At 44.4% G+C, this 71,172-nt stretch overlaps 2 protein-coding genes across 3 annotated transcripts; one reads left to right on the top strand and one right to left on the bottom strand.

Annotated features, from left to right (window-relative positions):
* Positions 1 to 22,548: 22,548 nt before the first annotated feature.
* On the top strand, positions 22,549 to 42,725 carry APBB1 (amyloid beta precursor protein binding family B member 1). Of its 2 annotated transcripts, XM_036747144.1 has the most exons (15): positions 22,570 to 22,753; positions 28,026 to 28,776; positions 33,474 to 33,649; positions 34,115 to 34,171; positions 34,292 to 34,377; positions 34,589 to 34,649; positions 34,891 to 35,040; positions 35,337 to 35,464; positions 35,595 to 35,600; positions 35,876 to 35,990; positions 36,168 to 36,252; positions 36,705 to 36,788; positions 39,913 to 40,028; positions 41,708 to 41,884; positions 42,030 to 42,725. In XM_036747144.1, the coding sequence occupies exons 2-15, from the start codon at positions 28,044 to 28,046 to the stop codon at positions 42,195 to 42,197; spliced, it is 2,142 nt and encodes a 713-aa protein (XP_036603039.1). In that variant the 5' UTR covers positions 22,570 to 22,753; positions 28,026 to 28,043; the 3' UTR covers positions 42,198 to 42,725. The 2 variants fall into 2 exon arrangements, with proteins under 2 accessions (XP_036603040.1, XP_036603039.1); XM_036747145.1 differs by lacking the exon at positions 35,595 to 35,600 and having other exon boundaries at positions 22,549 to 22,753.
* A 394-nt stretch (positions 42,726 to 43,119) lies between these two features.
* Positions 43,120 to 49,347, bottom strand: SMPD1 (sphingomyelin phosphodiesterase 1). The gene is made up of 6 exons (XM_036747093.1): positions 48,707 to 49,347; positions 46,937 to 47,709; positions 45,765 to 45,936; positions 45,320 to 45,396; positions 44,195 to 44,340; positions 43,120 to 44,037 (listed from the first exon to the last, which is right to left on the bottom strand). The coding sequence occupies exons 1-6, from the start codon at positions 49,004 to 49,006 to the stop codon at positions 43,628 to 43,630; spliced, it is 1,878 nt and encodes a 625-aa protein (XP_036602988.1). The 5' UTR covers positions 49,007 to 49,347; the 3' UTR covers positions 43,120 to 43,627.
* Positions 49,348 to 71,172: the final 21,825 nt, after the last annotated feature.

Here is a 71,172-nt window from a genome sequence, read left to right on the forward strand (position 1 = left end):
TCCTTCCGAGTTGTCTTGGATTGTGTGTTGTATGCTGGGAATAGCTGTCATTCATAGCTGATCATCTTACAATATTGCCATTACTTTGTACACAATATGTTTCATCTTCATCAGCCCATGCAAGTCTTTCCAGGTTGTTCTGAGAGCAGCCTGTTCATCATTTCTTACAGTACAATAGTATTCCATCATAATTACATACCACTTGGTCAGCCATTCCCCAATTGATGGGCTTCCCCTCAATTTTTAATTCTTTGCCCCCAGAAATGAGCTGCTATAAATATTTTTGTACATATAACTCATTTTTCTTTCTGTTTTCTATCTCTTTTGGGATACAGACCTAGTAGTGGTATTGCTAGATCAAAGGGTATGCATAGTTTTATACCCTTTGGGCATAGTTCCAGATTGCTCTACAGAATGGTTGAATCAGTTTACAATTCCACCAACAGTACATTAATGTCTCATTTTTCCCAGATTCCCTCCAATATTTGTCATTTACCTTTTCTGTCCTATTAGCGACTCTAATAAGTATGAGGTAGTACCTCAGAATTGTTTTAATTTGCTTATCTCTGATCAATAGTGAGTTAGAGTATTTTTTTATATGCCTATAGATAGCCTTGATTACTTCATCTGAAAACTGATCATATCTTTTGATCATTTGTTAATTGAGGAATGGCTCTTATTTTAATAAATTTGACTCAGTTCTCTATATGTTTGAGAAATGAGGCCTTGATCAGAGAAACTTGCCTTAAAATTTTTTTTCACAGTTTCTGCTAATTGTATTTCCCTCCATCTTATCCCTCCTCCCTCATTTATTCTATTCTCTCTCTCCTTTCACCCTGTCCCTCCTCAAAAGAGTTTTGTTTCTGACTCCCAATCTGCCCTCCCTTCTATCACACCCCGCCCTCCTTCTCTTATCCCTTTCCCCTCCTACTTTCCTGTCTGGTAAGATAGATTTCTATACCCAATTGAGCAAGTATGTTATCCCTTCTTTGAGTCATTTCCAATGAGAGTAAGGTTTACTCACTCCCCCTCATCTCCCCTCTCTTCCCCTCCACTGTAAAAGCTTTTTCTTGACTCTTTTATGTGAGATAATTTACTCTTTTCCCTTTCTCTTTCTTCCAATACATTCCTCTCTCACCCCTTAATTTTATTTTTTTAGATAGCATCCCCTCATATTCAACTCACACCTGTACCATCTGTCTATATATACTCTTTCTAACTATCTTAATAATGAGAAATGTCTTATGAATTACAAATAATATCTTCGCTTAAAGGAATGTAAACAGCTTAAGCTTATTAAGTCCTTTATGATTTCCCTTTCCTGCTTACCTTTCTTATGCTTCTCTCGAGTTTTGTATTTGAAAGGCAAATTTTCTGTTCAGCTCTGGTCTTTTCATCGAGAATACTTGAAAGTTCTCAATCTCATTGAATATCCATTTTGTCCCCTAGTATATTATACTCAGTTTTGCTGGCTAAGTGATTCTTGGTTGTAATACTAGCTCCTTTGCCTTCCAGATATTTCAAGCCCTCTGATCTTTTAATGTAGAAGTTGCTAAATCTTGTGTTATCCTGACTGTGGTTCCACCATACTTGATTTGTTTCTTTCTGGCTGCTTGCAATATTTTCCCCCTGACCTGGGAACTCTGGAATTTGGCTATAGTATTCCTGGGAGTTTTCATTTGGGGATCTCTTACAGGAGTTATCAGTGGATTTTTAAAATTTCTATTTTACCCTCTGGTTCCAGAATATAAGGACAGTTTTCCTTGATAATTTCTTGAAAGATGATATCTAGGCTCTTTTTTTGATCATGGCTTTCAGGTAGTCCAATAATTTTTAGATTATATGTCTTGGATCTATTTTCCAGGTCAGCTGTTTTTCCAATGAGATATTTCCCATTGTTTTCTATTTTTCATTCTTTTGGTTATGTTGTACTATTTCTTGATTTCTCATAAAGTTATTAGCTTCCTTTTTCTCTATTCTAATTTTTAAGGAATTATTTTCTTCAGTGGTCTTTTGGACCTCCTTTTCCATTTGGCCAATTCTGCTTTTTAAGGCATTCTTCATCTCATGGGATTTTTGGAGTTCTTTTACCATTTGGCCTAGTCTGTTTTTTAAGGTGTTATTTTCTTAAGTATCTTTTTGTGTCTCCTTTACTAAGCTGTTGATGTGTTTTTCATTGTTTTCTTGCATCACTCTCATTTGTCTTCCCAATTTTTCCTCTACCTCTCTTACTTGATTTTCCAAATCTTTTTTGAGCTCTTCCATGCTCTGAGACCAATATTTTTCTTGAAGGCTTTGGGTGTAGGAGCTTTGACTTTGTTGACTTCTTTTGAGTGTGTGTTTTGATCTTCCTTGTCACCAAAGTAAGATTCTATAGTCTGATTTTTTTTCTGCTGTTTGGTCATTTTCCCAGCTAATTACTTGACTTTTTAGCTCTCTGTTAAGGTAAGACTTTGCTTCCAGTGTGGAGGGTGTACTGTCCCATGTTTCATGGGTTTTGTGCAGCTCTTTTCAGAGATACTTCTAGGGACCTGTAAATTTTCAGTTCTTCTAAGCAGGTATGATCTAAGGAGAGGTATTTACTACTCTCCTGGCCTGTGCTCTGGTCCGTCAGTGACCACAAGCACTCTTTTCTGCCCTGCAACCATGAGGAGGGTCTCCCCTCCACTGTGGCCCTAAGCTCTGCTATGGTAGTGCTCCTTCTCTCCCTGGGACTGCCACCCAGGACTGGGACCTGGATCAGAGTATGGGAAAAGCAACAGAATCTTGCTTGAATGAAAGCAAAAAGACCCTTGTGATCTCCTTCTGACCAGCTGTTTGACTCTGTTACTGTCTGTGGGCTGAGAGTGCCAGAAGTAGCTGCTGCTGCCACTGCTACTGCTGCTGATTCAGTCACTCCTGAGGCCTACTCCTGGTTTGCTGGTGCCCTGTGCTGGACTGTGCTTTTCTCTTCAACTGGTGAAACGGACCTTTCCTGCAGAGCTTCCAAGTTGTCTTGGCCTGGAAATTTGTTTCACTCCCATCTTTTTGTGAGTTCTGCTGCTCTAGAATTTGTTTAGATGCATTTTTTAAAAAGTATTTGAAGGGGTTTGGGGGAGAGCTGCCTTTACTCTGCCATCTTGGCTCTGCCTCTCACACTATAATTCTTTCTCTTGATTTGTTACAATTCAGGTATTCCTTAAAAGATGGAGTCACCAAAAAACACATTAAGTGGTTCCTAGCAGTTATAAAAACTTTAACAGCTTACAGAAACTTGATCTATTCAAATAATAATTAGGTTCTAGTATATTATTCATAGAAGTAACACAAAGCATTTCAAGTTGCTTTCTTAAACAGGCTTCTCTTGTATTGATAAGAAGCAAGACAATTCTTAAGATTCAAATATGTAATCTATTATAAAAATGGGTAGCAGTCATATAATTTACAGCAAAATTTCTAAGTTCAAAACACACACCAATTCAAGTTATAACTAAATTGAGTCTTCCTTCACTTTAATTTGTAAAACTCCTAAGTATACAATTAGATTTTCTAAAACTTCTTACAAGCTTGCTTGTCTCTTAATAAGATTAAGACAAATTCTAAAGAATGTTAATCTAACCCTTACATCCCAACCTGGCCACAATCCAGGAAAATAAAGGGAAAGAAAGGATGTTTTTGAGAATTTAGCAAGCTTTCTAGTGGTTAACAAGACACAGAGAAATAGATTTGCCAGCAAAGTTTTTCCTTCTAAGCTTTGTGCACACAGTTGCATTAACATAGACTCTGAAAGACATGCAAACACAGGCACAGAAAAAACACACAAACATACCGGCAGCTGTGAGACAGTGGAGAAACAGGAAACATTCAAAGGTGTGTGGTATTGGCTTCAGAAAAAAGCTAGTTTGACTTTAAACATAAATAATATGACCAAAAAGACGCAGAAATGCTTACTGGCAAAGTTGCCCTCCTTACCCCTCCCTACAGGGTTAAGTCCCTCATGACTGGTCAACTAGGTTTTTAACTTCCACCCTGCCAGCTCTCTGCTTAAGCGTATATTTGAAATCATATTGAAGCACATAACAAAAACATAGGGTTGGAAAAAGGCTGCAGATTTAAATATAATATATTATACAAATATACAATATATAATTAAATATATAATTATATAAATAATATAAATTCAGATTCTCCCTTGCATTTCTTGACACCAAAAAAGCGTTTCATTAGGGGTTTTTGATGGGGGACCTCACCATGTCTAGACATGATCTCAAATGCAATATTTTGTTATTCTGTGCCATTCCAACTGCAACCAAGTAACCAATGGTATCATATGATGACTAGTCACCAAAGACCCTCGAATAAATCATCAAAGCACTCAACCAAGCCCCAAAGATTTTTTTCCCTGTAAGTAATAATTTCTCTTTTGGAAGCAGCTAGATGGTACGTTGGATAGAATGCTGGACCTGGAGTCAGGAAGACCCGAGTTAAAATTCAGTTAAAATTACATACTTACTAGCTGTGAGACCCTGGGCAAATCACTTAACCTCTGTCTGCCTCAGTTTCCTCAATGCAAAATGGGAATCAGAATAGCACCTTCCTCCAAAGGTTGATATGAGGATCAAATGAGATATGTGTACAGCATAGTGCCTGGCACTTAGTAGATGCTTGATAAATGTTTATTCCCTTCCCTCGTTCTCTTCACCCCTTTTAATCTTAGCTTTATTGGATTTGTGTAAAGACTTTAATTTTATTATCAAATAGGGACTTCTTATCCCAGTAGGGAGGGTCTTTGTATATGTCAAACACTAGACTACCAGGCTTATTTTGCATTTGCGTATGGTGTCCCTAACCTGTTTCACTCACAGATATTTCTATTTTTTAACCAGAACCAAATTGTTTTTACTAATTGCTGTGTTGTAGTAATGACGTGCACTACAATTTGAGGTCTGGAACTGTTAGATCCCCTTCCTTCTCACTTTTTTTTTCATCATTTCCCTTAAGATTCTTGGCCCTTTTTGGTCTCCATATGGATTTCATTATTTTTTTTTCTAGTTCTGCTAAGTAGTAGCAACTTACTCATGGCCAGATCACTAGTCAACATCAGAGGTGAGATTTAAACTCAGGTCCATTATGTCCCCAGTGATATAACTCATAAATGACAACAACAGTATCTAAGTCTATGGCTTTAGATTCTAATCAAAAATTCTAAGTTGAGGCTAATAGGTGCATTCCTGATCATCCCCAGACAGGTCTGGGAAAACATAAATCCTCCCTTTTGTCAGACAGGCGATACGGAAATTGATAAATTTCTTTGACCAAGATTTGGGTGATCTACATCACTTACCCCAAGACCCTCATTGTATTATAGCCCAGCCTCTCATTGTAATATTCATTTTCTCATTAATTGTTAACCAATCATAGTCGATTGTCACCCTCAGGAACACTTGCTCTTCCAAGAGCATATAAACTGTAAGCCCACTACCATGAGGGGTCTTTGGTCTAAGAGAGATAACCGAATGACCATCCTGTTAATAAACATACTGGCATGATTGATAAAATGATTAAATTACCCAGAAATTATGTCTCTCGAACCTTTTAAAATGTCGCAGTATCATGAGATCATCCCTGCTTTGTTTCAATCATTTCCCACAAGGCTGAACTCTACATCGTATCCTCAGGCACCTCTTCATCCTAGAAAATCATTTCAGTCCTGGAACTCATACTTTGGAAGTGCCCCCTGCCCCTGGGGTGCCTCTCTCTGATTGGAGGGTGGAGGACTCCTCCCAGAACCTCCACTTGAGGAGGATGGCCAGGACAGCCATCTCTTCATTTCCCACCATGCCCCTTTGCTGGGTCCTTTCTTTCCCCACTCCCTTTTCAGCTTCTCTTTAGATGCTGTCTTCCCTGTAGGATGTAAACTCTTTGAGGTCGGGGACTGCTTTTGTTTGTGTGTATGTTTGTATTCTAGCTTCTTAGCACAGTGCCTGGAACATAGTAAGAGGTTAATAAATACTTGTTGACTTGACTTGTCAACCAACCAACCAACCAGCATTTATTAGGCATCTACTATGTGCCAAGTAAATATTGGGGGTTGGGGACAAAAAGAAAAAATGAAATAAAGAGCTCATATTCTATTGGGTAGGGGTGGGGGGAAGGGAGAGACATGAACCCACACAAGTATAAATAAAATATATACAAAATTAATTAAAGGTTTATTTTGGGAGGGAGTTTGGGGGAGGCTCCAGTAGCTAGGAGAAACAGGAAAAGCCAAATGTAGAAGTTGGTATTTGAGCAGAAATTTGAAGTAAAATTAAAATTCTAAAAAGTGAAGGTGAGGTGGGAATAGGCCAATCTACAAAAAGGCGAGGAAATGGGAGATAAAATGTAGTGTGTGAAGAACAGCAAAAAGGCTGGTTTGGCTGGATCATTGATTGCATGGAGGGAAGTAATATGCGATAAAACTTGAAAGATAAGTTGGATCCAGGTTATGAAAGGCTTTAAATGACAAAAGAGTTTTTATTTTATCCTAAGGGCAATAAGGGAAGAGAGGGGAAGGAATATAGAGAGATAAATAGATATAGACATATTTATAAATTACCTACAATGTGCCAGGCACTATGCTATGCACACCAGAACTTACTGAGTAGTATAGTAACTTACTGAGTAGTATAGTGACTTTCTCAGTCTTGTGACTTAGAAAAATTACTTTGGCAGCTGTATGGAGGATGGCCTGGAGGGGGAGAGACTTCTATCAGGAAGACCATTATTGTAATAGTCTAGATGAGAGGTGATGAGGGCCTGAGCTGGAGTGGTGACTGTGTGAACAGAGAAAGTGGGTGGATACAAATACTGATGTGTCCATAGAAGCCGCAGAGTTTGGGAACTCATCGGAAAAGTGTGGAGAAGACTGGGGAGTTTAGGATGACTCTAAGATTGTGAACCTGGATAACTGGGAGAATGATGGTGCCCTTAACAGAAACAGGAAGGTTCAGATGAGATGCAGCTTTCCAAAATCTTTGACAGCACCACACAGAACCATAAAACATTAGCTCTGGCAAGGACTTCAGAGAGCAGTCAAGCCAACATTTTACAAATAGTGAAACTGAGGCCTAAAGAGTGGAAAAGATTCCTCCAAAGCTGCACTGCTATATGAGGCCCTTATATCTAATGGCCAGTACTCTTTTAACTTCAGTCACCCTCAAACTTGCCTTTGAGAGAGATTTTTCCCTCAAAAAAATCATCCCTAGAAGACACTTTCTTGGGCTCTCCTTCCCATACCTGAACATAGGCTTGTTCTCTCTCTAGACTCCATAGTAACAGTCATATTGGTGCCCTTCCTTCCTAGTAAGCTAGTAAGGATACAGGACAGTGGAAGGAGGACCAGATACAAGTCTCATCCCCTTTCCCAACCTGCTCAGCTCTGGCTAGAGAACCAGGAATGAAACAGCCTTACTGTCCATTTCAATTGGTTTTAAAAAAAAAATCTTCTCATCTCAATGGGAAAGGAACTATTTGGACAAAAATATTTATGGCAGCTCTTTTTCGTGGTGACAAAGAATTGGAAATTGAAGGGATGCCCATCAATTGGGAAATGGCTGAACAAATGGTGGTTATATGATTGTGATGGAATTACTATTGTGCTATAAGAAATACCCAAGGGAATGGTTTCAGAAAAACCTGGGAAGATTTATATGAACTGAAGCAGAGTGAAGTGAGCAGAATCAGAACATTGTACACAGTAATAGCAACAGTGTAATGATGATCAACTGTCAAAGACTTAGCCACTCTGATCAAGACAATGATCCAAGACAATCCAAAGGATCCATGATGAAAAATGCTATCCACCTCCAGAAGGAGAATTAAGGAACTCGTGCAGGTTCAAACATTCTTTTTTCACATTATTCTTGTGTGTGTGTGTGTGTGTGTGTGTGTGTGTGTGTGTGTGTGTAGAGTATTTTCTTTTGCAACATGGCTAATGTAGAAATATGTTTTGCATTACTTCATATAAAAATTTCTTCTTGCTTGGCACACTTAAGTGGCATCCATATAATTTGCTGTGCACTCCTTCCTCCAGACCATTAAAAAATTCACCAATCCTTGGGGAGTCTGGCTTCTTGGCACTCTGTCATTTATTTAAGTGCCAGCTTAACCCTAGTTCTCTCTATTTCATTCCATTCAATTTAACAAACATTGTTTTAAGCACCTACTATATGTTTAATGCTGGGGACACAAAGATAGCCATGGCAAAGACCCTTTCAATGATGGCATCTGAACAGTGCTTAGCACATTGCCTGGCACATAGGAGGCAATTAATAAATGTTTATTCTCCTCCTCTTTCTTTACCCTTTCCCTCTTTCATAGGATCATAGATTAAGAACTGGAAAAGACTTCAGAGGCATCATGTCCAACCCCTTCATTTTATAGGGTTGAGGCACAGAGAACTTAAGTCGTTTATCCTAAGTCACACAGATAGCAGTAGAGACAGGATTTGAACTCAGGTCCTCTGTCTCCAGAGCCAGGGCTCTTTCCATTCTACAGGCCCTACTCTGAAGGAAATTACAGATGTAGTGGGGCAAAGGACAAGTGTACAAATAACTTTGTGATAATAGGGATAAAGTGATATGTGTAGAAAAGCTATCCAGACAAAGTATTATGAGAAACCTAAGGAGGGAGAGGTTATTGTCTCTTCTGGAGTGAGAGTGAGGATCAAGGAATGCTTCATGGAGGAGGTCGCTTGAATTGAGGCTCAAAGAAAGGTGGAAGTGGGGAAGCTGTCCCTTATAGACAAAAACACTGAGATGAGAGAGAGGAGGGGGTGAGAGAGAGAGAGAGAGAGAGAGAGAGAGAGAGAGAGAGAGAGAGAAATACTCCAGTTGGTCTGTACCACAGGCTATGTGAATTGGAGTAGTATGAGATAATACCTGGAGAACCAGGTTGGAGCTACATTGCAGAGAAGCTTGAACATCAGGTTGAGGTGTTTGTACTATATAGCATAGGCTGTAGGGGCGGAAAGCTTTTGAGTAAAGGAATGACATCAGACCTCTCCATTAGGAAGATTATTTCAGCAATTTTGTGGAGGGTCTGTTAGAGGGAAGAATGAGTGGGAAACCAGTTAGGAAAGTATCACAATAGACCAGTCTAGAGATAATGAGGGCCTAAACCACTGTGGCAGCCAGTCGCAGAATTTGAAAGGTAATCTAGTCTAATCCACATACAAAAGGAATACCTCATTATAACATACTCAATACGTTGTCATCCAATCTCTGTATAAAGACCTCTAAGGAATGGAAACCCACTACCTCTCCAGGCAGCCCATTCTACTTTGGGGCAGCTCTAATTGGTAGGAAGTTTTTCTTGACATCAGACTTAAATTGGCTTCTTTTCAACTTTAACCCATTGCTTCTGGTTCTAACCTCTGGGGCCAAACAGCAAGTTCGATCTCTCCTCCATGTGAATATTGGAAGAGAGCCATCATATCCCATCTGAGGCCTCTATTCTCTAGGCTGAACACACCCAGTTTCTTCAACCAATCCTCATATGTCATTCTGGTTGTCCTGTTCTGGACATTCTCCAGATAATCAATATTGTTTTTAACCCATGGCACCCAGAACTGAATACAAACGAAGTCTGATGAAGGCAGAGTACAGTGGGACCATCACCTCCCTGTTCCTCTCTTAATGGGACACAAGATCACATTAGATTTTTTTGTCTGCCACATCACACTGCTAACTCATGCTGAACTTGTGGTCCACTAAGACCCCCAGATCCTTTTCAGAAGTGCATTCTAACCCTGCCTTCCCCAGCTTGTACTCATGAAGTAGATTTTTTGGTAGCCATATGTGACACTCTACATCTTTGCCTGGTTGAAATTGACTGCCTTAAATGACAGGATGAATCAGACATCTGCACGCAGACAATTGACTAGAGAATTAATTAGAGAAAAAGTAAAAATCAACTTCGAATTAGAAGAAAAGTTCACAGAATCAGAGAATTTGAGATTTGGAAGAAATCTTAATAGATATCTATTTTGACATGCAAATAAAAGGAGTCACCATCATAACATACTCAACAAGTGGTAAAATAAAGACTTAAAGAAAGCATTATATGGCTAAGAGGTAGCTCGACAGCATAACTAAATAGAGTCCTGGACTGGGAGTCAGTAAGACCTGAATTCAAATTTATCTTCAGCTACTTATTAGCTATGTGACCTTGCGCAAGTAATTACTTAAACCTCTGTTAACCTCAGTCTTCTCATCTGTGAAATAGGGACAACATTAGCACTTCTCAGAGTTTTTATGAGGATAAAATGAAATAATATTTGTAAAGTACTTTTCAAACCTTAAAGTGCTATATACATTTTAGCTTTTATTATTATTAATTACAACAGTACAAATAATTAATTACAACAGTTCCTATTCAAACAAGCTATTGACAATGAAAAATAAGAAATGGATAAAAATAAGTATTGATTATAATGCTGCAAAGGGGTGGGCCCAGGAGATAGAAATCATATCTTGATTTGGGGAATTATATTCCCTGAAAACCTGTGTGCTAGCTAAGCAGCTCTATTAGGCCTGGTTTTAAAAAGTTAATAGAAATCTTGCTGTGAAGAGTGAGATATGGATAAAGCAGTTGGAAACCAAGACGAGAATGACCAACCAGAAATGTGGATCAGTGAGACAGGCTGACACAGTGGCAAGAATGCGAGTCACTAAAGGACTAAGAGACAGTCAAATACCTAATGGGAAGTGAGCATGTGGGGCGACCTGACTGTACTCGTCAATACTGACTTTCGGGCAGTATCTCCTTCCAATTGTGCTGAGGAGACCGGAGGGCTAATTGTGAGTATGATTATTAATCCCTTAAGAGATACTTATGAAGAATGGACCACAGCCATTCGGAAATGACTGCTGAGGAGTTTAATATCTAATTTAATTCCATGTTATTGCTATTTCATTATATGCCTTTACTTTGACTTTGCAGTCATAAGATTTGGTTTAGTTAAAAAAAAAAAACCTCATCAGTGGGGCCTTTTTTTAGCTTTAGGTTTAAATAGACTATAACCTTAACAAGGCTTGTTATGATTACAGAAAGTATAACATAGGTCTGGGGAGTGGGTGGAAGGAAGTGGAGAAGGGGCCACACTAAAAAAAAGATCCCAGGGATTTACATTTATGGGAGGTGATCTCATATGGGTTTGGGATGCTGTAACATTGTAAGGATAAACTAAAGATTTTTCTTTTTGTAATTTCCTTCTTCCTTCCTCTCCGTGCTGTGAACAGGCAGCAGTGTTTTTCTGATGTGACTTTTCTAAGCTAAACCATTGATTTAAAATAATATTATATTGCTATAACTGAAATTGTGATTTGCTGGAAGGATATTATTGTTGGAAGAAATTAGGTTTAGACCAAAGTATTACACCATATACTATACTGTAATAATATAATATAATAAGCTCAAAATGGATATGTGACCTGAATATTAAAGGCTGCAACACAAAAAAAAAATTAGAAGAGAATGAGATCAAACACCTATTATAGCTATGACTAGGGAAGAGCTCTTAACTAAACAAAAAGATAAAATAGATAATTTTGATTACATGAAGTTGAAAAATTTTTTATGAGCAAAATCAATACAACTAGGATAAAGATGGAGACTGTCAGCTGAGGAAAAGTCTTGGCATCAAATATCTGATGAAGGCCTGACATATACATGTATACATATATATTTACATATATGTACATATACACATATATATACATATACATATCTATCTCCAAAATATGCAGAACTAATGTATAAGGCCAAGAGTCATTTCTCAATGAATATGTAGTCAAAGGATTTGAACAAACAATTCTCAGTAGAATTGCAAAACATTAACAACCATATGAAAGATTGCTCTGAATCACCAGTTGGAATTGAAATGCAAATTAAAAGAGAGGCTTTACCCAGAGTTGCTGGATTTACACTGAACAAATTGGCCAATATGACCAAAAAATATATGACTATCCAATGTTAGAAGGACTATGGAAAGACAAGCACACCGATGTACTGTTGGAGCTGTGAATTGGTTCAACCACCTGGAAAGCAGTTGGGGATTATAATAATCAAAATAATGATGATGATGATGATGATGATGATAAATAGCTAACATTTCTATAGCACTTACTATGTGCCAGGTACTATGCTAAGTGCTTTACAATTTTTATCTCATTTGAACTTCGCAACAACCCTGGGAGGTATGTGCTATTATTATCCTCATTTTACAAATGAGGAAACTAAGTCAGAGGTTAAGTGACCGCACAGTTAGTTAAGTGTCTGAGACTTCCTGAATGGGGCTTCCTGACTCCAGGTCTAGTACTCTATCCACTGCACCATCTAGCTGCCCCAACTAGCGGCAATAATGCAAAGGAAAAAAAGAGACTAGAATGTCCTTTGACCCCGAGATCCTCTGCCAAACATATACCCCAAGGAGGTCAAGTATAGAAAGAAAGGTACCACATACACCAAAATATTTAGGGAAGCATTTTTTTTTTTTGGTGATAGGAAAGGACTAGAATAAAGTGGATGGCCATCAATTAAGGAATGGCTAAACATATTATGGTACATAAATGTCATGGGCTAATACTATACTAAAAGAAATAATAATATGAAGAATTCAGAAAAGCATGGAAAACTATCAATTGATGTGGAGTGAAATAAGCTGATCTAGGAAGACATTATGCCAATTAATATAAACATGGAAATGGAAATAATTGTTATATGGTGCCTTGCATATCAGGTTATTGGACTAAGTAGGCGTCATGGCTAATTGGTTTATTGGAAAATTGATGTATGATAGCAGCTCTGGACATTGAATGGAGACTGTTGATTAGAGGAAGCACTTCTTAACTGTGATGATAATGCAAATGATATGACTTCACACATGCTGTGGGCACTTGGGAGGAATCTCAGGGAAAACCTAATATGTGACAAAGGAACTGTAGCAGCATCATACAAACTGCTTGATACTGTCAATCATCTTAGTATCCCAAAAGACATAATTGTGAGGGAGCTCTTCAGAAACCACTACTAAATTTATTTACTGCTGTCCGGGAGATAATTATTATTGAAAGCTTTCCTGGTGAGAGACCAAGAAAGACTATGAGTGGATATGAGAGGATGACTGGCAGAAGCAACACCATCCTCAGCAGTTCATGATTCCCCAACAGTCAGTCAACTAGCATTTCTTAAATATCTCTTGTGTGCCAGGCATTGTGCTGCCCACACTTTTACCAGGAATTTCCATCTTTGGTTTAATGTATTCAGAAGATGCCTGATGATGAAGTGTATGTCATAAGCAATTTGTATATAGCCTTAATATTTGATACTACATGCCACATGTGATGCTATATGTTATGCTTCTGCACATAAATTATATGTCTAGACCACTCTATGCAATTCCAAAATGGACGTTTCATACCATGTACCCACATATGTCCTGCATATTTGGGATGTGTTAATGCTTATGCTATATGTACAGATGTATCCATGTATCCAGTATGATTTTTTTGAAGGGGGGCTGGGAAAAGAATGTAGAGGTTTGAGCCCATGGGATAGATGCCTTGCTTTACTTTTGGGAACAACATCTCCCAGAAGTCTGTGTGCTAGGCGAGCAACTTTCAGCAAGCCCTGTTTTTAATAGAAGATGTAAAAGTTTGGGTAGAGAAAGATACAGTGAATTGACTTTGAGACCAGGCCAAGACTCAGTTAGTGACTGAAAACCAGGAACAGAGCCACCAGAGGCTTGGCTAGGAATGAGTGACTAGCATCCAAGGAAGGTATGACTTGAGAGTTGGCCAGGAATAGCAAAACTAATAACGCAGAGCAATGTGACTGGAAACCAGGAAGGCCAGAGACAGATAATTTGAGGAGGAATATTTAAATTTGGGGGCATGGTGGTGGTCAAAGGAAGGCTTCTTAGAGGAGGTGGCACCTGAGAATGGCCTAATAATCTACATAGACAAAATGAAAACCGAATAAATGAATGAATGAACCAATCAACCAACAAATGTTTAAATACATACACACACACATACACACACAGAAGAGTTAAATACATGGCATGTTGGGAGAAAGGACACTAGGAGTTGGGGGGATCAGGAAAGATTTCATTTAGAAGACAGTGCCTGACGTGCATCTTAAAGGGGAAAAAAACTCTGTGAGACAGAGATAAAGGGAAATTGAAGAATGCATGTTCTCCAGATTATGATACGTAATCGAATGACAAGTCCATTGAATTAGTCCATAAGTGCCTATATCTTTTACAGACATTGTAGATGAATGAATAGGAGGAAGAGAGTGGGCTGGATTATATTTGGGAAATCGAATAGTATGTTCAGTGATCTCAGGCTGATCCTTGACACAACAGAAAAGACACTCTGTAGTCAGAGCTTCTTAATGCTTACTACCTGTGTGACCTTCAGTGAATTCCTTAACAGTTCTAGGTCTCAATTTTCCCATTTAGAAAATGATAGGGTTGAACTAGATGACCTCTTGAGATCCCTTTCAGTTCTAGTTTAATGATCCTGTGACACCTTCCTTTATTTTTTTAGCACTAATATTCTCTAGGCAGAGGAAATGTGGTAAGTGGATAGAGAGATCTGGGGTTCAGTCCTACTTCTGACACATGCAGGCTATGTGACTAATCACTTAGCTTCTCAGTGTCCCTAGGTAACACTCGAAGACTAAAAGTTGCAGAGAAAGTGCTGATCACATTGTATAGGAAGGTTCTCATGGAGAGTTCCATATAACAGTATAGTTATAGTCCCATTAAAAAAAATTCCATAGTTAATGCTAAATGGCTTTGAAGTTTAGAATTCCACAGTCTCTGATGAATCTAAATTATGGGTGATCTAACTGACAATGGAGAGATATGATAGATTAATATGTATGGTATATTGCTATTGATGACGTATGTGTAGGAAGTGGCATACAGGAAAGGATAGGCATAGGGACTGATTTCTTTGGCATAGGAAACTTCCAGATAAGGAAAATGCCCCTCCCAGTTTAGGTTGGCATTTTCTCTTGAAAGTCTTAGAGACCTGCCCATAGTATTGAAAAGATTAATGGCTTGCCTGAGGGTAAAAACTAGTAATTGTCAGAGGAGGGTTTAAATCCCAGTCCTCAAGGCTCCAAATTATATTATACTATGTATAGGATATCATTTGGGAAATGTATGATTTAAAAGGAGGTGGGCTATTTATAGAGGCAGCTTAGTATAGTGGAAAGCACCCTGCGTTTGGTGCTTCAGAAGACCCAAATTCAAATGATACCTCTCTCAAATGGTATCTCATGGGAGTAAGTACTCTCTGTAAGTCACTTGACTTCTGTGGACTTCAGTTTCCTTTACTGGAAAATGAACAGGTTAGATTAAATGGTCTCTTAAGTCCATTCTAGAGTCCTTAACCTGAGTTCCAGACTGTTCAGTTAGTTAACTAAGCACCCAAGAAATGTTAAAACACCAAGAGGTAGGCCCTGCACAGATTGAGTCCTCAATGGAAGATCTGTGGGAGGGTATAATCAGGATGAGAAGGCCAACATGGATTACTAGCTTTACTGCTGGAGAGAATACCCACATGGATCCACTGAAGACATTTGAAAAGAAAGATTGATGGAGGACATATTCACCTCGAATTCAAAACATTATAAAGCAGTCCTCATCAAAACTATCTTGTACTGGAAATGATGGGGTACAGGATCTGGGAGCCGCTTGATTTCTTGAAGCCTTTCATTATGGCTAGGCCCAAATCTCTAGGTTACTCTTAACCTAGACCAGTCTTTCATTGTCTGGCTAGTTTCCACACCTAGGTTCTATCAAAATGTCTGTGCCCAAATCTGTTACCCTTAAACTAGCCTAGTCCTACGTTGTCTGTTATCTCCAGGTTGCCTTCAGCTACTTCCCACCCTTAATCTTATTCTCTTGGTTCCTGGAGTCTAACTTCATCCCAGTCCCATCAAGCTACTCCTTAGACTCAAGACCCTCCCTAAACCCCTCCTCCCATCACCCCAGGACCACCCCAAATCCCTCCCACAATCTTTCTGTATATAAGTTTCATCTTGCCTCCATGAAGGTGCTCAGATTCAATGTATCTCAGATTTAACCTGGCCAGCTTGTGAAAATGAGTGTCACAAATGGTGAGATTTCTTAAGACTATCCCTTATAGTGAATCTGTAATAAACTTTTTCTCTTTGACTGAGAAGGCTTGAGTCAAATTCATTCGAGCAGGATCCAGCATGTTGGTATTTTAGGGTCTTGAGCACTTCTAAAAACATATGGTTCTCTGACCTCATCAGAAACATAGATCCCAGATCAGACAGCACATGCAACTTAATATCAACCCAGCAGTATTCCCCACCCTCTTCCTTTGCCCCAGTCTGAGGATAAAGTAGTGCTTTTCCTTGCCAGTTCCAACCCCTTCATTTATGTCTTTGATCCATTCTCTAACCCCTCCTCAAGGAGCTTACCCCTTCAATCATCCCCTCTCTGTCCTTAACTTTTAACCTCTCCTTTTCCAATGGCTTCTTCCCTGTTTTCTTCAAACATTCCCAGAATTCTCCTTTTCTTAGGGAAAAAACCAAACAACTTCTACTTGACCCTATCATCCTGTCAAGTTATCTTTCTATATGTTTCCTTCCTCTTATATCCAACTAGAAAAGGCTTTCTTTACTCATTCTTCATATTTCTTCATACATTTCTTCATTCCCACCTACTTCTCAACTTCTTACAGCCTGACTACCTATCATCCTTACCATTTGTCTGACAGTCTTTCTATAAGGTCCCCAATGGTCTTTTTATTGCTCAACTCATGGGTCTTCTGTTAGTTGTAATTCTTCTAGACTTCTCTGCAGTGCTTGACACAGTTGTTCACTTCCTCTTTCTCCTCTCTTATTGGGTTTTCGTGTCACCTTTTTCTCTGGTTATCTTCCTACCTGGTGGACCAAACCTTATAACTCACCTTTGTGGGATATGGAAGCATATTAAAAGCCTCCTGTTTAGTAAAACTAAAAATATTAAGAAATATTTTCCCCTAAAGTCCTTTCCAAATCCCTGGGAAAAACCCCTTGGAAAGGTGGATGACAAGTCAGGGATAAGGCAAATGTAATTCATTGTACTTAAATCTTGTATGGTTTTAGTTGTTGCCACCCTGCCCATCTGAAGTGATTGGCTCTGGACTTGCCTTTCTCCACTTCAAAAGGATGAAGATATCCTGGAAGAGAAAAAAAATCCTTTTATTTAAGTCAGAGAGAAGGGAGTGGTCTGGGAGGGAATGGAATGTCAACTTGGTTACTTTACAATTCTTGAATATTAGACTAAACTATATTTTTACATGTATCTTTTTCTTGCTCAAGATTTTTTATGTGATCTTGGGGCATGTTGGAGGGTGTGAGGAGATGCCAGTTTGGACATCTCTTTCCAAGTTAGAAATGCTTGAATATTATTAGATTAGTGCTAAATTAAATAAAACTATTTCTGGAAGGCTTGAGCCTAAATTTTCTTTCACAAGAATCATCATGTCCCATTGATCTATACACCAGTGTATCACAAATCTGTGTCCTGAGGCCCCCATCTCTCTCTCTCTCTCTCTCTCTCTCTCTCTCTCTCTCAATCTCTCTCTCTCTCTCTCTCTCTCTCTCTCTCTCTCTCTCTCTCTCTCTTTCTCTCTCTCAACAGCAGCTCCCTTGGATTCAACTTTCATTTTGATGCAGGTGTCTCTAAAAATATGTGCTGTGCTTACTTCTCTCCTGGGTTCCAGTACTGTAACTGCAGCTTCCTACTGGACATCTTCCCCTGGATGATTCATAGGCATCTCAAACTCATCATGTCCAAAATGGAACTATCTTTCCCCTAGAGTCCTTATCTCTCCCTTCCCTTCTTCCTCCTCCCCCTCTTTCCCTTTCCTATTTTGGTTCGGGGCACCGCCATTCTTCAATTCATCCAAGTTTAGAACTTGGGAGTCATCCCTAATTTTTTTATTTTTACTTACATTTCCTAACCCAGGGGTGGAGAACTTGTGGCCTCAAGGCCTCGAGACCACCCCTGCCCTAACCTGTCAGCTGCCAAGTCTTCCCACTTCAACATTTATCTTATAACAACTCTACTGGCGAAATTGTTTAACACTATGACACAAATGGATGTAGATCAAATCTCACACCATCTATCTCAGTGGCTTCAACTGAATAGTAGAGTTGAACATTTTTAAAAAGAATTATAATTAAGATGTAAAAATGGAATGATATCTTTATCTCTGGAGGGCAGATTACTTTTATTTTCTGAAACAAATAGAAGCAATGATTGAGAACAAGATAGATGTCCTTATTACGTTGAAATAAAAATTATGTGTAATGAAAACTATGATCAAAAGAAAAAGAAAAATATCAGGGTAGGAACAATGTTTATGGAAAACATGACAAGTTAAAATTTTGACATCTAAAATATATGAGGAAATGTTAAAAATTCGCAAAGGTAACTCCCAGTCTACAATGGATTAATGGCCAAAGGAAATGAACAGTTTTCAAAAGAAGAAGCACAAAGTGTAAATAACCACTTGGAAATGCTGAATCTAACAATCAAAGAGATGAAAATTAAAACAACTTTGGGGTGCCACCTCACACCCACTAAGTTGGCAAAAAAATAATTAAAAGCAACAAAATAATGTTGGTGAGGTTGTTGGAAAGCAGGTACCCTCATTGATTGTGCAAATGAAAATTTGTAAAATTTCTTTTCTTGGGGGGAGGGAGAAATTTAATAAAATCCAGCAAAAGTTACAAACATAGTCAGATCCTTTGATGCAATAATTTTATCAGTGGGAATATGATCTGAGTGTTATCAAAAACAAACAAAAATGGTTATAACAGCATTATTTGCCATCGTGAAAGCCTAGAAGCAACCTAAAGATCGAATAACAAGAGGCAAAAGTTTAAGTAAAATTTTGCGTGTATTAGAATGCTAAAATGCAATCATCTGTAAGAAGTATGGAAGGACACTTATGAAACAATGGAAAGCAAGGCAGTAGGGGGTAGAGTGGAGGGAGGTGGAGGAGACCATGAAGTAAAGAGTACACACTAAACATGCCCACATTAAAGGAAAAGTAAATGGACAGATAAAGAAAATTGATGGAAACTTACAGGGACTTTACTGAAAAGGTAAGACACTACATATTCAGATTCCTTTGTTTAAATATAATGCAAAGAAGTACAATTGATTGTATTGATACAAATGTTCTGTTTGGCATTCGAAGTCCTTCATAACCTAGCCCCCTCCTACCTTTCCAATCTTTTCACACCTTACTTCCTGAAACCTTACTTCCAGACACCTTACACCTCTTTGGTCCAGTGATACTGATCTCCTGGCTGTTTCACAAACAAGCCACTCCATCTCTAGGCTCCTGGCATTTTCTCTGGCTGTCCTACATGCTCTCTCTCCTCAATTCCACATTCTGACTTCCTTTCCTTATTAAATCCCAACTAAAATCCCATCTTTTACAGGAAGCTTTCCCAACCCAACTTAATTCTAGTGCCTTTCCTCGGTTTTATTTATCTTGTACATAACCTCAGTCCCAAAGACCACTGTTATGGTATGAATGCCCTACCCTGAGTGAGGGGTGGCATGGAGTTGACAAGAGTGGGAGAGAGGAGAATTTCTCCGGGCTTTTTGAGTTCTCTTCAAGCTTTGAGTCTCTTCAGGCACTTCTGGCTTCTAGCTACCAGAAGTAAGATGGATGAGACCAAGCTCTCTTCAGGTTCTTGAAGGAAAAGACACTAGGAAGACATGAAAGGAGCATGAAGTCTCCACTAAGTCCCTATCCCTAACTTGCTACATTAGATTCTAAAGAACTTCCCTTTTAAGTGAGATCTGGGACTCTGTCTCTTGGTTGAGTCGAGTTACGTTGCACCCAATGGGAGAGATCATTCAGTATTGTCTGTTATATATTCTCTTGTATATACCTTTTCTGATTCCTATTTTGCTGTGATTGGGATAGATGGGTTTCTTTACCATTTGCTATGTTTCTTCATTGTGGAACTGATATTTGGGGGAGAAGGGAGTCAAGCCTTGGATATAAAGCTTGAGGTCCCACTTCCGCCCACTAATGAAAACATCATTTGGAAGTTAGATTGAACCGAAAAATCACATCCCCTAGACTTATAATATTTAAGGGAATGAATAGATGTAATTCTTGTCTGGTGTCCCCTCTCTCTGAGGAGAGCAGAGTGACCAACCTTTTGTTCCCAACTTCCTGCTTCCTTGATAGAAACTAGTCTCCCTTAGTGAAGAGAAGGGGTGAGAAGAGGCTAGAGAAGCTACTCTGCCTCCCTTCGAGCCACTCCTCCCGCCATGTTACACATGGGGCCTCTCCACACATATATACTAAAAAATATAAAGAAGTTCTCCCCAAGCTCTACAACATTCTAATCTTTGTAGAGTTGCCTAGAGCAGAGAGATTCACCTAGTCACATAGTCAGCATTATGTCAGAGGTAGACTCCAACACTGGCTTTCCTGACTCTGTTGCTGACTTTGTATCTACTATACCATATATACCACCCCTGCTCTCTCAAGTTAAGTTAAATCATTTTAAAATGAAATAACAACAATAAAAAACAATCATATCTTAAAACAACAAAAGCATACTTGTATTCCTTTTTTTGGAGAAGGAAATGGGAAACCACTCCACTCTCTTTGCCAAGAAAACCCTAAATGGGGTCATGAAGAGTTGGACACAACTGAACAGCCACATACTCGCACATCATGAGAGACTTTACAAAATTCAATGCCAAGATACGTGTGCGCGTGCGTGCGTGCCATGTCTATGACATGGTCTTAGCAGTCCTATCAGAACTGGCAATCAAGTGGGTCTGGTATAACTCTTTCTTGATGACTATATTGCATGTTATTGCCATCCGTGAGCCCTTCCTTTCATATGTTCAAATTTTATCAGGAGGCTTCAGGTTTGCTTGGAAAGGAGAGAATGAATGTAAAAATGGGAGAGTTAGCTTGATCCATTGTAGAGTATCAAAAAAAAGGTTTGGGTATGTTTTGGGGCAAGGAAAACCTAGGGTTTGGTGTAAGAGCTCAGGCAGTTTAGGACCTAGTCTACGACTGGGAAGATTTCTTTGTTAAAGAATAGTAATTACCTTTACCATGCAGGATTCTTTTTAATTTTTTTTTCCCACGAAGGTAGATTTTTTCTAAAGTACTTTTGTGGTCTTGGTCATGGAGACTGGAAGAAAAAGGAAAAAAGAGTAGTCACTGATCAAATTGGTCATTGGGAGATGGTGATGGTGGCCAAGAAAGGCGATATTTATTAGAGAATTTAATGCTTCCAGTCTATGAGCCCAGAAAGACAGCCCAGAGACCAGGGAGATCCACAATTCCTGCGGATTGCATTTAGATAACTATTTAGATGTCAGGGCGATTTAGCAGCCAGTGAAAAGTGAGAGGCCTGTAGTGAAAAATGGAATCTTCCAACAAGAGTTTCTGAAGTGGTTCAGCAAGAACTAAGATGTTTCACTATGGATAGGTATAGGTGAGGTCTTGGGTGTGGGGCACTGAGTTCAAAGGTGTCAGGATCTCAGAGCTTGGGTATTGGAGGGGTGATTCTGATGCTGGGGTTTTATAGGGTGTGGAAGAATATGGTGCTGAAAGATGGGGGCTTGGGGGCCCCAGAAGGAGGCCTCAGATAGTAAGCACTGTGGATTCCAGGGTAATAGGAGGTAAGGAATGTGGAGAGAGTTGAAAGAAGGGCTTAGTGGTTGGGATAAAAAGAGTGATTAGTCACTAGAGTGTGTGTGTGTGTGTGTGTGTGTGTGTATGGGGGGGAAGGGGCGAGGTCCTTGGTCATAGGGTTACAGAATGTAGAGTAAGGGGGGCGTGTGTGTATGTGTGTGTGTGTGTGTGTGTGTGTGTGTGTGTGTGTGTGTGTGTGGTGGGAGAAGGGGTGAGGTCTTTGGTCATAGGGTTACAGAATGTAGAGTAATGGGAGCACACAGCTAGCGATGTTGGGATGTGTGAGTAGAAAGAGTCCTGTGTGAGAGAATGGAGGAGGGTCGTGGTGCTGGGGATGAAAATCCTGGCCAGAAGGCCTATGGGGAGATTGGAATTCAGATGTGGGGGGTCTAGAATCCCAACTACTGGGACGTGGAGAACTGGATGTTGGGGGTAGGGTGTCCGATTGTGGGGAGCATAGGCTCGCAGTTGTTGGGGTGTGGGGGAATAGTGCACAGGTGTTGGTTTATGGAGGTCTGCATATTGGGGGTATAGATTGTCTAGGCCTGGGGGGGACAGGAATTCAGGTGTAAGGAACTGGAACCCAAATGTTCTCGGACAGGGGTCTGGGGGTGGGGGAACGTAAGATCCAAGGAATCCAGGAGCTGGGACCCCTGGCGGGTTTCACGTTTCCTGCCCCACCCCTACAGCCCAAGCCCCTGCAGGGGACAATTCACAGGCTCGCGCACGGCCCAAAATGGCGCCGCGGAATCCTCCCCTCCCCCCTCCAGGCGCGCCCCCGCGGGTCTAGGCGCGGTCCCGCTTCGGGCACGCGCGCTCCTGCGCTGGGGGATGTTGTGATGGAGAAGCGGCCGCTGAGCCCGACCCAGAGTCCGATCTCCAGCCCCGCCGCCGCCGCCGCCGCCGCCGCCTCCTCCGCCTCCTCCGCCTAGAACCGGTCCTCAGCCCGAGCCCGAACCTGAGCCCGAGCTTTCTGAGCGCCCGCAGCCCCGGGGCCCCTCGCGCTGCAGGTACCGGGCTGGGGGCGCTGCCCTCCCCTCCCCTCCTCTCCCCCTCCCCCTCCATCGCCCTCCCCATCCCCCGCTTCTGCACCGCCCTCCCCTGCCCTCACCCCATCATACGTCCCTCCCCATTCCTGCGCCCCTTTAAACCCGCTGTGTACTGCAACCCCCCCCCCCCCCAATCACAGTGACCAGATACCTCCAAGGTTGCTTCCAGCTGAAAGTGTTATCATTGCCCTCCATCTCGTCCCTGACTGATACCCGCCCCTTCTCCTTCTCTCTTGTCTTCCCTGGTCCACTCTACCCCACCCACAGCCTTCCCCATCCATCCACCTTGGCCTGCCCTGCTGGATGCACAGCCCCCCGCTTTCCAGTCTCGTTTCTGCTCGCCTTCCCTTCCCCCTCTCCCTCCTTGGGGATCTGCCCTTCCTACGGGGCTCCAACCAGCTCTCGTCCTCTGCCTCCCTTTTTGTCTCTTTCGTCCGCTGCCTCCCCAGGCCCCGCTGCTCCGCACTCCACCCCCACCCCCCTTTTCCTGAATCTTAGCTCGAGGGTGGTGAAAGAAGAGGAAGGTGATGGGAGAGGGAGGCTTGGGAAGGGAGAGAGGACGGCTGGTAAGGGGAGGGGGGAGTAGATAAGAGGGAAGGTGGGAAGGAGGGGACCTCAGGAGTGCAGGCAGGGAAGAAAAGTCAGGGAAGAAAGGATGGGGATCGAGGACAGTTCAGAAGGAGACACTGAACACAGGCTAAGGGACATAAGGGGAGAGGATACAGGATGAGGTGAGGGAGGAGGAGGTCAGAGACAAGTGGTTCTGATAAGGAGAGGTCAGGGGGAAAAGGGGTGTGTGTGTGTGTGTGTGTGTACACACGTGAGATTTGCTATCCTGGGTCAGACCTATGAACATATTGTCTACATTTTGTTGACCTTTTGGGGGTATAGCAGGACATTGGGCCTGCATCCCCAGGGATCCATCTTGGGTTGTGACTGATAGATCTGAGGCCTTCCGATAATATACATACTTTGAATAGAGTGTATTTAACCCTAAATATGTTTCCCATTTTAAAACTTAGCTGCCACCCTTTTGCCCTCTTGTTGAGACCTGTAAGACTTATGGATACAGTCTGTCTATGCATCCCTGACTTTCCAATAATCAGGAGAGTTTGATGTCATCAGAAAACTTGGAGTTTCACGGTGCCCTTCTTCATGATGCTAAGAATGGGATATAGTCTCATTTCAGTCGTAGAAGAAATTTTTAAACAGCCCTTCTCTTTGTACTCCATAGTACCTTGCACATAAAAGGCATTTAATAAATGGAATGAATGAATGAATGATGAAGAGTTAATTCAGATACACCTGCTTATCCCTATCTTGACCCTACCTTGTTCCTTGTCTCTAAACTAGTTCTCTAACCTTAATTAATCTAGTCTTTTAGCTTTCTTACCTTTTTTTTTTTAATAGAACCTTGTTAAAGTTTAGGAAATGGTTGATTTAGCCTTTTCATTTCTGGAATCAGTGACCCCTCTTCCCCCTCATTCCTTTCCCAGGGGCCATTTTGTTAATTCCCTTCCTCCCTCCCCTTTGTTTATCTGCCTTTGGGGGTGGTGGTGGGGTGGGCAGGGAGGATAAATTTCCTCGTATCTAGATATCTTCATAATTCTTTCAAGTCCAGGTAACCCAAGTCACTTACTCCTGCTCCTTCTGAATCCATCTCTGTGTCTTATCATTTCTGTACCCCATCACTGACTTCTCAGAAGGGACAGAAATAAACACAGATATGTTCAACCAATATTGGGCGTTCCTAAATTATTAGTACAGTGTCAAGCTTTAATAGTTGTTAATTAATCGCTGGATTTAGCAAACTCTTACAAAGTGCTAAGCTTTGTACAGGAGTAGAAAGAAGACTGGAGGCTGTAAGTGCCATGATAACAGGGATGCTAGTAATGAAATGTCTTTAAGTTATTATTGAAATTGGAAATCAAGGGGGAAAAAGTCATCTTATCTGATATCTCTATCTCCTCAGGCCCTAGATCAGTGCTCTGGATTTGGAAAATTGAATTAAGTTGAGATACGTTCCTGTCCCCAAGGTACCTATACTTTTGTTGGAGAAACTACATAAGAGAGAGTAGGCAATGGATTTGGACTTGGGAATCCTGCTTTCAGATCCTGACTCTGACACTTCCTTGACCCTAAACAAACTGCTTATCTCTCTAGGCCTCACTTTTCTCATAGGTAAAATGGAGTAGTTGAACTACATGGTCTCCAAGATCCCTTCCATCACTACCCTGGATCCTTGATCTTCTGATGCCAAGTGTCAAATGAATAGAATAAACAATATTTAGACAAGGGAGAGATTTTTCGGGTAGATTGGGGTTAGATGGAGATGGCTTCATGGGCTGGGTCTTGAAGGTTAAAAAGGATTTAGTTAGTAGAAAAGAAGGATGTAGGAATGGCATTCTAGGCTAGGGAGAAATTAGCCAAAGGTAGAGAAGTGCCTAGGGGAGTGAAGAGACTCTCTTAATTGGAGCAGGATGGGGTGGGAAGGTGTTGTCTTAGTAAATGTCAGGACTAAAAGCAAACAACAGAAGGGTAGGCTAGAGGCAGGTGATGGAAGGGCCTTGAATGCTAGGTTAAGGAATTTGGACTTTATCTTGTCTATGGTAGTTACCAAAAGTTCTTGAACCAAAGTGTAACATGATGAAAGTAGGTACCCACTTTAGGAAAATCAAAATGTCAGCCCTTCTGACATTGCAAGAGGTGCTTGCAAAATGATGTATGAGGTAAGAGTTGGTGAGGACTTGGACTAGGCTGGTGATAGTTGGGATGGAGAAGAGGGGGCAGAGATGTTATGATCATGGAATTTAAGATGTTAAGGGGCATTAGTAATCTTCTAACTGGACCCCCTCATTTTACAGTGAGAAAAATGAGACCCAGAGAGATTAAGTAATTTCTCCAAGGTCACATAGGTGAAAAGGGGCAGAGTTAGGATTCAGACCTATGTCCTCTGACTCCAAACCCAGAACTCTTCCCATCACCACATGATAGCCCTCATTGGAAAGAAGCATTCAGACGATTTTGCCCCCACACGTGCCCATATCCAGTCCCGCCTCTTTCTGTGAAAGCTGCCCTGACTTCCCCCCTTCACACTGATTTCTCCTCTGAGTTCCTATAGCACATCTTCTCTTCAAGGGATGGCTCAGGTGACTTCTAAAGGTTTTTCCCAACCCTCTTAAGTCATTTGACTCCTAACACATAGTGCCCTATATTGCTATTTCTCATTTCATGTGTACGTCAGAAGATATAAATCTCTACTTTCTTGCTCCTTGAAATAAGAAACCCAGTATAATCCCCTTGTACATCCCCAGCCCTAGGTTCAGGGCTCTGCACACGTTAAGTGATTGGTAGGTATCTGATGTTGGTGCTAGGGAGACAGACACATATAGACTAATAGGCAAAAGCTAAGAATGGATGGGGGGAGAAACTCTTAGGTCCACGAGGAGAAGAGGAAGAGGCTGGAGGAGAGGAAATGTTTAGTATAGAGTACGAGGAGGAGGGGAAGGTCAAAGGAAGTGGAGAGCTGGGAATTGAGGGGAAGGCTGGGGGGCTAAGAGAAGCTTGGTGGCTCAGTAGATAGGGCCTGGTGTCAAGAAGACTCATCTTCCTGAGTTAAAATGTGGCCTCAGACACTTAGTAGCTGTGTGACCTTGGGCAAATCACTTAATCCTGTTTACCTCAGTTTCCTCATCTGTAAAATGAGCTGCAGAAGGAAATGCTAAAATACTCCAGTATCTTTGCAAAGAAAACCCCAAGGGATCGTGAAGAGTTGAACGTGACTGAAACTGAACAACAACTACTAGGGGGCTAAGAGATGATATTGGGCCCCACAGTCAGAAGGGATTAGGTGTGGAAATGATCAGGGTTTTGCCCATGCTAGGCAGGGTAGTGTGGGGCCATATTACCTACCTACCACATTCCCTAAAATGTAATCAAGGCTTTCATGCCTCTTCGCCTCTGCTCCACCCCTAGCACCGTCCCTTGTACATTGAGTTCATGCTGGACAAGGGCTGAGGGCTAATTGTGAAGGTTTTGTTAGAGTAACCCAGGCTGTGACAGAGAGGTCATTGTGTGGGTGCTCAGCTGCCTGAAACTGTGGGTAGGGGATGGGGGGGAGGCGCTTCTCCAGAGAAGTCTCTGTGTCTTAAGAAGGAAATGACTGTGCTGGTCTCTGAGCCTAGGCCTTCCAGAGGGAGCAGCAGCAGTTGTAGGGGTTGGGGACCCAACTCAGGGTGGGTTGATCCAGTGAGTCTGTGCCAAGGGGGGTGATGGAGGTGAAGGCTCCTGGAAGGAGGAGACTAGACCTTCAAGGAGATTAAGGGAGGGGGATGAAGACTATTATAATCTTCCCCTCAACCCTCAGAGGTACCCTCTTTCTTTTTGTACTCAGTGGGCTCCTATAGGCAAGTCACCACCCTTAGTCTACTGTAGCACTCTGGTGAGGCCCAGAGAAACCCAGTGTCCTATCTAGAAGGGTGGGGGAAGAACTTCACCTTCATCGTTCTCATCATCATCATATCCATTTCTAGAATGCTTTAAGGTTTACAATGTTTTCCTCATAGAAACCCATAAAGTGGGCACTTCAAATATTGTGCTCATTTAATAGAAAAAAATGGAAGCTCAAAGAGAGAAACTGAGTTTCTCTCACAGTCACTCAGCTAGTTAATGAGAGGCAAAATGGTGTAACTGAGAGCAGGCTGGACCCGAGTGTTAGGAAAGAAGAAGCATGGTGTGTTGGAAGGAGGGCTGAGTTTGGAATTATAGGACCTGGATTCGCATCCACATTCTGGGCCTACTTCCTTTGTGACCCTCATCTGTAAAATAAGGAGGAGGGTTGGACTTAGTGATCTCTGAGGTCCTTTCCAGCTCTTCTTCTATGTTCTATGATCAAGATTGGGTCCAAAACTGGCTCTTTGATACTGAGGAAGTTTTTAACCTCTCGGAGCTTCAATTTTCTCCTCTAATTTTATAGAGGCATTTTAGGGCATACTATTGCAATTTTATAGGCCCATTTTAGGGTAGAATACTTGTACCACTTACCTCATAGGTTTATGGTTAGGAAAGTGTTATGTAAAGAAATATTAAAGTGAAGCCTCAGTTATTATTATTAATGAAGTTACCAGAGCCAGGATTCAGTCTCTGGTGTCTCCTGACTTCAAGTCCATGTTATTTCCACTCTACTCCACTGTCCCTCAGCTAATGATGGTCTCCCTCCCCATCTTCTTGCCAGGAGGACCTACCGTGGGCCATGTCTGCATCGTTGAGCCCGCAGCCTGATGTGGTTAATGACAACAACCGTGTGGGCCCAGTGCTGAGCCTGGCGCTGCCCCTGCAGGCTGCCCACAACCAGCTCTTGAACGCCAAGTTACAAAGTGTGGCAGCGGCACCCAAGGGCCTCCGCAGCACCATGGGAGAGGGTGGTGGGGCTGAATCAGGCCCAGCCAATGCCAAGTGGGTGAAGGAGGGTCAGAACCAGCTACGACGGGCAGCCACGGCCCACCAAGACCAGAACCGGAACATGACCCTAGGTGGAGAACCAGCACCTACTGTGGCCTCCAGCACCAAAGGCTTGCTGCATCTCTACTCAGAATTAGAGATCTCTGCCCGAAATGCTGCCAACTGTGGGCACTTAGGTTCTGGCCTCCTTATTGACCTTGGCCCGCCTGAGCCCCAGGCCCTGCCCTGTAGCCAAGAGGAAGAAGAAGGAGAAGAGAAGGCAGCTGGGGAAGAGGAGGAGGAAGAAGAAGAAGAGGAAGAGGAGGAAGAAGAAGAGGACTTGTCCTCCCCGCCTGGGCCTTGTGAGCCTCTGGAGTGCAGTGAGGGTAACCCTGCTCAGCGGACCCAACCAGATGGTCCTCGGGATCACAGCAAGAGTGCTAGTCTCCTGTTTGGCATGAGGAACAGTGCGGCCAGTGATGAAGATTCAAGCTGGGCCACTCTATCACAGGGCAGCCCCTCTTATGGCTCCCCAGAGGAAACAGGTACTTCCTTGGCATGGGGAGGAGCAGGGCAATAAGGATGGTGGCAGGAGAGGTAGTCAGATACAAGTACTACCTCTTTTGGCCTCATCCAGGCTACCCCTTGGGCTGGATTCATTCATTATCCAAGGTGCCCAAAACTAAAATGGATTCATGGAGGAAAAGACAGTAAGGAAAGCTTGGGATGGAGGGGACATATCCCTAATCTTTTGAGGTCAGTATCAGGAAGAGTTATAGTTCAGAGTGGCTTAGAGACAGGAATCAAAGGTAGTGACAAATGGGTACTTCTTTGAATAGAGAATTATAAGCATCGACATCCCCAGGAATCATCTTTTAATATTCTTATAACTATTCAGAAGGCATGCCCACTGACATCTTCTCCAGAGTTGCAGAACACACTGACCTCTCGAGGTTGATGAGATGCCAAACCAGTGGGGATACCTAGAAGCAGATCTGCCAAGACTCTGGAAATAGTGAGAAAAATGGCAGCTAAGTTTGAATGTTGGGAGAGTACGAGGAAATGTATTTCTGTACTTCTGAAACATGCAGACCACCAGTTAGCTAGCCAGTTAACAAGCTTATGAGCCAGGCACAGTGCTAAGTTCTGGGGATATAAGGAAAGGTCAAAGTAACCCCTGCCCTCCAGGAGCTTATATTTTAGTGAGAGGGCCAGTCGATCATCACAAACTACTTAGAAGCCCACTGTGTGCTAACACAGTGGGGGATATGAGAAAAGAAAACCATAAGCTACCCTCAGATACCTGGGGGTCACCTGTGGCCTAGTTTTATACAACAAGGTGCTAAATTGAATAGCTGTGGCCATAAATGTTCAGAAGTCCAGAGATGGCAGAGCTCATTGTGGCCCATGTTGGTCAACAAAGGCCTCTTGAGTAAAGTGGCTCGTGAGCTGGACCCCAGAAGACAGCAGATAAAATCTGGTTAATAATAGTAACGATAGCTGACATTTATATAGCCCTTACTATGTGCCAGGCACTGTGCTAAGTACTTGCAATTATTATCTCAATCCTCACAGCCACCCATTTTACAGATGAGAAAACTGAGGCAGACAGAGGTTAAGTGACTTGCCTAGGGTCATACAGCTATGAAGTGTCTGAGCCTGGATTTGAACTCAGAGCTTACCGACTCTAGGCCCAATGCTCTATCCACTGATCCACTGTGTCACCTAGTTGCTTTATACAAGGAAAAATGGAAGAAAAAGAATCCATACAGGGGGACTAGGATGGTTAATGGTGCAGAGATAGAAGATGGGCATCATCTATTGGTGCGTTATTGAGAAAGACAATGAGAAGACGTCCCTTACTGTAGGGTCTTGGTTGGGGAGTTTTGTGAAGTAAAGCTAAAGAGATACGGAAAAAACCCGAGGGACATGGCTGGCCATGTTCCCCAAAGACATGGGCCCAGTGTCTTGCTTCAGACAAAACAAAGCAAAACAAAGCACAGCCCGGCAGGTCAGACATTGTCAGGGAGGAAATCTGAAACACAACAGAAAAGATTTTCTTATTTTTTCGTACAAATGCTCCTCTTGCCTCTGCCAAAAGTGTGCCAGACTGGGGACGTAGTTCAAGAGGGAGGAAATTGGATTGAAGATGGTAGAGCTGGGCAGCTCCAAAGATGGAGATGGTTAAGGACACTCAGCTGAAGCCTAGAAATTAAAAAGTCAAAGGAAAGGTGGGACGATACGGATGTGACCCCAAATCCCAGAGATTGTAGACCTGCTGCTCTCCTCTCAAGTGTGTGTGTGTGTGTGTGTGTGTGTGTGTGTGTGTGTGTGTGTGTGTGTGGTGTGTGTGTGCGCGGGGGGTGGGGGGGGGGGGACAGCTTCCTTCATATTGCTAGGACTCATCTTCCTGAAAAAGGGCACTGGCCACTGGTAATAGGGGTTCCAGAAAAGGGTGGGATGGTAGATTCCTTTCGGGGTCTATCAGTAAACATTGGAAATAACTGGGAGGGTGAGTCTGACCAATGATCCTTCCTTGCTACTTAAGACTGGGTGGGAGAAGGCTTCTTGAGCAGCCTTCAGGCTTCATGCTTTTCCTTAGGGATAGTAGAGAGTTGTCCCTTCCCTAGCAACGTGACCCAAACTCAGGGTCTTGGTTTTCCCCTTCCTCCCTGCCCCTAAGCCATCTCCATCCTGGACCTGTATGCCCATTGGACAGGTATATCCCTCTCCTCCCCAGGCAGAAGTCTGTTCCCGGAGATAGTGAAGAGCACAGAGAAGTCTGTGGAGGGCTGAGTACCCACCCTAAGGTGATAGCCTGACAGTAAAGGAGCCCTAGTTCCCTATCCTTAAGCCCTAGATTCCATGTCTCCATCCTTGGTATTATAGGGGAGAACAAGGTTTGGTGAGTCTCCAAGTCTTGTTCACCTCCTTCCCTCCTTGGGCACACAACACTGTGTGGTTGCCTAGGAGCTCTGGCTCAGCTCTGGGACCATGTTTGCCCCTCAGCAGTGACTCTCTTGCCTCAGTACCTGCCAGGATTCCCGGTTTCCCTAGCAACCAGAGCTTACGTCACTGGTCTGGGTGTGCCCAGTTGGTCCTAGGGCTCCTGTTGCTGGGGAAACGCAGCAGCTCATCTGGGCTCTGGCAGGTGAGTGTGAGAGATGGGTGCCTTTGGGGCAGCCCAGCCAGATGAAGGATGGATGACACCCCTTTTCTCTTGGGTTGAACCTTCATGACAGGCAGTGCTCATATGCTAACCCCCTCCTTTCCCCACTTCCAACCCCAAGGGTAAGCTATGAAGTATTGGGATGGGGAGGGTGTCTCTTCACCCATATGTGAAGGAGGGGCCCTGAAATCCCCATGGTTAATGGGAGCCATGGGGTCCCCTGAGACCTCTAAGGCAATATCCCATTGCATGCTGGGAGCCGTAGTTTCTGCAGGACTCCTCAATGAGGAGGGGGGAGGTGGTTTAGGGTATCCTGTCTCCTTGGCTGGGCTTTGGGTGTGTGTGGGGAGCTGTGAATGCTTGACGCAGGGAAATGATGGAAATAGCTCAGGCTAGGGATGGGGAGGGGGGATTCTGGGTGGAGGTGTGAGCCGTGAAGGGCTGGAACTGCATTGTAGTGAAGGCAGGGTCCCCATTGCTGCCAGCTAGGCTGCCCCTCCAGCACTGAATGTTAACCTCTGCCATAGCAGCCTCCAGACTCTAGAGGTGAGTGGGGGTGGGGTGGGGGTGGGATGGGGGAGGTGTGCTGGGTTCCTCCTCCTCTTGGCTTAGAGGGGAGGAAGAAGCCTGGCAGATGGCTCTGCCCTGGTGGGGAGAGGAAAAGGGAGCTGGAGTGGGAGAGGAAGGGGGAGGGGGAGGGGAGCAGCTGTTCTCCGGAGCCCAGTACCAGCACGTAGCACTGTGCTGAAGCCCAGCGGGGCAAGGGAGGAGGACAGTGGGGGCCCCCAGGCTGGAGCCAGGGCCTGAGGGTGGGAGGGGCCCCAGCCAAGCAGCATGTTCTCTCAAGACTTCTTCCTGGCCATCATCCTACAGGACAGCAGCCCAGGTGAGGGCAAGGATTGAGCCGGGGAGAGCTCCTAGGCAGGCTGCTTAGGATGGGAGCAGTAGGAGGGGAGCTAGGGGTGGGAGAGGTGGAGTAGGTAGGAGCTGAGAGTATCACTTACCTCATGATATCTGGGTCAGAGGGAATAAAAGGCCAAAAGATATTGTGTGCATTTGCAGTATGTGTACATTCATGTGTGTGGTAGGTGCTAGTGAGCAGTGCACATGCATGGCAAATGTGTGCACTGATGGCCGTTGTGGGGGGATTACTTGGTGTGTGGTGGATTTAGCATATGTGTATGGTGTGTGCACAGTGTGGATGAGGTGTGTCTGTACAGGACACGTACATCGTATGAGGTTTTTTGGGGTGTGTGTGTATGGGTGGTATTTGCACGATGCACACTGACATGAGTGTGTACACAGTATGTGTGATGTCTTGGAACATGTTATGGGATATGTGATAGATGCACAAATGGATATTTGTGTACATATGTGGAGCACGTGCATGCATATATGTATGTATAAGGAGATCCAAGCTAGTCATTCCTGAGTTCTCTGTGGTGCTTGGCTTCCTGTCTACATCATGCCCTGTACCTGGGGCCATTCTTTTTTTTTAACATAATTCATTATTAATATGTAGCATGTGTATCCATGCGTGTGTGTGTTTGGTTTAAGCACAAATGATGGTATGACTGTGCCTGTTTCGTAGCGTGGTGTGTGCATGTTGTCATTGTTGGAACACTGGTGCACATGCTTAAATATACGCACAAGTATGTATATTCACATGCTCACAGAAGAGCCCCAGTGCTGGGAATATGACCTGGGCTCTGTGGAGAGTGAGCAGTACAGTCCTAGACACTTCAGGTACTGCTGCCTAATGCTCTTGGGAAGCCTGCTCTCTTCAGTATCCCTGGATCCCTGTCTCCTAATGAGAGGTCAGGCTAGGCTGCCTAGCCTGGCTCCACCTCCTAGCCCATCACCTGTAACCATGGGTGCAGACCTTAAGCCCTAATAGCCCAGATGGGTGCTTCCCCCCCCCCCCCCCCCCCCCCCCCCCCCCGCCCTGACAGGGAGATCAGCTGTGAGGTCTAGGATGGGAATTAATGGGACCACCCTGGCAAGAGTTGGGGAGGCTGGCAGTTTATCTTGACTGTGGAAGGGTAACCTCTTAATCAGCCCGTCTCATGGCAGACTCCTTCTGGAACCGGAATTCATTGGAGACGGATTCAGACCTGCCTTCCGGATGGATGAGGGTCCAGGACACCTCAGGAACCTATTATTGGCACATCCCAACTGGAACCACCCAGTGGGAGCCCCCTGGCCGGGCCCCGCCGTCACAAGGGAGCAGCCCCACTGAAGAGCCTCAGGTGAAGCATATCTACTCACCTAGAGCCTTCTACCAGTTTCTTACAGCCCCTACACCTGCTCTCCCATCCCTACTTCTCCACAATAACTGGCATTTATATACACTGCTTAAGGTTTGCAGGGTTCTGTCCACACGTTACTTCATTTGAACCTCCCAAACCCATAAGATAGGTATAGTAGTTATTATCCCCATTTTACAGGTGAAGAACTAGCAAGGTTAAGTGACTTGTCCATGGTCACCTGTCAGTAAGTGTCAGACAGGATTTGAATCCAGGTCTTCCTAACTCTAGATCTAGCACTGTCTACTCCCTCTATCCCTGCTCTAGAGCAGTCCTTAACTTGAACAGCTTTTGTAACCCGATTGGGTAGGTGGCTAGGGGCTGGGCCCTCAAATGTATGTTTTAGGAGTGGGCTATCAGGTTAGTGGCATTCACTATACCCCAGCTCTCCATGCCTCCTTCCCTCAGCTCACCTGGACTGGTTTTGGCCATGGGGAGACCTTTGAGGATGGCGAGTTCTGGAAGGTAGGTGAGAAGATTCCTGCTTGTGGAGAGAGCAAGAGCCCCTTGGATGATGGGTGGGGAGTCCTGGGAATAAGGAGGAGTAAGGTTGGCTCCTTTCCTATCACTGCCATTTCTTCTTAGGATGTGGCCAGTGAAGAGCCCCCCATGGAGCCAGAAAGGAAGGACTCTGAAGATGGGGCTCTGCCCTTCCAAGCTCTGAACATTGGGTGAGGGGAGGAAAGGAGAAAGGGTCAGGGACTTGGGAGAGTGGAGGATAAGTCACTGAAGATGAAGTGTGGGGTTGGGGCCCTTTGGTGCTGGTGGGGTGAAGCCCTGGGCCCAGCAGAGTTCTAACTGGGCCTAGGACAGTGGGTTTGTCTGGGGGGGAGGGGTGTCTTCTCTGTCACAAATGATTGATTCTTTGCTCTCCTCCCCTAGCACTGGCTTGCCCCAAGAGCAGGAGAAGTCATCTCTTCTGAACACCAATCTGGGGGCCAAGGTTTGTTGGCTGAGTTGACTGGGGATGATCCTGTGACCAGAGAGAATAGGGAGAAGTCCTTGGGTAGGGGGGTGACTGGAGACTGGGACCCTACACTGGACCCAGCCAGGGTCCTCTTGGTCCTCCACATACTCTGTGGCAGTCCAGGAGTGCTCCCTACTCTGCCCCACCCTCTGCTGCCCAGGGCTCCCACATACATGTACCTTCTCTGTGTTCCTTCCCTCCCCTCCCCCAATGGTAGTGCTTTGCCGTTCGCTCTCTGGGCTGGGTGGAGATGACAGAAGAGGAGCTGGCCCCTGGACGCAGCAGTGTAGCTGTGAACAACTGCATCCGCCAGCTCTCCTACCACAAACACAACCTGCATGACCCAGTCCAGGGAGGCTGGGGAGAGGTGAGCAGGGGGAGATGTCTGCTCCTGAACCCACTTGTGGGGGAAGCTTGGAGTGAGTGAGCCTGCCCACAGGGCTTGGGCCTGCAGGGTGGGGACCGATCAAGATTGTGCCAGAGCCAGAGGAGAACCAGAAATCTGCAGTAAGCCTTCCCCAGCTGCTGCTGCCCCTCCACCAGGCCTGCTGTGACAGTTGTCTTGTGTGCCCCTCCCCGTCCAAGGCAACTGTGCCAGGTGTTGTCTCCACCTCCCCCCAGGCCAGCTCTGACAGGTGCTCTGTGCTTCTCCCCATCCCCCAGGGAAAGGACATGCTGCTGCAGCTGGAGGATGAAACACTGAAGCTGGTGGAGCCCCATGGACAGACAGTGTTGCATTCACAGCCCATCATCAGCATCCGTGTGTGGGGCGTCGGGCGGGACAGTGGAAGGTGTGGGCTCCGGGGCTCCTAGTGGGGGGTGGGATGGGCTCTGCCTGGGGCGAGGGGCTCACCCAGCTACCAGGGTAGGGCCACTCTTCCCTAATCGTACTCTTTGCCTCACTTCTGCTGCCGGACCCAGAGAGAGGTATTGTGCCCCTCCAAGCCCTATGCCCTAGCCTGCTTCTAGGCCCCAGCAGTGCCCACTAAGCTCCTAGCATTTTCTCCTGTCCCCCATCCTGCCTGCTGTTCCTATCCTTCTATCCCTCATCTGCAGCATGCCCATTACCCATAAGCTAGGGGTTAGTGCCCACAGCCCCCAAGACGCTAGGTTTGGATAATCCCGCTCCACCAGCTCTTGCCCCACTGGAGACTTGAATCTGGCAGAGCAGGGAGACACTGAGTGATCCATCTTCCCCACAGGGACTTTGCCTACGTGGCCCGGGACAAGCTGACCCAGATGCTCAAGTGCCACGTGTTTCGCTGTGAAGCGCCTGCCAAGAACATAGCCACCAGTCTGCATGAGATCTGCTCTAAGGCATGCCCCCTGCCCTGGTCCCTGCTCCCAGTGGGGGTGTGGGGGACCTGCATGGGATATGGGTTATTTGCTGAACTTGACTTCTGCCAGGGTAATCACTGGGAAGTGACCTGTGGGATGAGGGATCATGGGCATTGGGGGATAAGAAGACCAGGTAATAAGGTTTCACTCCCACAGATCATGGCTGAACGACGAAGTGCCCGCTGCTTAGTGAACGGCCTGTCCTTGGATCACTCCAAAATGGTGGATGTTCCCTTTCAAGGTCAGGGCTTCCTCCAGACCCCATGCTCATCCAAACAGGCAGATGGCCCCTTGTACTGGGCCTCTTGGTGTGCAGAGGCCTTGTTGGGTCAAGTGAGAGACCCTGAGGAAGGAGGAGCCATAGCTCCCACCCCTGGGTGCTCCAGTTGTGATGGGTCAGATAGGGTATCCATGTATTTTCTGTAGAAAACATAAGTCAGAAACATAGTACACACAGCTAGTTCCAGCTGCGCACAAACCACTCGGGAAGATTGAGAATCAAAACCGTATCATTGCAGGGATTTGGATTTGGAGGGAGTGAAGCTGGAGGATGATCTGGGGAAAGCAGAGGATGGGAAGCTCTAGGCCCTGGGATTGTCACTGGGCTGGAAGCTATTTACTGTCTGGGGGAGTGGGTTAGGGGCCAAAATTAACATGTCAGACCCATGCTTCCCTTCCCTTCCCCTCCCCCAGTGGAGTTCCCGGCCCCGAAGAATGAGCTGGTACAGAAGTTCCAAGTCTATTACCTAGGGAATGTTCCCGTTGCTAAGCCAGTGGGTATGTATGTTGTTGTCTGCCCCTACCCCAGGTGTCCCTTCTTTCCTTACAGAGAGGCCCTTGCTGTCCCCCACCCCCATCCACTGACCTCAGTTCAGCAAACTTTCACCCCTTCCTTAATCTGGGGGTGACATTTTTAAGGCCCCCTTGTCTTCCTGGCTGCCATTCTCTGGGCACACAGAATGCAGCCCGCCACTAGGACCTTCCACCACCCACATTCAGCCACTGGAAGGTTGCCCTGGCATGATCTCTACAATTCTCTACAATTCTACATTATTCCCTCTCTCTGTCCTCCTCACTTGTGGGGGGGGGGGGAGGAGGAGCAGAGATCAAGTCAGTAAGCTTTCTTTGAATGTCTCCAGCCTGAATCTTGACATTATGACAGACAATGCCTATTTAAAGAAATTGGGAAAATTTGGTCTGAGGAAGAGACTTAGAAGTCAGACTGGCTGTCATCCTGTGTGTTCAGGGCCGTTCCATGTAGCTGTATCCCCAGAGTCCCAGAGGGCAGGACTAGAAGCAAAGGGGGGCTGAATTAATCTCAGAGACAGGAATGAGCATAGAGACAAGAACACTAGCCTGACCCCTCCATCTGTGTGGATTTTCCACTAATACCTGCTCAGGGTCTCACTCACTATTAGCCCTCCCCACCCCCATGCCTTCTCTGCTGGCTCCGCTGCCCTCAAACACACAGATTTCACCATCTTTCAGTTTTACTGCCACCTTACAGCCCCCACAACCTGCCATTGTGTTCCCCTCCTCCCTTTGACAGCCAGCGTCAGCTTGTCTTTGAGGTCACAGCTGAACGAATCAGTTCCTCCTTTTATTAGAACTTCTTACTTGCACAATTCCCAGACCTCTGTCTCCAGCACTCCGTGTCTCCTGCACCTTCACCCGCCTCATGGAGAACACTTTCTTACTGCCTGTGGAGTAAAGTCTAGCTAGTCCCTCTGCCCTGCTTGCCGAGTACCCCCATAAACTGGTCCCCTCTGTCTTGTCACCTGTGGCCCTTTTGCTCCCCAACACGTAGGACTCCCTCCAGTCAGGCGTATTGACTTGGTTAAGTTTGCAAACATACCTTACCAATTCCCTCTTCTGCTCTCCCTCCCCCATACCACCCAACACCGCCCCCCCCAACCCCCCGCAATCCTCGCCATCTTGCAAGGCCTCGATCCAATCCCACTTCCCCCATTTCCCAACTGTACTGTTAAGAACAGGACTCTTCACTCCCTTGACTTCCTCTCTGCAGCACTCCTGGTCGATACTGCTTCTTAATGTAGACATGAGGAGGAGGGTTTAGATGAGGGTGGCGGCAGCGGGAGATGATAAGGCTACAGACATGACACGACCCAACGGGATTTGGTGACTGAGCCCGTCTTCTTCCCTCCTCTTTAACTGAAGGGGATCTAAAAGTCTGGAACCCGGGAGAGTGGGGAGGTCATAGACTTGGAACCAGAGGAGACCTTGGATACTGTTTTGTCAAAACTCCTCCTCTTATGGATGAGGAAATGGAGCAGAGAGGTTAAGTGACTTGCCTAGGGTCACACAGCTAGCAAACTGGTTTGAGTCAGGATTTGAACTCAGGTTTTCCTGATCACAAGTCTAGAATCTACACCTTGCACCAAATAGTGGTGGGGAGGGAAAAGCATTTATGTAGCGCCAGCTGTGCGCCAGGCCCTGTTCCGAGTGCTTTACCAATATCATCTCAGTCGATCCTCATGACAACCTGGGGGGTAGGTGCTATTATTATCCTCATTTTATAGTTGAGGAAACTGAGGCAGATCACACTTAAGTGACTTGCCAAGGGTTGTACATCTAGAAAGTTTCTGAGGCTAAATTTGAACCCGGCTCTTCTTGAATCCAAGCCCAGCACTCTATATCCATTGTACCACCTCGCTCTTAGATTCCTTGTCCAGTATACCCTCACTTTACAAAAAACGACACAGACCCAGAGAGCTTGAGTACAAGATGGTGAGTGTAGCAGGAACTACTCTGACATGACTGGGGTCTACTGATTCCTGCTGGGTTTCTTCCTGTGAATAAGAATGCATATAAATTGATACTTGTGAGTTCCCTTCCAGCCCCAAGTTTCTGTGGTTCTGCATGCCTTCTCTCAGATCACAGAGCAAGGCCCCAGTAGAGCTAGAGCTAGAACCGGGCCTTGTGTTCTTATCTGACAGACAACTAGATATAGATTTGTGAGTCATCTGCTGGGAGATGAGAAAGGAAGCCAGGACAGGCAGTGAATGAGCGCTCTAAAGGGAGAGAATTCTGAACAAGGAGCAGACTTTCAGACTCAAGGGGCAGTCACAGTGAGGGGACGGGGGAGAGGAGGAGCCTGGGAAGGAGACAGAAGAGGTCAGAGACAAAAGATGAGGGTGAGGATCTTGGAAGCCAAGGAAGGACAGCTTCAAGGTGATAGAGCCGTGCCACATGTCGCAGAGAAGGGGAGAGGTGGCAATGAGGCCCAGTGGTCTGGTAAGGGGTGTCTTGAGAAGGCAAGTTCTATGTGTCTGTCCCTGCGATAGTGTGTATGTATTGAGGCAGCGTAATGTGGAAGTTAATTAAGAATGCTGGATTTGGAATCAAGTAGACCTGGGTTCAGATCTTGCTTCCGACACTTATGGGCAGTGACCAGCGAATGACCCTGGGCAAAGTTCTTCACTTCTTGGATTCGGTGTCTTCATACATAAAACCTGTAGTACCTACCTATCTCTTAGAACTTAGCTGTGAAGATAATGTACATAAAGTGCTTGGCAAAATTAAAAGCGCTATATAAATTGGGATAGAAACTGGGCCTTTTGTTGTTATAGGGAACTCCCTCTACCCAAGAAGATCGGTCCCTTCTCAGCAACTTAATCTTTTCCTAGAGCATTGAGAGGACAAGTAATTTATCCAGGGTCCCATAGACAGGATGTATCAGAAGCAGGATCTGAATCCAGAGCTTCCTGGCTCTGAGACCAGCCCACCCCACTGCCTCTCACTACATAGGATGTAACTGACGTATATGACACAAATGTCAGTTATTATTGATAATGGTGGATACTGTCCTGGTGGTATGACTTCTCACAGTGTGTCGGGGTGTGTGTGCGCACACATGTGCACTGTCTCTTTGGGTCTTCAGGTGTGGATGTGATTAATGGCGCCTTGGAATCAGTTCTGGCCACCAGCAGCAGGGAGCAGTGGACCCCTAGTCACGTCAGCGTGGCTCCTGCTACACTCACCATCTTGCACCAGCAGGTGAGGCCATGGGTGGGAGGGAAGGAGGAAGATGGCTGATGATGCCAAACTCCGGTCTCATCTGCTGTAGGCTGATTGCCATGGGGGGAAGGGAAGGGTGACCCACTGGGTGACAACTACGGGTGAGTTAGTAAAACTTCAAAAATAGATGCTCCTAGCACCTCTCCGTATGAAGAACATGCTGCACGCAGTAGGCACTTAGTGAATGTAGCTCAGTAATGGCCTCCTGCCATTTCTCTTTAAAATACAGTGCTAGATCACTGTAGGTATGTAATGGGGCTGCCTCACTCTCCGCAAATTTGAATCACAGAATGTCAGCTCTACCAAAGGGAACTCAAAGACCTGTTATAGTTCAATCCCTGTCAGCACAATGAATCCCTTTATACCATCCTTAACAAGTGCTTATCTAGTCTCTGCTTAAGGATCTGTGAAGGTGGGGGTGGGGAGGGAAACAAATATTTATTGAGCACCTGCTATGTGTTAGACACTGTGCCAAGTAAAAAATTTTAAAAAATTATCTAACTTGATTTTCACAACCATCTGTGTTTTCTAAGATGGGTGATATTATTATCATCCCCATTTTAGTTGAGGAAACTGAGGTAAATGGATCAAGTGACTTGCCAAGGGCCACACATCTAAGAAGTGTTTGAAGTTGGACTTGAACTCGAATCTTCCTGACTCCAGACCCAGTGCTCTTCCTAACATATCCCCTGGCTGCCTCCCTGATACATCCAATGCAGCCCCTTCTCCTCTTGGACAGCTTTATTGTTAGAAACTTTTTTCTTGTATTGAGCTGAAATCCTCCCTTTGCTTAGTTTTCCTGTCTGGGGCCAAGAAGAGCCAAGTCCTTTTTCTTCTTCTGCATGACAACCCTTCAGGTCTTGAAAGATCAGTATCACAAGGCAGTGTGGTATAGTGGAAGGAGCCCTGGCTTTGGAGTCAGAAGACCTGAGTTCAAATCCTAGCTCTGCCACATACCCTGTGTCATCTTGGCATGTTATTTAAGTCATGTGGGCCTTAGATTCCTCATCTGTAAAATGAGAGGACTAGACAAATGATGTCCTAAGTCTATGAGCTGTTTACCTTCCCCTACCCCCCTCAGCCTTCTTCAGATTAAATATCCTCAGTTCCATCCCTTGAGCCTAATGACGAGATGTTTGAGTCCTCTCACTATCCTGGTCATCTTCCTAGGACATCCTTGGTCAGGGTCCATTCTAAAATGTAGTGCCCAGAATGGGACATTGTTTCAGTGGTAGACTGACTAGGGCAGGGAGTAGTGAGACTGTCTCCTCCCTTACTTGGAACATTCTGCTTCTATTACGTCAACTCGTGTGTTTCCTTGTTGAGTCTGTCATCCACTAAAACCTCTATGATTTTTTTTGTGCTAAAAGTACGGTGGGGGCCTCTCAATCCTTTTTAGGAGTTCTTCACTCTTTTTGTGTCATGGCCTTCTCAGAATATTTTTAAATGAATAAAATACATAGAATTACCAAGGAAAGCAATTACATTGAAGTACAACTATCGAAATAATTTTAAAACAACGTTTGCAGATCCCAGATTAAGAACCTGTGCTTCAGAGAGAAGCAGTGACAGGCCATTGAGATCTGTGTAGGAGCCTCCTGTCCCCTCCAGAGGTGGTACATATCTGTAATAATTGCTCTTCCTAATTATCCGCCCAGACGGAGGCAGTTCTGGGAGAATGCAGGGTACGGTTCCTGTCTTTCCTGGCGGTGGGCAGAGATGTCCACACTTTCGCCTTCATCATGGCTGCTGGTCCTTCCACTTTCTGCTGCCACATGTTCTGGTGTGAGCCCAATGCAGCCAGCCTCTCTGAGGCTGTACAGGCTGCCTGCATGGTAAGTTGGGAAAAAGGAAGGGACTGCCTGCTGGGATAGGGAGGGAGGGAAGATAGGACTTTACAGGGAGCAAGGGTAGGGAGTGGAGATCCCTGGACTGAATAGGCAGACTAGAGCTGAAGACTGCTATCTCTTTTCCTCCCAGCTTCGGTACCAGAAGTGCCTGGATGCCCGTCCCCAGGCCTCCAGCTCCTGTCTCCCGGCACCCCCTGCGGATTCGGTTGCTCGTCGCGTGGGTTGTACTGTCCGAAAGGGGGTCCAGTCTCTTCTGGGCACACTCAAACCTAAAAGGCTAGGAACCCATACACCCTGAACAGCCACACAGGGTCTGGATTGGGTCCAGACCATCCCCTAACCTGCCCTGGGGCCCTGGGGAACTCTAAGATATGGGGTGGGGAGGGGCCCAGGGCAGCCTGTCAGGCCCTTCCTGATGCTGCTCTGGGCCAGGGCCATCTGGCACTGCTTCCCCCACCAGTGGCAGTGGCTCCCTGCCTGGGGGATGGGGAGGAAGGTGGGACTGCAGGCCCACAGGGAAGGAGGAGACTGAAGCATGAAGGTAGAACAAATGGGCCTCATGGCCAGACTCCACAACTGGGCCCCTGTCCTGGGATGCTGATGCTATCCCAGCCCAAGGGTTCCTGTGTCTCTTTGCCACGTGTATCAGTCAGTCTGGGTAGAAAAGATAGGCCTTTGGCCTGGTTTGCCCTTTGCTGGCTGGGCCTGTAGCCCAGGGGCAGTGAGGGTGGGAGTAGGGGAACACCCCTCCTCCTGTTCTGTGGGCACTGGCTATTTGTGTTCACTAATAAAGCCTGTCTGTGCGCCCATCCTGATGCCTGCCTAATTGTGGGTTCTGTTGCCTCTCTACCCCAGAGCCACCCCCTCAGGAGGGGAAAAGTTGGACACCTTGTAATACAGCCATGAAGTTGTTCCCCTAGGTTGGATGCTACTCCTGGCCACACACTACTTCCTCCCATCTTCCCTTTGCCTTCAGCTGTTGAAGTAATCCTAGTCTGGCAATGACTTCATCCCAGAATTCCTGTGAGGAAGATCTAAACTTCCCTTGTCTTTTGAGTAAAAACTGTCACAGTCACTCATTTGGTGCCCCATCGTGATCCCTGATCTAAAGACCTTGGCACAAGTCCGCTTGCAGTAGAGGGTACGGAGCCGTTAATTGGAAACAATGATGAAGGGTTTGCCGGGTCTGTTTTGTGACAGGAAGGACAGTACAATGAGGAAAGGAGGCCACTGAGTCATATACATTTATTGTAACAGTCTCTGGGCATTGGGCAACTTTGGACAGGGATCTCCTGCCCAGCAGGCAGAGGAAAGTACTGTGCCCATTCAGTTCTGACTTCTCTGAGGTGACTAGAACCAGCCTGTGGGCAAGGGAAGGGGCTGCTGCTAAGGTCCAGGTCCTGTTTTCCTACCTATGGTCCTGAGGGAAGTAGGAGCAATATAGTCTTGGTGGGTGTTGCTTACATAGAAGCTTTAATTTCAGGCCCTTAACTGTGTCCTAAGAGCTAGTTGCCTCCTCCTTCCTGTCCAGCCAGACAGGTCTCTCAGGTGCTGAGATACCTCCAGGGAAATAGAAATCAACCATCCTTGCTCACCTGATTCTAAGGCACGTCCAGATATGTAATCCTCTTCCTCCAGTATGGAGATAAAGATCAGGCATTCCTCCCCTCAGCAATGCTGTGGGCCCCCTCCTGCCTGATCCCTCTGGCCTTTCTGAGCTTTCCTTTGCTAACAAAATGCAAACCTCTGCCAAAGACTTCCAGTGTGGGGTAAGGGCAGATCTGGCACCAGGTGGCGGCAGAGAGCAGGGCTGTCTGAGCGGGCAGAGAGTAAGGCACAGAGGATAGCAAGGCGGCAGGCACCCTCACAGGGTTCTACGGGAGGGTGACCCTTGTGGTACAGGTACCAGAAGGTCTGAAAAAGCCCTTCATTTCCCCGCATGCGGTACACTAGGTCGTGCCAGGCAGCTGGTAGGGCATTAGGAAGCCCATAGGTTTCTCGGGCCTGATACAGGAGCTCCCAGCTGGGGGTGGCTCCAGGAGCATTGGCCAATGTCAAGTTCAAAATGTAGGTTTCATGGTCCAGGACCACATGGGAACTCTCTGAGTAGTTGCCATCAATTAAGTAGACCCGATAACCTACAAGAGAGGACAGGAAAGGCACTGATCAAGGGTCAAAGGTACAATCCAGAGAGAGGCACGGCCCATGAGGGTGGAGGCAGGTACAAATGGCTATATAGCCCACCACCCACCCCTTACCCAGTTAACTAAGCAGGCTTCTTTCTGTCCCACTCACCAGGGTTAAGGTTCACAAAGGTGGTGGCACTTGGGGCCAAGAAGGCCACAGCCAAGGGCCGGCTCAGGGTCTCTTCATCGTAGAAAATCTCAAATTCATCCACATGGGTGTGACCAAAGAACTGAGCGGCTATGGTGTTTTCATACCTAGTAAGGGGAAAGACATCCACTGATTCATTCTAAGGAGCAGAGAGGACAGAGCACCCTGGTAATTCTGGGGATTGTTGCTTTACAGCTAGAAGACATCTTAGGGATCAAAGCCCAGCTTGTATATTTTTACAGAAGAGCAAGCTAATTCAAAGCAGGGTGAATCAACCTGCCATGGGTTATGCAGAGCCACACTTCAAACAGAACCACGTCCCCAATTCAGTGCTCTTAAATCACAGCTCTCATCTATATTATCATAATAACTCATTTCTGTAGGTCTTCAGGTGGATGGGGGCGGGGGGGTGGGCAGAGTCACTTGGCTTCTCAGATTGTCAATTTCTTCATCTATGAAGTGAAGAGAAGAGGTATTCTCGTTACGTACCTATTATACCTAACAGGGTTGTTGGTGGAGTAAATGGGAAAAGTTACGGGAAAAGCTTTGTAAGCTTTGTTGTCGTTCTTCACTTGTTTCAGTCCTGTCCAACTCGCCATGACCCCATTTGGGGTTTTCTTGGCAGAGATACTGGAGTGGTTTCCCATTTCCTTCTCCAGGTCATTTTATAGATGAGGAACTGAGGCAAACAGGGTGAAGTGACTTGCCCAGAGTCACACAGCTAATAAGTGTCTGAGGCCACATTTGAACTCGGGGAGATGGATCTTCCCGACTCATTCCAGCATTCTAGCCACTGTGCTGTAAATTAGCCATTACAGTTTCGTATCCCAAAACATGCTCTGATTCTCTCCTTAGATCCCACCTCCCCCATATTCTTGTAATTGTACAGGTCTGCAGAACTCCCTTTGTGAAAAGTAGATCAGCAGTTCATCTGTAATTTACAGTCTTGGAGAGTGGTGTGGGTACACTGAGAGGTTTAGTGATTTGCTCTTGGTCAGAGACAGGATTTGAATGCAGGTCTTCTTGAACTGGACCAAGCCGACCAGTCCTTTACCTACTACCCCATAATGCCTCCTCTCCTCTTACCTGCCCACAATTCGGTAGTAATTCCAGCTCCAGCTCTTCAGACAGTGCCCGGGGGGAATGTGACCAATAATATGTACCTGAGGGGATAGGAGTGGCATCACATTGGCTGCAGGGAATTGGGGCTACCTGGCCCTCCAAAAGCAGAAAGCACCCTCTGACTTGGGCTGGTGTGACATGTTGGGTATGGAGCTCTTTCTGTATTCAGAGACCGTGAACTTTGGGACAGAAGTGGGATGACGTGATATATTCCCAATAGTTGACTAGTGACAGGCCAGAAGCCTTGAAAATACAGCATTTCCCTCAAGTATAACAAGAGTGATGAAACAAGTCTGCATCTTAATGCCGGGGAAGGTGGCCTGCCTTCTGTCCCTACCTGTGCTCACCTTTGCTATCCCTGCTCCCAGAAGACCTCCCCTGCTCTCTTCTCCCAGCCCCAGCTCCTCACCTTCTCTCCTCGGTCCTCAGCAGCTTGCAGTTCTCCCACCAGCCACTGCAGCTGCCCTGCAGGGTCTGTGGAATTGATCAGCAGCCAGAAGTTTTCCCGTGAACAAAAGTTCATGTTGAGAGAGATTAGGCGGAGGCCTGGCCTTGGCGAGAGGGCATAGAATCCGGCAGTCCTGAAACATTGGGGGAAGGGCTGGGTCAGTTCAATGCAAACACCATCGTGACCAGCAGTAGGCCTGCCAGTGGGGAATACTAAAGCAGTACAAAGATAGGGTAGGCCCTGCCCTTCCTGGGTTTACTGTAGAGAAAACTCACTCAGTTGGGACAATCAGATAATGAGATTATCATTATCTAATAAGATTATCATCAATCAAACAGACCAACAAAACACCTCCTAAGGCCAAAAGGTGCTAATGCCATAGGAGCCCAGAGAAGGTTGGAGTGCCTAAGAAAGGCTTGAGGTAGGCCTTGAAGGATGGGCAAGATTTGAATTGCTGCAGAGAACAAGGGCATTATAGGCAGGGGACCCGGGTGAGTCAAGGTGAGGTGCCTGAAATCAGACAATCTGTTTAGGGTAGGAGTGGGAGACAAGGAACGTAAACACAAACTGCAATTAGATTGGGAGGGCGATGAAAGGCAGACTGAGCAGTTTAGACTTTATGCTACAGTAGGTTATGTGGAATATTTATGAGCAGGGGAGTAACAATCTGAAAGTGGTATTTTTGGTCAGCATTTATGAACTATGTGGAGAGGGACTGAACAGAAGAAGGAAGGTCAAAGAAGTGATGGAGGCCTGACTTAAGATGAGGCGCAACCAAGCAACATTTTTTAAAGTGCCTACTATGTGTCAACCACTGAGCTAGGTGCTGGGGATGGAAATGAAACAATTCAAAGGAAGAAAGGTTCAGCCTAGATGGCTAGAGAGCAAAGTGGCTAGAGGCAGCCCCCCCACTCCCAGTCATATACACCAGCAGTTCTCAAACTTGGAGGTCTCAGGTCATCTTTAAAAATTATTGAGCTTTTTGTTAGTGTGGATCATACCTATCAATATAGACTGCTTGCTGTCCACAATGATGCCAGGAGTTTTCCCAAACTACCATTTCTCATCATCCCTTTTCACTCAGTTCTCTCCCTGACTCCACCTCCTGCCCACCTTTGCATATCTCTAGTTACCTGAGGGTGTGGAGGGCATTTCGAGGGAGCCAAGATTCCCAGGCTGTGGCCATAGCTTCATAAAGCCAGCTGGATGAGTGGTTCCCATGCACATAGGGGGGAGGGAAGCTGTTGACTGGGGCACTCTCATGATTGCCCACAGCTGGATAGACAGGCACAGTTCCCAGGTACTTCTTCACAAGGGTAGTGATGGTAGTCAGTGCTCGTAGTTGGTCACGGCGAGTCTGACTCCAGATATCATGGGCAGGGATGTCTCCTGTCCAGTAGACCATGTCAAAGGGGCCGGCAGGGCCTATCCCTGCTAGCAGGCTCTCTAAGGTCCTCAGAGGCAGGTCACACTTGCTGTATTCACCCCAGTAGCCAGCACCAGGTCGGGAGGAAGGTGGCAATCCTGAGCCTTTTCGGCAACACAGGGGGTCGGGACAGGCAGGATCTGTACCCTCCATGTAGTCATGATCCCAGTGTAGGTCTGTGAGAAAGAGCACACGGCTGACAGGGGCACCAGCTGCTGGGGGAGCAGGAGGATGGTATGGGGGTTTGGGCACAGCAGGCAAGGAGATATTCCAGGCTGAGAAGATATCCCAATGTCCGCAGGAAGAACCTAGAAGCAGCCCACAGGCTTCAGATGGACTCAGCACTGAATGTGTCCATATATCCACAACATCATTCTCGTAAAGCTTGATAAGAGACTGGCACACATTAGGTGGTGCCAAGTTCAGCTGTTTACACACAGCTGTGGCCACCAATCCCACTCGGGCCACATTGGGTTCCATCTGCAATGAGACAGATACAGGTCAGTGATAGACTGGAGAGACAAGGTAGCTATCCTCAGATTTACTGATGATACCCACTCAGGCATAGGTACCTGGCCTCATCTCACCCTAGGACCAGGAGACTACTACACATGCTAATTCTACCTTTACCCTGACTATAAAGATTTCCAGGACTCCATCCCAACTGAAGCCCATTTTATGCTTCAACCCTGGCAGGCATCCTGTGGAAAATGCCCTCACTTTCTTAGTCTGCCTGTCATGGTCAGAAGTCATACTCAGGCTGGTTCCTTGGCTTAGGGCCACTCAGGCTTAATGGTGTGGGATGGAAACAACACCCTCATTCAAGGCTACTAATTAAACAACCTTCACCCCATCCCAATGGCCAATAGAAGCTTTGTTTAATATCTGCCAGTGAGTGAGGGGATACAGGGATTAAGATCTGAATGTGTACCCACACACAAGGGCAGAGTCCAGATAGCTACTTCACTATGGAGGATTCTCCCTATCAGCACTGCTTCCCAAATTTTTCTCATTTGGGATTTCCCATCCTAAAAGATGCCTTTCACTGAAGTATTTTGTGTGTGCTTGCCTTGTCTCATTGAGGTCTCGGAGTCAGGAAGACCAGAGTTCAAAGCTCACCTCAAACACCTACTAGTTGTGACTCTGGGCAAGTCACTTAACCTCTGCCTCAGTTTCCTCATCTGTAAAATGGAGGTAATAATAGCACCTACCTGCCAAGATGGTTATGAAGATCAAATGAGAAGATATTTGTAAAACACTTAGCACAGTGCCTAACACATAGTGAGTAAGTAATTAATGCCTGTCCCCTTCTCCCCTCCTTCCCTTCTTTCTGTGCCGCTATACCACAGACCCTCACTGTACAGTTTCTACTTCAGTTCTTCAGGGAACCCTCTTGCGGCCTCTTAAGTCTTCCTGAATCCTTGTGCTTTTCCCTGCTACCATGGAGGTCCCTTGAAGGACCCTTCTTGGAGCTCACCTTCAGCCCAATGTCGATGGCAGTGAACAGGGCCTTGCAGACAGAGCAGCTGATGTTCTGCAACCCAAATTCAACGCCAAGCCCAGGGAGGATTTGCTGTAGCCATTGGGGGTCCCCTCTGCCAGGCTCTGGTCTGGACTCAGTCAACAAGCAGAGAGCCAGGAAGCTACCCAGGGCCAAGCCAATCCAAATGCTCCCAGGAGGTCTGGCTTTTCTTCTTGTGGGAGATCTCCGACCCTGGGCCTGCCCCCCCGGGGGAGACCACAAGGTCCAGCCACAAAAGCCCCGGTGTGGCTGCATTTCTTTATGTCCTAGGCAGGGTGGTGGCCAAGTTCCTGGCCCAGTTGGGCTATCTGTGGCCCAGGTCCCTCCAGTTCAGCGGGCTGGCTTGCTTCTCTTCTTTCCTGAGTCTAGGTCCCTCAGATTCCCAGGGCTCTGCCCCGGGTTTAAGTGTCCTCTTCTTGCCCTGTCTGCAGCCTCCTGGGCTTCTCAGCTGACAAGCCGGCCAGGCAGCTCCACCCCTTCCTCCTCTTCCCCCAAAGTCAGCTGACTGGGCTGGGCTAGCTCTGCGGGATCGGGTGGAGTCCCTGGGGAAGGAAGGAGGATCTAAATCTTCTTTTCACCTACCGCCACCTCACCATCAGCCTCCTTCCCCTTTCTTAGGACACGAGCAAGAAGGGGGAACTAAGATGGGGAATGACCTAAAGTATAAGGCAGTGGCACTGTTTAGTTGAGGGTGGCATTGCAGAGGATTGTGGGAGTTGTAGTTCAGTAGCAACCTAAATTCTCATGATTCTGAATTGGGTATAAGCCCTTGCATTCTAATTAGTTTGCACTGCTTTCACTTCCTGGCTGCTTTGAGAATTCAGTTCTGCTAACCTGTTTTGTACGAGAAGGGAAAGTGTATGATGGAAGAATTCGGCAGCTGCTCCTGCCAATGCAGTTAGAAAATGAACCCATTTCCAAAGCCCTCCTCTCTCCCACCCCCTCAGTGAACTTGAACCAAGCTCTAGAAGGAGGTGCTGCCAGTAGACATAGTACTAAGATCTATGAGGCTGGAAGGGAGATATTATCATCCTCCTCCCTGATCGTCAGGGGCGAGAGTCTCTGATCTTGTGTCTCTGAGCAAGAATGTTAAGGTCATTTTTGACTCAGAATGTCAAGAACTGAAATGGATCTCTTGTTGTTCAGTTGTTTCTAACTCTTCATGACACCATTTGGGTTTTCTTTGCAAAAATACTGGAGAGGTTTGCCATTTCCTTCTCTAGGTCATTTTACAGATGAGGAAACTGAGTCAAACGAGTAATTTGCCCAGGGTCACACTGCTATTAAGTGTCTGAAGTCAGGATTTGAACTCAGGTCTTCCTGACTTCAGGCCCAGCATTTGATCCCTTGTGCTACCTAGCTACCCCCAAAATGGAGTTCAGAGACCATTCAATCCAATGTTCTACTAAAGATGAAGAAACAAAGGTGAAGTCACTTCCCAAAGTCATGCAGCTAGAGCTAGAACCTAATAGTCTTGGTTCCTATTCCAATACTTTCCCCAAACTATACCATGTAGTCTAGCTTTAACTATCTCCACCCCACCCCCCTCCATTCCAAAATCAATTATCATTCTCTGAAATATCGCACGGGTTCCCTAATTGTCCCATTTCTTTGCCCACCACTCTTGTTCAGTTTCAAAACATCTCAGGCCAGGACTAATGTCTCCTAACCGATCTCCCTGACTCAGGACTCTCTCTTCCTCTAATCTGCTTATGTAGCAATACCAACTAATCTTTCTAAGTTCCCAATTTTCTTCTATGAAACTTCAGCAGTTCCCAGTGATATCTGCTCTCTATGAGTGTCAGGTAATAATGTCAGGGTTCAGGGAAGTTTTCAAACAAAACATAGGAAATGAAAGTCAATTCATATGACCAAAAATAAACTGCATGTGACAAATATTGTGAATAAATACATAGGAGGCATCAGGAAGGGTCTTATCTTGGAATGCTGAGGCCTTTGTTTGAACCTGAAAGACTTCTCTTTAGGAAAGATCGGTCCCAGTCCCTTTAACAGCACATTGTGTCTGATGACTGATGATCCCTTGATGACTGAGTACTTGGTGACTACCACCATTTAGTCACCATTCAGGGAAGATGATTGATTGAATTCTTCGGGGATGATTTGGTTGGATCTGGACTATTGTAGAGGCTGTTTCTTTAAGAACTAAAGTATGCATCAATGCCTTTTTAATATTTCAAAGGAGGAAATAATGTGAACATTGATTTTTTTTTCTGAGATCCTTAAAGGGGTTTGCTGGAGCTAGCTCTGTTAAATTGTTCAATATGAGCATTTTCACTTTGGAAATCAGCAAATGCTGCCAATCAAGGCTTGATTTGTTGTTTTGTTAATTGTCTACACTTAAGAAAATGATGGAAAAATTATAACAATGTGGATTAAACTGAAAAACTGTGGTGTTTTTGGAGGGCTGGCTATTGGCATTTTATGAACACACTTCTTATAACTCATTCTAAGTTTAAGCCTCAGTGCTTGCTCCTTCTTCTGAGTTTCTGTCACTGGTCTACTCTGTTCCTTCTTTATAGTTAAGCCTTATTCCCCATCCTTCTTTGAGTGATGAAAAGTCTCTTCTCTCCCTGTCTTGGCTACTTGTGTTTCCAAGGTGTCTTAGGCAACGACATAAATGTAACAGAATATTCTATATAGAGCTTTGTATATAAATAGCTCTTTTTGTACAGAAAGTAGGAGCAGCTAGGGGGCCCAGTGGATAGTGCCAGACCTGAAGTCAGGAAGACTCATCTTCCTGAGTTCAAATCTGGCCTCAGACACTTACTAGCTGGGTGACTCCAGGCAAGCCACTTAATCCTGTATGCCTCAGTTTCCTCATCTGTAAAATGGAGAAAGAAATGGCAAACCACTTTAGTATCTTTGCCAGTAAAACCCCAAATGGGGTCACATGACTGAAAAACAGCTGAACAAAAGTTGTTCCTCAAAGCAACTGTGGGTGGATGGGGGGAGAAGTGGGCGGGAGAAGGAAATGGCAAACCACTCCAGTATCATTTCCAAGAAAACCTCAGATGGAATCAGGAAGAGTTGCACACCACTGAAACAAACAAACAAACAAACAAAAAACAACAAAACAAAACAAAGAACAAAAACAAAAACCAACAACCAAACAAATTGTGTGGTGGGGAGGAGAAGGAGGCAGGAATCCAGTGTGATTGGAATGAAAGCTAAAGCCTCTTGGGGCTTCTGTGGACATTGTAAAGATAGAATCAGGGCCTGTTTCTGAACTTGGCTAGGGAGTTGGGGCAGGGCCAGCGCATCTGGATGCAGAAGGGAACAATTCTTGAAGGTAGTTAAGTAGATAGGTAGATACAGACAGACAGACAGATAGATAGACAGACAGATAACAGAATATTTACCTAGTACTTACTATGTTCCCTGCACTGTGCAGGTCATAAATACAAGTGAGCAAGGTTGGGCATTCTAGAAGTTTACACTCAACTGGAGGAAGACCAACTCATACAGAGATACTGAATGTGGGAGTGTGGAAGTTCAGTAAAGAGTAGGCAAGATATGGAATCAGAGGACCCATGTTCAAACTCTGGTCCTGCCACTTTTGTGACTTTGGACAAGATACTCAACCTCTTGGCACCTTTCTAGGAATGGATTTGATGGTCTTTAACTTCCACTTCAGCTCTGATTTGCAGATCCTATATTCCTTCAGGAGAGAAGGTGACACCTAAAACCTATGCACGTTTCTCCTTATGTGTTGTATAGACCTCTCTCTTGTACTCATTATGTTGTTTTGTATCATAGTTATTTGTGTACATCCTCCCCACTGTATTCTAAGCTCCTAGAGTGTGAGTTCTGTGTTGTTTTTACTGTTATATCCTAGTACTGAACACATAGTAGGGACTTGATAGATGTTTGTTGAGTTGTATTGAATGATGGAACACACAATTTCTCTTTCCCCCATTACCAAACCAAAATTGTGGGGATTCCCCCTCCATATTCTCCACCCCCCCCACACACACACCGGTTTGCATGTTTCCTTTCTGTGGCTTCCCCCCACCCCCACTCCACAAACTGGTTTTTGTCATTTGTCCAGACCTGCCATTGCCTAAGGACAACACTTCCAACCAAGACTGGGTAATGGGGAATAGAGGTAGCAAAGTCTGGGGGAGACAAAGTAAGCGATTTGAGAGAAGGGCAGGAAGTCCACAGTGGCTTTGGATCACAATCGCAAGAGAGGGACCTGAGGGCATCTGACACTATGGGCATGCGGGCTGCCTAGAATCAGGATTAGAGCTTAGTTAAGAGCCTAGCCAGAGCCTGGCTAGACATCACTGAGAGGAAAGTGTCATGTATCAAGGAACCTAAACCAATGTAGATACTTTGTAATTTACAGTATTGCCTATCTCCCGAAGCTTACTTTAAATGTTGCAAGAGGCAAATGGAAACAAAAGAAAGGCAAGTACTGAAGAGACAACACTTACTACAGTGTACCTCCCTCTTGGCCCCAAGAAGAATTTCTGGCTGATCTGGTAGAATCAGAGTCAGCTATCTTTAGGGGCTAAAGCCCACCACAAAATCAACTTACCATTACTTATGGTAACTAGTAAAATGGAGAAATTAATTAACTTATGATCCTCAATGCTAGCAATCAAATTTATCAATCAAATGCATGTAAACATTAGTTTATGTTATCTATTAGACAATACAAATGTCAATCCCACTAGGAACAAACCACCAACTTGATTACCTAGAATTTCCCAAAAAGCATGTCTTACTAGTACTCAAGGACAAGTTTCCCTCTCCGCCCACCTGGAAGCCATGTGTCACCCTCCAAGGTGGTTGCCCAGGATATCAATAATCTTAGTCAATCAGCACTGCCCTGAAGTGAAATGTAGGATGCTTATGTGGCAAGGGATATTATGTAGTAGGTATGTATGTGTGTCTCACAGGTAAGACTAGATATCTCTAGTGTCTTCTCCCCTACCCTTCCTCAAGGGAGACTTTAATTCCTGCTGGGAGGGGAAGCAGGAGGTTGGGGGCAGAAGTTGGCTACTCTCCTCTCCTCTGAGAGAGGGGATACCAGGTAAGAATGATAGTTTCTGGCCTTTTAAATATTATTAATCTAGGACATGTCATTTTGAAGTTCGAATTAAACTCCTCATCACTATTACTTAGTGGGGGGAAAAGGAGCCCCAAGCTTTATATCCAAGGCTTGACTCCATTCCCACCAAATTTACGAGCTCCGGACCCTACATAGCAAGGAACAAAGAAATCCATTTATCCAAGTTGATAGCAAAACAGAAATCAGAAAAAGTATACATATGAGAACATCTCAGTTCAACCAAAAGAGAGTCCCAGATCTCACTCACTCACTTACTCACTGAAGTCTGTCATGTAGCAAGGTATGAAGTTCTACATGTTGGCTTCTTCCGAGAATCATTTTCTCCCTAAAATTATCTGAAAAGAGTTTGGAATGGCCATCTTCTCTCTCAAAGTTGGAATCTCCTGCTCTTGCCAACTCTACCCTACCCCTCACACAGGCAAAGGGCCTTTATCTCCACCAATGAAAAGAGAACCCCATACCAATGGGCTTTGGGGCTTGAGTTTCAATTGAGACTCAAATGGAACATATAGTAATGCAGGAGTAGTGCAAACCTAGTCACAACCTAAGATCAGCCTGAAGGCTGGGGGTAGAGGTGAGGGGCAGTGAGTTTCTTATAGTCCAATTGTAGATGTTAGCTACTTATACTCAAATTCTGATGGGTGGTTGGCAAACTAGGTGGGTTTTTTAAACCGATTGATTTGATTGGCTCCTGACAACATAAAATAATGATGAGGTTGTTTACCAAATTTTCCCTTTGGTGGTCTGTGCTGTCTAGGGATCTCATACTTTTAAAAAAAAATCATTATTTATTTATTTAATTTATTTATTCAATATTTTTAGTTTTCAGCATTGATTTTCACAAGAGTTTGAATTACAAATTTTCTCCCCATTTCTACCCTCCCCCCCACTCCAAGATGGCATATATTCAGATTGCCCCATTCCCCAGTCAGCCCTCCCTTCTGTCACCCCACTCCTCCTCATCCCCTTTCCCCTTACTTTCTTGTAGGGCAAGATAGATTTCTATGCCCCATTGCCTGTATATCTTATTTCCTAGCTGCATGCAAAAAAAAATTTTTTTTGAATATCTTCTTTCAAAACTTTGAGTTCCAAATTCTCTCCCCTCTCCCCTCCCCACCCACCCTCCCTAAGAAGGCAAGCAATTCAACATAGGCCACATGTGTATCATTATGCAAAACCCTTCCACAATACTCATGTTGTGAAAGACTAACTATATTTTGCTCCCTCCTATCCAGTCCCCCTTTATTCAGTTTTCTCCCTTGAGCCTGTCCCTTTTCGAAAGTGTTTGCTTTTGATTACCGCCTCCCCCGATCTGCCCTCTCTTCTATTGTCCCCCCTATTTTATCACTTTCCTCCTTCTTTCCTGTGGGGTAAGATATCCAATTGAGTGTGTATGTTATTCCCTCCTCAGGTCAAATCTGATGAGAGCAAGATTCACTCATTCCCCTTCACCTGCCCCCTCTTCCCTTTCTACAGAACTACTTTTTCTTGACACTTTTATGCTAGATAATTTACCCCATTCTATCTCTCCCTTTCTCCCTCTCTCAATATATTCCTCTCTCATCCCTTAATTTGATTTTTTTTTAGATATCATCCCTTCATCTTCACCTCACCCTGTGTCTGCTCTCTCTCTTTTACATATATATATATATATATATATATATACATATATAAACACACACGTATATATACACATACACACATATACATACATATACACATAGATATATACATACATACACATTCACTTGTATATATACATAAACATATACATACATATATATGCATATTCCCTTCAACTACCCTAATACTAAGGTCTCATGAATCATACACATCATCTTTCCATGTAGGAATGTAAACAAAACAGTTCAACTTTAGTAAGTCCCTTGCAATTTCCGTTTCTTGATTACCTTTTCATGCTTCTCTTGATTCTTGTGTTTGAAAGTCAAATTTTCTATTCAGTTCTGGTCTTTTCACTGAGAAAGCTTGAAAGTCCTCTATTTTATTGAAAATCCGTATTTTGCCTTGGAACATCATACTCAGTTTTGCTGGGTAGGTGATTCTAGGTTTTAATCCTAGCTCCATTGACCTCCAGAATATTGCATTCCAAGCCCTTCGATCTCTTAATGTAGAAGCTGCCAGATCTTGGGTTATTCTGATTGGGTTTCCACAATACTCAAATTGTTTCTTTCTGGCTGCTTGCAGTATTTTCTCCTTGATCTGGGAGCTCTGGAATTGGGCAACAATGTTCCTAGGAGATTTCTTTTTGGGATCTTTTTCAGGAGGTGATCAGTGGATTCTTTCAATTTCTATTTTACCCTCTGGCTCTAGAATATCAGGGCAGTTCTCCTTGATAATTTCTTGAAAGATGATATCTAGGCTCTTTTTTTGATCATGGCTTTCAGGTAATCCAATAATTTTTAAATTATCTCTCCTGGATCTATTTTCCAGGTCAGTGGTTTTTCCAATGAGATATTTCACATTGTCTTCCATTTTTTCATTCCTTTGGTTCTGTTTTCTAATATCTTGATTTCTCAGAAAGTCACTAGCTTCCACTTGCTCCAGTCTAATTTTTAAGGTAGTATTTTCTTCAGTGGTCTTTTGGATCTCCTTTTCCATTTGACTAATTCTGCCTTTCAAGGCATTCTTCTCCTCATTGGCTTTTTGGAGCTCTTTTACCATTTGAGTTAGTCTATTTTTTAAAGGTGTTATTTTCTTCAGTATTTTTTGGGTCTCCTTTAGGAAGTCATTGACTTGTTTTTCATGGTTTTCCTGCATCACTCTCATTCCTCTTCCCAATTTTTCCTCTACTTCTCTAACTTGCTTTTCCAAATCCTTTTTGAGCTCTTCCATGGCCTGAGACCAGTTCATGTTTTTCTTGGAGACTTTTGATGTAGGCTCTTTGACTTTGTTGACTTCTTCTGGCTGCATGTTTTGGTCTTCTTTGTCACTAAAGAAAGATTCCAAAGTCTGAGTCTGAATCTGAGTCCGTTTTTGCTGCCTGTCCATGTTTCCAGCCAACTACTTGATCTTTGAGTTTGAGTTTGTAGAGTAGAGAGTACTTTGTCCTAAGCTTGAGGGTCTGCACTGTTGTTTTCAGAGCTATTTCTGCACAGTAAGTTCTGCCACACCAGCATTCCTCCTCCCCCAAGAACCGCCAACCCGGACCGTGACTCAGATCTGAGCAGGCTCTGCACTCCTACTCTGATCTTAATTCCTCCCACCAGGTGGGCCTGGGGCTGGAAGCAACTGCAGCTGTAGTTCTGTAGCTGCACCACCTCTGCTGCCCCCGGGGTGGTGGCTGAACCATGAACTCCTTTCACTAGGTCCCTCACAGTTTTTCCCACTAACCTTTTCTGTTATCTTTGGTGTTTGTGGGTTGAGAAGTCTGGTAACTGCCACAACTTCCTGATTCAGGGTGCTAGGGCCTGTTCCGACTGGCTCCTGGTCTGGTTGGTCCAGGTGCAGCTCATGCTGGGCTCTGCTCCCCTCCACTCCTAGCTCCGTGCGATAGACCCTACCCAGCGACCATCCAGGCTGTCCTTGGCTGGAGCCCAGCTTCCCTTTGCTATTCCATGGGTTCTGCAGTTCTAGAATTTGTTCAGAGCCATTTTTTATATGTGTTTGGAGGGCCCTGGGGGAAAGCCCTAGGCAAGTCCCTGCTTTCTAGCCACCAACTTGGCTCCTCCCCTAGGGATCTCATACTTTTTTTTACCAGTTATTTGCAAACATATATGTTGTTTACCAGCCTATAATGCTTATCTTAATATTGAAAAACAAGTTATGAACAACAAATATCAGAACACTTCATCACAAAATGGTGGCTTAATACAAAATGGAGTAAGTTGAGTCAGGACAACAAACTTATTCTCACTATAACTCCCAAATGCCAGCCTTCTAAATTCCATTTTGAATTTTGGAGTAGATAAACTCTGTAAGCTCCCTATTTTTTTCAAGGTCTGCTGAGAGAGCATGCCGCTGTGGTTTAGTTTCAGGGGTAAAAATGTCACAATTCTAGTAATCCAATATCATGCCTTCAATATGTAACTGATATCTATTCCATAGTGACCACTACACATCCTTTTATCAGTTCTGGACTGTCATTTATACAAGGGCTGTTCAGAAACAGAGGAAGGGAGAGTGGTGCGTTTCTGGCGATCATATTGTCTTTAGAAGACATCTCTCCGCTTATTGAGGCCTTATGGAGAGAACACTCAAGGTCATGAGCAAGGCCAGTAAGAGGACACAGTTGGGACAAGATCTGTGCACAGTGCTAGCAAATCGAACAAGTGCTAGGCATCTAGGTGGTGCAGAGGATAGAGTGCTGGATTTGGTGAGTCTAAATACTAAAAGACAGTTACTAGCTGTGCAACTCTGGGCAAGTTACTTAACCACGAATTGTCTTAGTTTCCTCAAATCTAAATAGAGACAATAATAGCACCTACTTCCCAGGGTTGTTGTGAGGATAAAATAGGATTTAGAAACCTTTTTTACAAGTGCTAGGTGTTATTACAATAGTGAAGTTCGCTTTACCATCTGAGCTTTTTCTCCACTTTTCTCTTTGGAGAAACTATTTCCATTCAGGTACTGAGAACAAGAGGGTGGTTAGCTGGGGTAGATGGACCTGAGGTTCTCTGCCCATCATGAAGAGCTGCTGACTGACTGGGAATCAAGCTTTTGAGTTTATCCTAGAGAGTTTGCTGGCCGTTTAGATAAACCACAGTGAACTTTGGGAGCCAACTCCTTGAGTAATCCTATAGCGCCTTGCATTTATCCTTTCATTTCCACCCACATAGTTATCGCCTTAGTTCAGGTCCTCATCATCTCTTGCCAGGATTGTTACAATGGCCTTTTATTGAGGCAGTATGGCATAATGGTAGCCTCAATGCTCAACTCCAGACTCTAGAAGACCTGGATTTGAATCTCACTTTAGATACATGAATAAATAAACGAAAGAGTGCCTATTAACATATGTCTACCTCTACCCTAAGTGGTAGGGATACAAATACAAAAGCATCTAATGGAAGAAACGATGCTAGTAGAAGTGAGGGAAGAGCACTTTGGTCAGAGGTATAATAAATTGAAATGTGTAACAAAGACTAAGTGGCCTGAATGTAATATGTGTATATGCATGTAATCAAATATGTGCATATATGCACATATATGTACATATGTGGAGATGCCTGCATTGGTAACTAAGGTGGGGTTCCAGGTGGGGCCAATGAAGGGAGGTCTGATTATATCTTGGCTCCCAAGTAGGCCCAAAACCCCTAGCTACTAGGTGCTAAGCTGATGTGGGTGTGAAGCTCCTAGGGTCCTAAGGGGAGTTGCTAAGACCAGAGCCAATAGTAAGAGCTAAAATTCTGGTTGCTCAGATGACATTTGATGATGGCTAAAGAGTGTATAAAAAGAGAAGACAGAGCTATTTGCTTAGGGCTCTCACTCTTGGTGGTATGCTGATGTAGAGACTCTGGGCACCCGTAGTTAAGAGCCCTCCAGCTTGTAAACCCAGATGTTTGGATTTTGTTAAATTCTGGTAACTATGAATTGAGATTTGAGTCAGACAAGGTCTGTCTGTTGATGTTTGTAATTTGTTTGTGTTTGCTCTGAAGTTCAGGGTGCTGGCTTTTCCCCCTGAACTAAGTCAATGATATTCGTATGCTGGATTAAAGTAAGATTGTTAACCCCTTAGTAAAGCAGATCAAAAGAATCTGGGCTTGCAGCGTTCTCGTTGTTGGGCTTGTGTTGGTTTTTCACCCCCACAGCAGCTGCTAGCTGAATTGTTGAAACAATGCCCTATCCCACTTCCTGAAGTGATTAAATTTCCACCTTTGTAAGGAGTAGGAGGAAGGCAATGGCAGGACAATTACTTCCTTGCGCTACTACGTTGAGGAGGAGTGTGGAGCTTAGAATTATATCTATCTATTACACATCAGGTATTTGAAGTCTAGGGTTGTGATTCTGCTAGAAATCTGCTTAGTCTAAGAATAAACAATACTCCTTGGGAAGCCAGGAAGATTTTAATTGTATTTTACATTTATTCAGTCTGAATAAATGGGCACATCCCCTGAACAGAGTACAAGGGAGAGTACAAGGGACTCAGACAAATGCCAATCCTTTTATTAGCTCCTAATTCGAATCTCCCACCTGGATCTTCATTGGCCAGATGCAACTCCCTGAACTGCCCATGCCATGTCTCCCTCACACAGCTCCTTAAGCATGCCTCTAACCTTTCACCCTACCAGAAGCCTAGTCTCTGCTAGATCATAGCTCTGATTAAAACTGGTTCTAATAAGTCACCTGACTTACATTCTGCTAAAGCTAGGGGAGAGGGGAGATGCTTTCAATTCTGTGGAAACAAAACTGCTTCCACCATTTCTCACAATTCTTATTGGCATTCAGGATAAAAGTCACTTTCTTTGGTTGTTGGGCAGAGAAAAGCCATTCTGCCCCAGATTTGGAAAGTAATAGTTAACTTGATCTCATCTGGTTTAGCTTCCCCTTCCACCAAATATTTATTATACAAAAGACAACCACGGATATCAAAGCAATCAGTAAAAAATTCATAGGGGAAATAATACGGATTTGTTTAGATGATGGAATATACAAGAGTTAAGGGCTCTGCAACCTAGGAGTGAAGTGAAATCTCCGCTCAGTTGGGTAGAGAATGCACTTACCCAATGACTCTGCTCTTAGCATTCTTTGAGGCTGGAGGAGCTTAGGAAACCAGTGACCCACTGGGATGCTGACTTTTGTTCATGTGCCTTTAACTCTAAATGGTCTTCCAACGACCATTCAAAGTCCATACTTTGGATCATCCTCCCCGTTTCTCCTTCTATGCTCTCCTCCAGCAGTCTCTCAGTCAATTGGGAATCACATCTCCCTATGTGATTTTCTGATGCAGCATCAGAAGGCTGTCCTTCAGGGTACCACCAAGCCCGCACAAGGAGTGGTTGTGGTGGTCACAGATTGCTATACAGTGATGGTGAGTGGGATCACTGGAGATTAGATTGACACATCCCACCTAGGCCTACCTACTGTTCCTCATTCACAGCACTCCATCTCCTAGTTTCATGCCTTTGCGTTCGATATCCCATCAATCTCCAAATGTATTCCCTCCTTATAGGCACACTTCTTCATAGACTCACTGGTTTCCTTCAAAATTCAACTCTGGCACTCCCTTTTGCATTAATTTTTTTTCATCTCCCAACTACTAGTGCTTCACCCTCTGCAAACTCCCTTCAATTATTTGTAATTATGTTGTAAATCCCTACGTATGTCCAAGTTGTCTCACCTGACTAGGTTGTGAATTCCTTGAGGGTAGAGAATATTTCATCTTTGCCCTTTACCCCTATTGCCTGGTATTGTGCCTAGCAACAGGAGAAGCTTAATAAAGACTTGTTGATTAATTGATTGTCCAAGTACTTCAGATTTGGAGTAGTACTGGGTGGGAAAGCTGAGATCCAGACCTGGAACGAAGATGCAAGCTGCTGGTTGTGGGCCAAGGGTGCAGAGTATCATTGCCCAAGCAAATTATAGGGTTTCCAGGGACATTCAGCTATGCACAGGAGGAGTCAGGAGCAGGGGGCAGGGAGATAAGCTTTTTTCTCTGCATTGCTCTTGTTCCCACTGAGTTCCCACAATAGCAACTCCTTTCATTAATCGTTTCCCAATCCCAGATAGCTGGGAGGGCTCAGCCAGGTGTGTCTGAATTTGAGAGATTAGCAGGTAAAGGGCTACCCAAGAGTGCAACACTTGGTGTTTTCTTTGCAATTTGACTTTACTGTATTTAATAAGAGCAGCTAGGGGTTGCAGTAGATAAAGCCCTGGGCCTGGAGTGAGGAAGACCTGAGTTCCAATCCAGCTTCAGACACTGTGTGACCCTGGTCAAGTCACTTAATTTGTTTACCTCAGTTGCCACAACTGTATAATGAGCTGGAGAAGGAAATGGCAAACCACTGTAGTATCTTTGCCAAGAAAACCCTAAGTGAGGTCATGAAGATCCAGTCACAACTAAAATGAGTGAACAACAACATATTTATTAAACCAAGTGACCTCAGGAAAAAAAAAAAAGGATTGTGATTCATTAATATAGAGGGTCAACAGAGAGCAAGAAAATTCCAAAGGTGAGTTTCGCTAGAGCCATAAAGATTTCCATACTTTAGTAATCCTGAGTCATATTTCATATGCTATTGTTGTTCAATCATTTTCAGTCATGTTCGACTCTTCATGACGCCATTTGGGTTTTTTTTTTTTTGGAGGAGGGAAGGCAGGGCAATTAGGGTTAAGTGACTTGCCCAAGGTCACACAGCTAGTAAGTGTGTCAAGTGTCTGAGTTTGGATTTGAACTCAGGTCCTCCTGACTCCAGGGCCAGTGCTCTACTCACTGCACCACCTAGCTGCCCCCATTTGGGCATTTCTTGGCAAAGATACTGCAGTGCTTTTGCCATTTCCTTCTGTAGCTCATTTTACAGATAAGGAAACTGAGGTAAACAGGGTTAAGTGACTTTCCTAGGGTCACACACCTAGTAAGTATCTGAGGCCAGATTTAAACTCAGGAAGATGTCTTCCTGATTTCGGGCCCAGCTCTCTGTCCTCTGAGCCATCCACCTACTCCTTTCATATATTATACTTTGATCAATATTGATTTGGGGCTAGGGACAGTAGCTGACAATACCACAAGGAGCTGTCATAGTGGGAGTAGTCTAAGAATTTGTAGTCTGAATACCCATGTGATGGACAGAAGAGACTGAAACCTTTAGGATGCTTCATCAGTGCACACCATAGAAGAGGGCCAAGCAGCTGTGGTAGATGCTGACAATAGACTGATGAAACCAATTGGTTGGTGGCTTAAGTATAGCACCATCTGGTGGACAACATATATATGTATATATGTGTATATATGTATACATACACACACACATACAAACACACATACATACATACACATACATATTTATAGCACTTTTTTGTGGTGGCAAAGAATTGAAAACTGAAGGATACCTATCAACTGGGGAATGGCTGAACAAGTTGTGGTACATGTAATGGAATACTATTGTGCTATAAGAAGTGATGAACAAGCCGACTTCAGAAAAACCTGGAAAGACTAATATGAACTGATGCCGAACGAAGTGAGCAGATCCAGGAGAACATTAAACACAGTAACAGTGACACTGTGCCATAATCAACTATGACTGACTTAGCTCTTCTCAGTAATACAACAACCCAAGAGAATTCCAAAAGACCCATGATGGAAAATGCTATCCACATCCAGAGAAAGAACTGATGGAGTCTGAATGAAAATTGAAGCATACTATTTTCACTATCTTTGTTGTTGTTTATTTTGGGGTGTGTGTGTGTGTGTGTGTGTGTGTGTGTGTGTGTGGTTTTATCCTTTTATTCTGTTTCTTCTTTTACAAAAATTACAAAATAAAATACTATTAAACAAAACACAAAAAATCCAAAGGGATGAAAGTATCCAGAAGGAAAATGTTATCAATAGTGTCAAATGCTTCAGAGAGGTCAAGAAGGATGAAGATTGAGAAAAGTCCATTAGAAATGGCTGTTAAGAGATCACTATTAACTTTGGAGAGAGTAGTTTTAGTTAAATGGTGGAATTGGAAGCCAAACTGCAGAAGGTTTAGAAGAGGATGAGAGAAAAGAAATGGAAGCATTCAAAGTAGTTGACTTTTTCAAGGAGTTTAGCTAAGAAAAGGAGAGATGGTAGACCAAGTGTGGGGAACCTGCGGCCTTGAGGCCACATTCGGCCTTCTAAGTCCTTGGGTATGGCCTTTTGATTGAGTCCAAGTTTTACAGAACAAATCCTTTTATTAAGGGGATTTGTTTTGTGAAGTTTGGATTCAGTCAAAGGGCTGCACTTGAGGACCTAGAGGGCCACATGTGGCCTTGAGGCTGCAGGTTCCCCACACCTGTGCAAAACAATGGCTTTTGGAGACAGGAACTATTGAGTATAAGGATGAGGGAGACATTGGTGTGTTTGTAGACAGTGGGGAAACAGCCAATAGACTGAAGATTAACAAAAGAGTATCAATGACAGAGAGAGAAAACTATTGAAGAAGATAGGAGAGGATAGTATATAAAGCATATAAAGGGCTTGGGCTTGGCAAGGAGAAGGGCCAATTCTGCAAGAGACAGAAGTGAAGGACGCAATAGTGGAAGAAGTGATTTGAGAGATGTGAGATGAGGAGAGAAGAGGGAGCTCTCAGCAAATGGCCTTATTTTTTTTTTCCCTGAAATATGAAGCAAGATACTCAGGTAAGTGGGAATGGGGGGAGATAGAGAGTGTGAAAGTGATGCCATGAAATGCCTGAATGGAGAGAAGGTTTGGAATAGCCATTTTAGTGAGTGAGACAGGGAACCAATTAGAGAGGAGTAAAAAGATCACCTTGTAGTTGGAGCCCAGTTGAGATTAGATAACAAAGTTGTGATGAACCTAGTCAGCATGGTTTTGTGCCTTCCTCTAGGACATGAATAGGAGCAAAGGAGGCAAATTCTGGGACTAATGCAGTATTGTTGGCAAGGTGTAATTGAGGCAAAGGATTCAAAGGTAGGGGATAATGTAGTGTTGAACAGGTTTATCAATGGCCCAAGACTGGCAAGGGAGGAGAGTGTGCTTATTATGGGGACAATGTCTTAGGAAAGCATTGAGTGATGGAGAGATTTGGAGCCATAATAAGGATGAAGAACAGTTTTGGGAGTTATGAGGTCACAGAGAAAGGTGGAATGATAAAATATTATCAGATAAAGGAATTTTGGAGTTCATGAACATAGAAGTAGAACATTTGTGGGTGATGTCAAGACCAATACGATCATCTCTTAAGGGGAGTATAGGAATAGATAATAGGAGCTGATGAGAATGAGGACAAATGTATGTTGGCACCACTTGCTATGAGGGCAGGAGTTAGGGTGGAGAAATAAAGTTGAAGCTATCCACTGAACACTACTGACTCTAGGGGTGAATAGATAACAGCCAATAGGATGTGGGTTGTATAATAAATTGAGATAGCTTAAACATCAAAGGAGGAGATGTTGCTAAAGTATGATGGTAGAAGGAGAGTGTGGAAGTAGCAGACAGGAGTAAGAAGTATTTAGACTCCCCTACCCAATGAGTTGGAGGTGGGGAGCAGTTTAGAGAAAGAGTAGGCACTACTGAAGAGGGTAGCTAGGGATGCAGGGTTATAAGGAGGGTGGTAAGTCTTGGTTAGTGCCAGAAGATGGAAAGAGTGAGAAAAGGGAGAGATTTTAAAATGAAAAAAATTTAATTATGGAGCAAGCATTCTATAAGGCATAGGGGAAGGGGTAGGAAGACCAGGAGGGGGACACTGAAGGGTAGGATTAGGGTAGATTAAAGCAGGAGCTAGGCAGTAGAAGTGGGTTCAGTAACACAGATATGGGAAAGAAGATAGGGGGTAGGAATATTCCAACCATTGAGGAATAAGACTAGGTAGCATATAAGGGGATGGGGAGGGTCCCATTGAGGGTGGCAGATGATTAGACTTCTCAAAGTCATTGATAGGGTCAAGAGGTGCTTTGTGTCTTGCAAGGTCTTAGAGACCAGGCTGAAAGTAAGCAGAAGCAGGAGGAGGTATAGGCCTGGGAGTCGGAGAAGAATCTGTAGTTGGAATGGTATAGGCTTGGGAGAAAGGGTGGAATTTTGTGGTCTCCCACCTGTAACAACGATGCTACTTGACGCTACTGTGGCTGTGTAAGACCAACAACACCAGCCTACAGGAAGGCTGCTAGCACAGGTTCTTTGATCTGCTTTTCTAAGGAAAGCAACTTTAAGGGGTTAGCAATCTCACTTTAATCAAACATACATATATCATTCCTTAGTTCAGGGGGAAAAGCCAGCACCCTGAATTTCAGAGCGAATACAAACAGAAATTACGAACAGAGACAATATAAACAGAGCAAACACACACAGTTATCAACAGATAGGCCTCTAGCTGTCTGGCCAAAGAATTACATAGTTACCAGAGAGAGAGGCACCAACATCTGGGTTTTCAAAGCTGAGGGGCTCCAGAGTCTCCTCTGGTCAAATCACATTACAGTCTTCCAGTGAGTGAGATACCCAAACAAAATGATAACCTCTGAGTTTATATACCCTGTTCAGGGTCAAAGAGTATCACAACCATAAGACTCAAACCTATGTGAACTAGGCTTTCTTGTTTCTTAAGCAGGTCAAAGACTTTTGATTCAATCAAAGAAACAAAGGCCAGACTCATCAAAGGCACTTGATTACTTCAGTGCTCCAAAAGGGAAAAAAGTAAAAAAAAGTCCCACCCTAATTACCAATACACCATTTCTGGTGCTGGAGAGGCCTCAGTTGCCATTACAAGCTGGTCTTGGGATGTGAGTCGGGCCTCGGAGGTTGGAGAGGCCCAGATTGTTACTGGAGGCTGATCTGCCATTCTCCAAACATACTACCCCATCTCCCACCTCCATGCTTTTATATGGGTTGTTCCCTAACTCACCTATACTCTAAAGATAGAGTATAATCAGCACAGTTTCATCATTTTCTCCATCTTCACCTAGCTGTATGCGAGTAAGAGCAAAGATGGGAGTTTGATGGGAGTAATCCAAAGCTGAGGCTTGGTAGGGCCTGGTTGGTGACAGGAGAAGTACCAAGGGACTTGAGAGAAGAGGATGGTGTAGAGTTGAACTGGTTCAGATTATGATCAGATAAGGGAATGTGGGAGTTCACTAACAGAGTAAAACATGTGTGGGTGATGGCAAGGTGAAGGGTAAGACATTTTTGTGTGTCACTGAGGGGTGTAATTTAGAGCTGGAAGGCACCTTAGAGGTTGAGTTCCATCTCCCTCTACCCCCATGGTGCAGATGAAAAAGCTGAGCAATAGAGAGATTAAGTGACTTGTCCCGTATCATACAGTTACTCAGTGTCTCAGGCAGGATTTGAACTCAGGGCTTCCTGACTCCAATTCTAGTGCCCTATCCACTCTGCGATGCTGCCTCTTCAAATGACATGACATGGGTCAAGTTTGCCATTGTTGTTCAGTTGTGTTCAACTCTTCATGACCCCTTTTGGCTTTCCATGGCAAAGATACTGGAGTGGTTTGCCATTTCCTTCTCCAGCTATTTTGCAGATGAGGAAAATGAGGCAAACAGGGTTAAGTGGCTTGCCCGGGGTCACACAGCTAGTAGGTGTCTGAGGTTGGATTTGAACACAGAAACATGAGTCTTCCTGACTTCAGGCCCAACACTCTGTCCACTACTACCTAGCTCCCCTATGGGTCACGGCACTACTGTCCAATTCCACTTACTGTTTTACACTGGAAGCTCCCTTTGCCCAGACAGAAGTGGAGAAGTGGTTGGGGAAAGGAAGTAAGATAGTTTCCGGTATGTGTGAGGGTGCCTGGGGTGGAGTAAACCTTAACCTAAACCAGAAAAGCAAATGCCTGCAGCCCCCTAATATCCCCAGGTGGAGTTCCATTCAAGTATTAATCAGGCAGTACCCTGCTTGGCTTTTAAGGTCAGAAGAGAGCCTGTCCTTTTAATGACTGTGAACAGCTGGGCTGAGACTAGAGCAGCACGCCACATGGTGGGCAAAATGATAAATATTCTCCCTTGCTGATTTATGGTAATGTGATACCCTGTTATTCCGTACACTTATAGAAGACAGGATATGAGCTGGTGTAGGTTGCTAATTAATATTACTAATACTACTGAAGCACTTCAAGTATCACCTGGGATATCCACGAAATGCACAAACAGCCTGTAGTGTGTGTGTGTGTGTGTGTGTGTGTGTGTGCGCATGTGCGTGTGTGTGTATATCTGAGTGTGTTAAGCATGACTAAGGAGGAATTACTAGAACTTCATTTCCTAAGATACTCAGGGATCCAGAGAACATTGCTTATTGTGAGAAACTCCTGGAATTATATTTCTCAGAAGGCTTTTGTCTGGTCACAGAATGGTGACATCACCAAGTGAAAGCTGATTGGTTGAAGAGCTGTTGGAGAGGCACAAGGTTTAAAAAGCAGGGCTTCCAGAACAGCCGTGGTGAAGAGGGTTAGAAAAGTGAGCTTTGGAACTATGGCTGGAGTGGTTTTTCCTACTGCGCTCATAAATTCTGAAAAACAAACTGTTTCTCTCTTGCTATGCTTGGGAGAATAGCTGTAATCAGATCACACCACCACCACTACCAGTGTGTTAGGGGGTTGTACGTGTACGAAGCATGTGTGTGGGGGGGGCAGTTTTTTGCCTATTTAGGTTGTGTGTCCTCCAGTGGCTGTCTAGATGTAGCTCAAAAGGAGGCAAGAATAGATATCTCTAGAGTCTCCTTTCCCTTCAACTTTTTTCCAAGGGATCTTACAGGAGCGGAATCAAAAGGTTGGGGTCAGAGGCTGGCCATTACTCTCCTCACAGAGAGGAGGTTCTGTGCTGGGATTATATCGATCTGCTTCCTTGAATATTGCTGGTTTAGGAAAAGTAATTGTTAGGGCCAAGCTGAACTCCTGATCACCATTTCTTAAACAGAGGAGGAGTACCCTAAGCTATATATCTAAGGCTGGACTTCCTTCCCACTAAATGTCAGTTCTGTAATTAACAGATGTAGTGAATAGTGAATAAACTCATTTATTCAAGACAATAAAAAAACAGAGATCAGAGACTTTATTAGACTCAATAACATGAGAGTATATACATACATATGAGAATACATACCAGACAGTACTGAGTGAATGAGCTCTCTCGTCAATGTTGAGATAGCCTTAACCAAGAGAGAGAGCCTCAGATCTCACCCAAGGGGAAATTCTCTGAAGTCTTTAGTGTAGTAAGCTAGGGAGAGAAACACTATAGATATTTCTGGCTCCTCTACATGTTGCCTTTTTCCCAGAGTCTTTCTTTCCCTTCAGAGAATTGAAGAAATTCTGGAACTACAAGTCTTCTTCAAGGCTGGAAGCCAGAAGACTTTTCTTTTCTCTAGCTCTCATCACTCCAAGCCTCCTGTAGGCGCAGAGTACCAAGCAATCAGTCTCCATCAATGAAGATCGTTCCATGCAATTGGCCTTTTGGAATAAGAGTTCCAGACACTTGTGGCAGAAAATGATTGATTCCTACTTGCTCTTTGCATTTTAAAAATCTTAATTAGATGCTTTTACTATGGTATTTATGTCTCTTATGTGGTCTGGTAATAGAGAACATGATATCAAGATAGCCTCAGGTCAAGATAGCCACGCTGTGCCTTGAAAAATTAACAAGAAGTTCCAGAGTCAGAGTTCATGGAGACCACAGGAGTCCATTTGTTTTATACACACATACACACACATTAGTGATATGAATAGATATGTACTTTACCAAATTTATATTAATAAAATATGTGCTTATTATGTCTCACCTTTTCTGTGCACTTTTAAAATTTTGTTGCTGTTGTATTTTAGAAAACCTAGTTGTAGTCCACATGTTTGTCATTCTAATTCTACCCTTATTTTCTGTCTTACTTTGCTTCCCCTCATATTTAAAAAATTTTTCATATTTGTTTTTTTAAGCATAATGATATTCCATTGCACAACTGGTTGTTATTCTTGTTTTTAACCAGACTCATTTACCAATGTAGGAACTTCAGGTCTGTCTAGTCCAACTTGAACCTGGATGCAATGTTTCTTTTCTACTGTATTGCTGACAAGTATTCATCCCATTTTGTGTAATGGGGATACTCTACAATGGAACATGTGTTGATTGACCTTCCTGGTAGATGTGCATGTGCGTGTGCATGTGCAATATTCCCTGCCTGGTTTTAATATAAAACATGGAGGCTGGGTGAGCCTTCTTCTGACCATGAGTGACTGTGTGACTGGGGCCAGAATTGTAGAGTAACAGAGAGTCTGGTTGATTTGATGGTTGAAGAACTATGAACTAGAACACAGGAGGGACTGAACTGGAACTCAATGTGCATGCAAAAGATACACATCTTGTTCTTTCTTCCCTGGAAATTTTTGAGTGGGGAGGGCTACTTCTGGGTTGGAGGAGAGTCAGCAAGCACTATCTCCCATCTAGCTGCCATGTGTCTGTGAATGCATGGCGCTTCAGGTATGTGTGTGTGTGTGTGTGTGTGTGTGTGTGTGTGTGTTGTGCTTATTCTTTTCTGATCTTAAGGGAATGAGTGTCTTGACATGGAAGTAGCCAGAGATGACCTTGGGAACTTCAAAAGATCACAGAGAGAAACTCCAGAAACTGGAGTCCGTAGCAGAGAGCACCAGCACCAGGAGTAGCACTAGCTCCTATGAGGAGCAGCACAGTCATCAAATAACCTGTTTGGCCCAGACTAGAAAAGGACTGGCCTTTTAGCTGAGACACCACACCCTACCAAGCCAGCCTAGCTGAACACAGGAGTACCTCACCCCAAAGCAAACTGGGTGGGGATTCTGTGAAGGGAGGAAAAGACTCACAGGGCCACGAGAGGAAAGGTGCATACCCCCATGTGTTCCATACTGTAACAGCAAGCATCCTAGCACACCCAGAATGGCCTGCTACCTCAGGTTCTTTGATCTGCTTTGAAAGGAAAGATAGCTTTTAAAGGGATTAACAATCTTACTTTAATTACATTTACTAGTTCAGGGGAAAGGTTCACACCCTGATTATGAAGAAAATACAAGCAGAGAAAATACAAACAGAAAAATAGATTAACAGACAAGGCTCCAACTTGTCTGAACAAAGTAATACAAATGACCTACATATACCACCAGATAGGGGGAGCACAGATACATCTGAGTATGAGTGCTCCTATGAGCACTTCTATGAACAAATGCTACTCAGAGACCCATCCAGCAAGTCAAAAGGTCCTTCTCATAAGCAAACCCCCAAAGCAAAATACCAACCTCAGAATATATATTCACTTCTCAGAGCCAGAAGGCATCACAACCCTTATGACTCAGTGCCTAATTAGTTTAGTACCAAAAAGTGTGAAAGCCTTCCTACAAGCAAGCCTCTGAGTAAGCAAGTTCCTCCTTGGGTAAGTTCCTTCCCCCAGTGGGCTCTACGTAACTCAGAATGTATAATAGCTGTGATTGAACACATGTGGTCACATAGGCCTATTAATGGATGGGGAAGATCTTTCTATTCTATTAATATTACACCTACACATGTGCCTCATTGCCTTTATGCTATAAATTGGCACCATTTTCCCCAGGGACTTTGTATGTGCAAGGGGACAGTGTACCTCCTGGTTTGGGAGGTGGTAGTGAATATTTCTATAATTTTCTCCTTGTTATAACTCCAAAATAAAAAGCCCTTTTAAAAAATGAATTGATGCCAACTAGTTGATTGACATTGGGAGAAGCACTTTGGA

Source organism: Trichosurus vulpecula, chromosome 2 (assembly GCF_011100635.1).
Source record: "Trichosurus vulpecula isolate mTriVul1 chromosome 2, mTriVul1.pri, whole genome shotgun sequence".
NCBI classification, from domain to species: Eukaryota; Metazoa; Chordata; class Mammalia; order Diprotodontia; family Phalangeridae; genus Trichosurus; species Trichosurus vulpecula.

What these genes read in the sequence shown, in the direction of transcription:
- APBB1 (XM_036747144.1), top strand. Translation starts at nt 28,044, where the DNA reads ATGTCTGCATCGTTGAGCCCGCAGCCTGATGTGGTTAATGACAACAAC. An exon ending in GCCCCACTGAAGAGCCTCAG is followed by an intron (nt 33,650 to 34,114) that starts GTGAAGCATATC and finishes TCCTTCCCTCAG; the next exon opens with CTCACCTGGACTGGTTTTGG. An exon ending in CTGTACAGGCTGCCTGCATG is followed by an intron (nt 41,885 to 42,029) that starts GTAAGTTGGGAA and finishes TTTTCCTCCCAG; the next exon opens with CTTCGGTACCAGAAGTGCCT.
- SMPD1 (XM_036747093.1), bottom strand. Translation starts at nt 49,006, where the DNA reads ATGCAGCCACACCGGGGCTTTTGTGGCTGGACCTTGTGGTCTCCCCCG. An exon ending in AATGCCCTCCACACCCTCAG is followed by an intron (nt 45,937 to 46,936) that starts GTAACTAGAGAT and finishes CCAATGTTTCAG; the next exon opens with GACTGCCGGATTCTATGCCC. An exon ending in CTTTGTGAACCTTAACCCTG is followed by an intron (nt 44,038 to 44,194) that starts GTGAGTGGGACA and finishes CCTCTCTTGTAG; the next exon opens with GTTATCGGGTCTACTTAATT.